Below are 72,089 nucleotides of genomic sequence, written 5' to 3'. Positions count from 1 at the left end.
AGTCTACCGTGCCCCCTTCTACCTATTCTGAACATTATTTGCCCTCCATCTTGTATCATAATTCGACCGAAACACAAAATGGTGGACTCCCGTTACGCTTAAGGTTCGCGTACCAGGGCGCTCACCGGTTCGCGTACCGGGTCGCTTCCTGGGAAGCGCACCATCAAAAAAGGTGGGAAAGTAGTTCACACAAAAGCCACTTGAGACAATTTCACCAAATATAGATTAGCTCATACTACATACCAATCCCTACCATTTTCACAAATTTGATTGGAATTCCATTTAGCCATTTAGCCTGTAGACCTCTCTAAATACCGTGAGGTAAATTACTTCACAAAACACATCTGAAGTGTTGGAATTGACAACCAATTAAAATGTTACTTTCATTTTCTACTTTTTTTACCTGACATTTGATTGGTTATGTACCCGAATATATATAAAGGAAGACAAGGAAACACAGCCATTTTGACTACTACTTCCTGGTGTACATTTCAATAGGATTTTCATTAATAACTTCAACTTCTTTTTAAAGGTAAGTTGTTATTTTTAAAACTGAAGTATATTGTGCACTTTAAGTTAATATGGCAAACTTTTTCTGTTAGTTATATACTATCCCTCTGTAGTACTTATAAATTTAGATACACTTTTTTATATTCCTACTTCCACTCTGATACTATACACTGCCCAAAGATAAATTCACTGTTAAAAACTGCCTATCTAAAATTAATCCCAACAGTGCCCTACCTCTACTAATATATATTTTTTTTATGCAAATTTCAGGGAAAATGGAAAGTGAACAAAAAATTTCATTTGAAATTGTCCTTCCAGAGTCCAACACAGAAATCATTGATACAAATGAGATTGAATTTATGGATGAAACTTGGGACCAAGAACTACTGCAATGTGTACAAGCAGTAGATAACCTCATTGCAAATGAGGACATTTTACAACCTCAGAGACTACAATGTATATTCCATGATAATAATGAAATTTCTGACAATGAAATGTTAGAAAGTTTAATAAATTATGAAACACAATAAAAAATGCTTAAAAAATAAAAAAAAATAAAAAATAATCAACAAAACCAACAATCAATTAACATACAGCATTTGAAAAGTCTATCATTCATTTTTCATTGTAGTACGCTCCCCAGAACGCTTCCCGGTTCGCGTACCGGGCGCTAACCACAAAAAAAAACAAAAAAAACATTTTTTTTTTTTTGCCCCGCGGGACCTCTTTAAAACCTCCACATTAAACCTAGGGGGTCAGCGAGGATCTACTATGCCCCCTTATAGTTATTTCCCCCTTTGTTTTGGCCTCCTCTTGTCTCTCGATCCTACCGAGAGACAAGATGGCGGCCGCTCCGGACTGTTTAGAATGTTGACAGACACCGGAGAGCCAATCAGCTTCGCTACGCGAAGTTCCGTTACGCGTACCGGGGCGCTGCCTGGTCCGCGCTTACAGATATATATCTTTTTTTGACCGTTAATTTCTCAAAATCCACTGCAGCACATATATTAAGACCTACAAAAGGCACATCGGGCTACCAGTCCCTACAATTTTGCCAAGTTTCGTGCAAATCCATTCAGCCGTTCGGGCTAAAAGTGAGGCTAACCGCCCTATGGAAAACTCAATGTTAAAAACACGTTTTGGGACCCCCCTTTTTTCTCGGCCCCCCCTGGACCAACTCCCCCCAAATTTCCAGGGGCTGCTCAGAAACAAAATGTGCCATTTTCCTGAAAATTTCAGCCAATTCCGTCCACAAACGCCAAAGTTATTAGACATAGAATTTTCAAAAAACCCATAGAGAAAAAATCCTAACTATATATACCTACTGGCGACCGCCAGTAGGTAATATATATGCATATTTTATATAGATATAAATGTATATATATACACACACACACACACATTCTTATAAATTTGTGTGTAAAAATCTACTTTAAAAAAATTGCATATATGTAAACATAGAATCTTGGTTACCTACACATATGTGCAAAAAAAATTTGTAAAATCAAAATATGCGAAATAATAACTGTTGAACATTCCACCTGATAGAGTCTTTCTTCAGAGAATGGTGTAGGCTTTCCTCAACTATATAATAATAAGCCACATAAAAGACCTGTACAACGGTGTATAATAAGTATTAACTTTGGTTGGGTGAGGACATCTGCTATGTTACATAGAACTGAGTGTTGTGTATATCCTGAAAGCATTCTCCTATTTAGAAGTGCTATTGTGAGCCACAAAAACACCTGGGCAAGAGAAACCAATGACATATTTCTCAAATCTGTCAAGTTCCGATTTCTTGAACGTTCCAGAAACCCTATGCTGATAGCAAAACCGAATTTGCTGTGTGCAATAGGAATACGGCCATAACAGGGAAGGGGAGTGAGAAGGGAGGAGAGCGAGAGAGAGAGAGAGAGAGAGAGATTATTTTGCCCAATTGGATTCATGTGATGGGCAAGCAACAAACAAAGTAGAAGGAGGAACAAATGCTTCTGATCCTGGAGAGAATAAATCTGACTGCTAGTTAATTTAAGTGAGTTTTGGTAATGAAAAGTGGAGTGAGATGGTTCAGTGGTGGATTGACTTGAATGTAGCTATATGCTACTATGATGAAGAATGAGGGTTGGAGTGGGGACAGCAGGCTAAAGAGTCTGAAGTGAGGTAGTAATATCAGGGATTAAGATGGAGAACGGCATTGATTAAGAAAGGTGGAAGCAGGTAGCAAAGCAATAGCCTGGAAGCACAAAGTGGCAGATAAGGGGGCGAGGGGAGCAGTTGTAGTACTGGAAAAATATATCGAGAAGGGCCACACTTACCAATAGCCCAATAACTATTACCAAATAACCATTCAGTTGGCAGTGAAGAAAAGGCAATCGTTTATTAATAATAGACTCTGCGCAGAGGAGCCCCCCGTCCACGCCAAATCAGTGTGCCGAGAAGACTGACGATTTACACATGAGACAAGTCATTTATACCATAGTTACATTACATGAAATAACCATATTTGGCAACCTACCAATAGCTACAGGATCTTAAGGAAGAACCATATATGGCACGAAAAAGCCTGCTCAGAAGTCTGTTTCTGCTATCATGGGAAGGTCAGAAAGGGTACATGGGAGTAACAGCCCGGCGCCGGAAAGAATGTGCTTATCACCTCTAAAGCCAGATGCGACCTTGGGCCTTGGAGTAGAGAAAACATCATGGATTCAGCTGTCTTGTAACTCAACTAATTGGGACTCGCTCGGTAACAGGGAAAACAACACGTGATCACTACCCAGGCCCGAGTCGACAAATACAAAATGGCGTTAGTGTGGTTTCTCTAACTACTGTGCAACTTAACCTATATGTAAGAAACAAAAGCTACTTTCCGTTAATACCATTAAATGATACATAAACTATGAATATACGTGTATGCAGCTACATCATGCTAACAATTATCATGTCAGCAATTTCGGTAAAAGGAATTCTTTTCGCGTGATCTAGCTAAATCAATCCTCAAAGATACACTCATCTATCTGCATCAAATCTCGAATTTCCTGTTGTACCATCTGAGATTTTTCCTTCATCGAGGGTGACGGTACCAGGACAGAGGATACTCTCCTGGCGTAGTAGGAACAACAGGCAGACCCACAATGTATACATAGGCAACAAATGAAAATGACACCCACTATACCTACTAATACCATTAAGATCCTCCATCCCCAGGCTGACAGTAGGACTCAAAACCAGCCGGAGAGGGACCAACCTCCTGTATCAGCATGTATTTCTGCTGCTAACCAGTGTAATTTCTGAATGGCTAAATGGACAGAGGGGGCGGAGTCAGGGATATATACACAACAGGAGCTGCCGATGACCCGGCAAGCTCCTCCTCGATCTGCTAAGATGACGTCTAACACCATACGATTTTGAAGAGAAACGAGTCTCGTAGCCTGAAGCTCTACAGTCAAATTTGTCAATATACCAGCAGTGGTATTAATGACTCTTTCAACTACTCTGGATAATCGTCTCACCTCCTTACTAGTTATTATGGGTCCCCAAATAGCAAACACTCCCTTTACTATATCAACAAAATGCTGCTCCGGGGTATCAGTTTGATCTACTTCAGACATGTCCAATTCTTTTTTATCACGTTTTATTAGTGACCCTTGTCCATCTAACCGATGATCCTTATGATAATTTGAGGGAGCTATATAAACAGGTGGATACAGGAAGGATAAATAACAACGGCCCGTCTGCCCCCGGGGAAGCCAAGTATATGCGTTCTCTCCACAGACAAAATAAACGTTCGGGGGTGTTATCAATGGCGGACTACTAAAAGTACGTAATCGATAGGTGTAATTGCACCGACTGTCTCCTTCTGGGATATGTCCTGTTCCTTGTACACAAAATGCAGAGGTGCTATTTAAAATGGGCACCAGGATTGGCTTGTCATCAGTAACATTTTGATCCTGGAAGTGTTGGAAATACTGGGTGAAATTAAATTCAGCAAAATCCAGTATCACCGTTTTCAACCATGTGACATTCTCATATTCGGTATACATATTCATGCAAGCCTTGGGGTCCAGGGACCCCTCCCCATTATTTCCCTGTGGGTCAAAACCTTGGTGTACTTCTATATAAATCAAAATCATCTCATAATCCCTCTCGGTATATCGAGAGGTATCTACAGTGTAATGCAAGTACATCATACTCAGTAATTTAAACCAGGCTTCACAACTTCCTAAATAGGATAATGGCAATGAGATAAAGAGATCATGTTGATGCATTACAGAGGATAGCAGACCGCAAACCCAACAATTTGTTGTATTGGTAGCACTGTGAGTCTGATGCAGCATTTCCACAAATAGATTCTTAACATATGTCTGACGATGTCTTTCTTTGTGAGGGGCTAACGTAAAGAAGTGGTGCTCTATTGGAGTATTGGTAGGAGTCCCTATCACAGTATGCATGGGGTGATGAAATTCTAGATATAAAAACACACTCATTATTATGATAAACAACATTGCAGCGGTTATCACGAAAGCAACCTTCACTCGGGTTGTCCATGATGAAAACATAGGTACATAAATGGGCATATATCGAGGAGCAAGGGGACGCTCCTCCTCAGGAATAAATCGACCGAAAGGGTACATTCTAACTAAAGTCCAAACTATTCTAAAAAGGTGCAGTCCGTCCTGCCAGAGGGTGCTTCTTTCCTGTGTCCGTCTAGAGCCTCACAGGCAGGCTCCTGTCGTTTATCAAAAGAACAAATCCTCTCGTCTGTTATTTTCTCCAACTACAACCTGGGCCCCTTTTTTTGCTTCTCAGTCTTTCTATCTGAACAGAGCAACACAAAGTTCCAACTCTCAACGCGTTCATTTCAGTGTCTCACTCAGTACCCCCAAAATTCTCTAGCAAGCCCTTGTTACTAAAGTCTTTCTCTATCTCCTGCAATTATTGGGGGTACCGTGTCGGTTTCTGGGCCGCAGGTTGTATTGAGCCTGACCTGGCATTTCTTGATCATTAAATAAAACAGATGAGGAAGCATCCAAGGTGCCAAATTTTCCATGAACTTTTCGTTCAACCAATAGGGCAACAGATTCAGAGGCCAATTCCGCACTTGGTGACGCGGCCTCTCTCGCGCCCTCGGCTCCCCTTTCTTGCTCTTCAATTTCCTGGGCGTCAGAAAAAGGAATCACGCAAGGAGCTCTTTCACTTTCCTGGGTCAATATTCCTTCTGGATTCAGGCGATCAAAAGGAAGGGGAAGAGGCACCTTTTTAACATGGGCAACATGGATCCAGTGTTTCCGTCCAGTCACCTTCACCGCTGTTCGGGTGGCCAATAAGACTTGCACTGGTTCCGTCCACCTAGGCTCAAGGCTCGATTTTCGCTGATAGTTCTTCACCATTACCCATTGGCCGGGCTCCAAACGATGTCCCGAACCCTCCGGCAGGGGCTGCAATACATCAGATACCTGTTGATGGATAGAACAAAGGTCTTTAGTCAATGCATACAAATAATCTGTCATCATTGGATAATCTATTTCTCTAAAACTACTCGGATGAGGAACGCCCCATACATTAGGTGGTCGTCCAAAAATAACCTCATACGGGGACTGACCTCAACGGGAATGGGGGGTCATGCGTAAAGACATCAAAGCCAAAGACGACGTGTCCGGCCACCGCAACCCGGTACTCTCCTGAATTTTAGCCATCTTTAACTTCAAAATCCCATTATATTTTTCGACCAATCCAGCGAACTGAGGATGTTGAGCAGCATGAAATTTCTGTTTTATGTGTAATCCATTACAGATATGCCTGACAAGGTCAGCATTAAAATGGGTCCCGGTGTCCGACCATATGACCCGAGGCACCCCGTATCTAGGGAAATATTCCTTGATTGGAGCTTTAGCAGTTGCTAGTGCAGTATTTTCCTTGGTAGGGTAAGCTTCAACCCACTTACTGAACGCACAAACCACTACCAAGACGTACTTCAGATTATTCACTCTCTCCAGTTGGATATAATCCATTTGGAGCACCTCAAAACGTAAAGAGGGTGGTGCAAAATTCCCACTAAGAACAGGTTCTCTTCCTCCAGGATTATGTCGTAAACAAACCATACAGCGTTGAACCGGATGGGTGGCAATTTTAGAAATATTGGGATTATTCCAAACTGGGTCCAATAAATGACGAATTCCCTTTGCTCCTATATGTGCAGTCCCATGGGCCATAGTCACTACAACATTAACAAAAGCATTGGGAAGCATCCATCGCTGCTTCTCACTTAAATCAACCCAGCAACCATTATCATCCAACCTCCCTACTTCATTCTCCCATCGGGCCAATTCAGCAGGGGTAGCTTCCTTCTGCATCTCTCGGACACTCTCCATGGTGTTATCATACATATCTGACTCCCACACCCCCCTGGCTGAATTTATATACATCGGGGACGTTTTAGATTTAGCAGTGTCTTTTTCAATTTGGTCAGCGAAAGCATTTCCTTCTCCCACAGTATCCACTATGGCTTTATGGGCACTACATTTAACAATTGCTACCTTCCGGGGCAAGGTCAACGCAGTTAACAACCTTAATATCAAAGGGCCATGTTGTATTCGTTGGCCATGAGAAGTGAAGAATCCCCTGTCCGCCCACAGCTTCCCAAAACTATGAGCCACGCCGAAGGCATACTGGCTATCAGTATAAATGTTTACCTCCAGTCCCTCACTTAGCTCACATCCTCATAACAGGGCTATTAGCTCAGCTGCCTGTGCAGAATGATAGGGAACTCGAGACGTTTCAACTACAGTACGCAGAGAGGTGATTGAGTATGCAGCTGTTGTCGTGCCATCTGGTAATTTAAAACAAGAGCCATCCACATACAACTCCCCTTGGGGTTCAGATAAGGGCGTGTCTGTGAGGTCCACCCGTCCCTTCGTTTCTTCTTCTGTCCGAAATATGCAATCATGTATGTCATTATTTGGTTCATCCGAAGGGAGGGGTAGTAACATCGCTGGATTCAGAGTGGCACACCTTTTTATGGTAATATGAGGGGCAGACAAAGTTAATTCATTTCCAGTAAGACGTGCACTAGTAAGGTGCTGTGTCTTCGTTTTATTCAAGAGTGTATCCACAGCGTGTGGTACCATCACTGTGAGGTCAGAATTTAGCACGAGTCCTTCCGACTGCCTAATGGGCACCGCTACTGTGGCAGTAGCCCTCAGACAGCTAAGAAGTGCTCTAACGATGTGGTACAATACTGCCGAAAAATAAGCACGAGGTATTTGCTTATCACCAAATCCTTGCTGAAAGCGAACAACCGTCCACCTCATGCACGTAAAGTACAAAAGGTTTTCGGTAGTCAGGAGTTCCTAAGACAGGTGCAGAACAAAGAGCAGTTTTCAAAGAGTCAAAAGCTTTTTGACACTTATCCGTCCAAGGTAAGGGTTCATGCACCTCTTTCGTAATCAAATATAACAGTGGTTTAGTAAGAAGAGAAAAATTAGGAATCCACTGGCGACAGTGAGAGGTTATGCCAAGAAATGCACAAACATCTCGTTGAGTATGAGGAACAGGCATGTTAAAAATAGCAGACACACGTTCAGGAGTCCACTTCCTCCGCTCTTTCGACAGTAGATGACCAAGATAGGTCACCTCCTGGCGACAATATTGAAATTTAGAAAGAGATACTTTATTTCCATGGGCTGCTAGATGGGACAATAGTTTAACAGTGGCCTCCTTGCAGCCCTCCTCCGTATCAGACACCACCAATAGATCATCAACATACTGGAGGAGAACATTTCCTGGAGGTAGGGTCAGTTCATCCAAAATTACCTTCAAAGCCTGACTATAAATGCTAGGGCTCTCTGTATAGCCCTGAGGAGCACGGCAAAATCTAAAGCTACGGCCTGATAATGAGAAGCCGAAAATATGTCTGCTCTCAGGGTGTAGAGGAATGCTAAAGAAAGCATTCTTTAAATCAATAACTGAGAAAAATTTAGCAGTCGGGGGAATCATAGTAAGTATCGTTGTAATATCCGAGACCACTGGTTATTGTGGTACAACCACCTTATTAACCTCTTGGAGGTCAATTACAAAGCGGTACGTATCAGCATAATCAGGACTGCTCCCTATAGGAGCCTTCTTCAAAATCGGTAATATGGGGCTGTTACATGTGTTAGAAGCTATCTCTTCCACTAAGCCCTTGTCTATCAAATCCTGTATTATCGACATTAATGCCTTTTCACCTACCGGGGCAGATTTTATACTGTGGAAAACGAGGCAACCAGGCATTTGATTTTAACGAAATGGAAACTGGTGGAATATTCAATAAGCCTACATCAGTATCACCAGTTGCCCACAACGTACAAGGAATGGCTGCCAGCTCCGGAGGGAGCTGGTCGTTTTTCATGAAATTCTGTTTAATACATTGTTCTGGTGATTTAACCGTCAAATATACTCCATCCAGAGAACAATACATTTTAGCATTTTTTTTAACAGATCCAATCCCATTAAGTTTTCCCCACTTTGCGACGTCAACAAAAATGGAGAATCTACTGTAACTGGACCTATCGTGAATGAGAGTGGCTTCGAAATGGGGCTTACCACTGGAATACCATAAAATCCAACTGAAACATTATTATGCCCAGACAGAGCAACCCCTGGGAACAATGAACGAGCAATCAAACTATTCATTGCACCCGTGTCCACTAAAAAGTTTTCAGAAATTCCCATTATTTGTCCTTTAACATAAGGCCCCTTTTGGTCAAAGGGTACTGACACTTGGCCCCTTCTCTGTCCATGGCTGTCCTATGCATAAAAATATCCATCTCATTCGTCCATTCCATAATCTTCATTCAATCAATCAATCAGGGGTTTGTTAAAGCGCGACTACTCACCCGTAAGGGTCTCAAGACACTAGGGGTGGGGGGGTGCAGGTTCCTTTCCATCAAGGAGGGGGTCTGTCGAAGAGCCAGGTTTTGAGGTTTCTTGCGAAGATGGCGAGCGATGTTGTCTGTCTGAGGTGGAGCGGAAGGGCGTTCCATGCTTTGGCCGTGAGGAAGGAGAAGGAGCGGCCTCCCGATCTGGTCTTTCTGGTGCGGGGGACCACGGCGTAGGAGAGCTGGGCTGATCGTAGGGTCCTTTGGGGTGCGTGGAATTTGAGTCGGCTGTTCAGGTATGCTGGTCCGGTGCCGTGGAGGGCCTTGTGTGCATGGGTGAGCATCTTAAAGGTGATTCTCGCCTCGACGGGGAGCCAGTGGAGTGTGCGCAGGTGCTGGGAGATGTGGCAGTGTTTTGGCAGGTTGAAGACCAGTCTTGCGGTGGCGTTCTGGATTTTCTGTAGCTTGCGGATAAGGTTTTTGTTTATTCCGGCGTAGAGTGCGTTGCCGTAGTCGAGTCTGCTGGTGACCAGGGCGTGAGTGACTGTCTTTTGGTGTTCGAGGGGGATCCATTTGAAGGTCTTATGAAGGAGGCGGAGGGTGTGGAAGCAGGAAGATGAGACAGAGTTGATCTGGCGGTCCATGTTGAGCTCGGAGTCCAGCATGATTCCCAGGTTGCGTGCGTGGTCTGTGGGGGTTGGCGGGTTTCTGAGGGCAGTGGGCCACCAGGTGTCGCTCCAGGCGTCGGGGTTTTGGCCCATGATGAGTACTTCTGTTTTGTTGGTGTTTAGTTGTAGGCAGCTGTTTTTCATCCATTTGGCGATGGCTTCCATGCCTTCTCGAAAGTTGCGTCTGGCGGTGTTGGGCTTGTTGGATAGGGAGAGGATGAGATGGGTGTCATCTGCGTATGACACGATGTTGAGTCCGTAGGTTCTGACGATGGGGGCAAGTGGAGCCATGTATACGTTGAAGAGCGTCGGGCTGAGGGAGGAGCCCTGGGGGACTCCGCAGGTGGTGTGTGTGGGGTCCGAGAGGAAAGGGGGGAGTCTGACCCGCTGCGTCCTGCCGGAGAGGAAGGAGCAGATCCAGTCGAGGGCCTTGTCGTGGATTCCTGCGTCGTAGAGTCTGCGTATTAGTGTGCGGTGGGAGACTGTGTCGAATGCCGCTGATAGGTCGAGGAGGATGAGGGCTACTGTTTCTCCTTTGTCCAGTAGGGTGCGGATGTCGTCTGTTGCGGCGAGGAGAGCGGTTTCCATACTGAGGTTTTTTCTGAAGCCGGATTGGGAGGAGTCGAGGATGTTGTGTTCTTCAATGAATGTGGCGAGTTGGCTGTTGATGGCTTTCTCGATGACTTTCACTGGGAACGGGAGCAGGGAGATGGGTCTGTAGTTTTTGAGGTCGGTGGGGTCCCCTGAGGGTTTCTTTAGGAGGGGGTTCACCTCGGCGTGTTTCCAGTCGTCGGGGAACGAGGCGGTCGCCAGGGAGCGGTTGATGGTGTGGCGGAGCATGGGTGCGATGGTGTCGGCGGCTCTGTTGAAGATGTGGTGGGGGCAGGGGTCCGTGGGGGCCCCTGAGTGGATTGACTTCATTGTCTTGAGTGTGTCTTCGGTGGTGAGGGCTGTCCAGTCATCAATCGCTGGTTTCCGGGTGTCGGGGGTGGTTGGTGAGGGTTCAGTGTGTTGGTTGTCTTCGTCGAAGTAGTCGTAGATGCTCTTGATTTTGTGGTGGAAAAAGGTGCTGAGTTTGTCGCAGAGGTCTTGTGAGGGAGGGATGTCGGTAGACTCGCTGGTGGGTTGGGCAAACTCCTTGATGATGCTGAAGAGTTCCTTGCTGTTGTGTGCATGGGTGGAGATTCTGTCTTCAATCGCTTTTTTCCTCGTTTCTCTGATGAGTTGATGGTGGGCGTTGGTGGCGGCTCTGAAGTTGTTGTGGGCTTCTGTGGGTTTGTTGTTTCTCCAAGGCCTTTTCGAGGTGGCGACATGTGCGCCTGGATTCTTGAAGTTCGGTGGTAAACCATCTGGCTTTCTTGGCACGGGTATTGTTGTTTTTCTTGAGGGGGGCTATGGTGTTGGTGCTGTCCGAGATCCATCTATGCAGGGTTCGGGCTGCGGTGTTGGGGTCGTCGTTTTCCGCGATGGTTGGGGTGGAGTTGTAGAGTGAGGAGGTGAGCTGTAAGCATGGGCGTAAAATCCGTTCCGCTCGCGGATTTTGCGGATTTTCGGCAAATTCGCAATCCGCGAACTCTCGCGAACTTGCCGAAAATTCGTAAATCCGTGCGAAGCGGATTTTTTGCTTGGTCGCACTTGCCAACTAGAATACTATACAATTTTGCGGGAGTAAACACTTGCGAACACGTAGATGCGGCGGGCAGCGACAATCTCGCAATTGCGAGATTGCAAAATTTACAATTTCGCACAAGAAATCCACCAGCAGGCAGCATAAACCTTGAAAATTATGATTTTTATCAGAATAACTCCTCAGGTTGACATTTGCCTGCACTTTTTTTTGCAAGGAGTCCATTTTGGGGGGGTGGGGGGGTGGGAGGAAGGAAGTGCCCCACAGTCTCCAACTTCCTGTTCCTGTCCAGCAGGCTCCTCCCAGTGCTTTCTTCATGTGCTGGTCACTTTGATTTGGATCTTGACCTGGAAAGATTACTTTTTGTGGATGCTGCTGGATATTTGGATTTTTGCAAAACTGAAAGCACTCCGCAGGTGCAAAAGTTCAATCTTATCATTAGTAACCATTCCCTGTAGTGCCTGGAAGGATTACTTTTTGTGGATGCTGCTGGATATTTGGATTTTTGCAAAACTGAAAGCACTCAGCAGGTGCAAAAGTTCAATCTTATCATTAGTAACCTTTCCCTGTAGTGCTTCCTGAGGGGCCCCTTCAAAGTTCAGTTGCCTACTTGCAACTATTCTATGACCCTGCTCTGACCCTCACAGCAGGCTCAGAGAATAGCTACAAGTATACAACAAAGGTCCTGTTAAAAAAATTACACTGCAACAGAAAGCAATTACAGATAAGGAAGCAGGTGCCAGCCTGGAAGTTCAAATTCAGTGACACATTAATCAGCCCCTAATTCATTCATGTCAGTTGAGGCAGGGCAGGTGTGCTTTCCCCCCCATAATCTACAGTGATGAGTTAGAGGGTGGCATGGGTGAGCCAGAGGGTGGCATGGGTGAGCCAGAGGGTGGCAGTGGTGAAACAGAGGGTGGCCGTGGTGAAACAGAGGGTGCTGTGATGAAAAAGACGTAGAAACAACATGGTCGTGACCGTTGCTACCCGACAAGTAAGTTCGCGTTTGCGAACTGGTAAAAAACCCTTGCGAAATGGCAGAAACACTTGCGAACACAAAAAAAAAGGAATCCGCAAAATTCGCGAGAGTTCGCGGATTTTGCGGATTGCGAATCCGTAAATACGCAATTTCGCGGATTGCCAATTCGCAAAATCCGCCCATGTCTAGTGAGCTGGTCGTTGGTGATTTTGGTCCAGTTTCTTTGTGGAAGCAGGTGCTGGTGTCTGTGGATGGTGGGTGTTCTTAAGGTGAAGTGGACGCAACGATGCTCGGTCCATGGGAGTTCGGTGGTGTGGTGGAAGGTGATGGAGTTTCCTGTAGTGAAGAGGGGGTCGAGGGTGTGTCCTGCTAAGTGCGTGGGCCTGGTCACGATCTGGCAGAGTCCAATGTTGTGGAGGTTGTCCAGGAGGCATGTGGTGTTGGGGTCCAGTTGATTGTCGAGGTGGAAGTTGAGGTCTCCCAGCAGGGTGTAGTTGGTGGATGGGATGGCCTGAGGGGAGATAATGTCCCTGATGGAGTTGGCGAAGGGTCCGCGGGGTCCAGGGGGTCGGTAGATGAGGGTTCCTTGGAGGGCGGCGTTGGGGCTGGCCAGTATCTTGAAGTGAAGGTGTTCCATCAGTTCTGTGGACTCGTCAGGGAGTGTGCTCAGGCGGAGGCTGGATTTGTGGACGATGGCGATTCCTCCTCCTGGGTGGGTGGGGCGGTCCTTCCTGGAGATCTTGTATCCATGGGGGATGGCGATGGCGATGGCGATGTCCGGTACCGAGGTGGTGGTGGTCTAGGTATCGGTGAAGAATGCTACGTCCGGGGTGGTGCTGTCGAGGAGGTCCCAGATTTCTGTGGCGTGTTTGTGGAGGGATCGGACGTTGAGGAGGATGCATTGCAGGGTCTTCGGTTCGGTTGTGTTCTTGTGGGCGGGTTGTGCTGGATCCGTGTTCTTGGCGGTGCTGTAGGTGTGCCGGCAGCGGTGAAAGCTGAAGGGTCCATGGGTGTCGGCTGGTGATGCTAGCTTGCAGTTGTTGTTGCAGCCTGGGTTGAGTGCGTGGAGTGCTGCTGGGTCATAGCGTTGGCGGGGCGGAGGTCCAGGGTTCCTGGTGCTGGTCGCGGACGGGTCGCAGACGGGCGCAGACGTGCTTGCCTTTGATGCGCCTTCGGTGCACCAGCGCGTGCCTGCAGCCCGCGGCCGCTGCGCGGCCTTGCAGTGGCCGTCATTAAGTAGGGGTTGGGGAGGGCTGGACAGCTGGGAGGCGGGAGCGGGGAGGGGAGCTGGATTGGGCCGGTCGGGCTGTGGGGGAGGGGCCACGGGGGCAGCAGCGGCGGGGAAAGGTAAAGGGAGGAAAGAAGGGATAAAGAAAAAAGGGAAAATAAGCAGAAATAAGGCACAGAAGAGCAGAGATGCAGACAAGAGCAGAAAGGTGAAAGATAGAAAGGGTAGAAAAACGAGTGAAAACGAGTGAAGGAGCAGAGGGAGAGAAAGGGAAAATGGGCAGAAATAAGGCACAAAAGAGCAGAGGTGCAGAAAGGTGAAAGATAGAAAGGGTAGAAAAACGAGTGAAAACGAGTGAAGGAGCAGAGGGAGAGGAAGGGAAAATGGGCAGAAATAAGGCACAAAAGAGCAGAGATGCAGAAAGCTGCAGAAAGGTGAAAGATAGAAAGGGTAGAAAAACGAGTGAAGGAGCAGAGTGAGAGAAAGGAGACAGAGGTCCACTGGACCACCAGGGATGAGGCGCAGGGAAACCTGCGGGTGGAGGAGGGCCTCGATCACCAACACTCAAGAGTGCAGGGGCAGGGGCACCTCACTTAATGGTGGAGCTGCGAGGGTGGGAGAGCAATTTCACTGACAATGAGTCAGTGGTCTTGCTCCCCTGTCCCCGCAGTGGCCGCCATTAAGTAGGGGTCGGGGAGGGCTGGACAGCTGGGAGGCGGGAGCGGGGAGGGGAGCTGGATTGGGCCGGTCGCGCTGGGGGGAGGGGCCGCGGGGGCAGCAGCGGCAGGGAAAGGTAAAGGGAGGAGAGAAGGGATAAAGAAAAAAGGGAAAATAAGCAGAAATAAGGCACGAAAGAGCAGAGATGCAGAATAGAGCAGAAAGGTGAAAGATAGAAAGGGTAGAAAAACTAGGGAAAACGAGTGAAGGAGCAGAGGGAGAGAAAGGGAAAATGTGCAGAAATAAGGCACAAAAGAGCAGAGGTGCAGAAAGGTGAAAGATAGAAAGGGTAGAAAAACGAGTGAAAACGAGTGAAGGAGCAGAGGGAGAGAAAGGGAAAATGGGCAGAAATAAGGCACAAAAGAGCAGAGATGCAGAAAGGTGCAGAAAGGTGAAAGATAGAAAGGGTAGAAAAACGAGTGTAATACTGCCTCCCATTGGTATTATCAAAATAATTCCCTCTAGACTCATCTCGTATCACTTCGTCTCTTTTCTTGTGGCCATGATCAACACCACCCCGCCCTCTTGCTCTACCTCTGCCTCTCACAGCTCCGTTCTGTGCTAAAAGGAAAGGACACTGAGCTCGCCAGTGCCCTTCCTGCTTACAATAAGCACACTGATTTTGGCCCAAAGCAACAGCCGGACCTCCTCCTCCCCGTCCTGTCCCTGCCCCTCTTGGAACAAACCCCCTTCCTCCCCATCCGTTCCTGCCATGTCCGAGGGCCACTTGTTGTAATAATACACGGGTTTTAAGATCCTTAGTCTTTTTATCGGACTTGTCTTCACTCTCATTCTCCCTATGCTCATAATTTTGAGCCATACTCAATATAACTGAGGGAGTAGAGGTGGTCCAAGTACTTTCTGCAGCCTGGAGCTGTGCTGATATTTCCGGCAACAGATAAGTCACAAAACAATTAACAAACAATCTTATTCCCCCTTCTACCGATAAATCCTGTCCACTGAAATCAATAAACACACCTTCAAATCGAGTAAAGAAATCTGATACACTTTCATCCTTTTTTTGTTTACAAGCAGTCAGTTTATCCCAATTCACCTTCCGGGGTGCGATTAAAGTGTGCATATATGTAATTATTCGACCTGGCAGGGCCAAAATTTCAGCTCTAGGTTTATCTCCAGGTTTCCGTTCCCCATCCCAAACCTTAAATTGCTCCCACATTATCCCTAACTCATTTGCATGAGGTTGGTCATGTAGCTGGGGCCACACATAAACTGGAACCAACAGTCCGAAAAATAATTCTATGTCAGCCAAAGTCATCACAGCTGAGGAAGCCGCTACAGTAAGCTTTTTATAATAGGCGATGGGATTTTTGCGCGGGTCAGGTACATGAGATTTTAGGGAGAGGACTTTGCTTCTCTTCCAAGGAGTATATACCCACTGTTCTTGAAACCGTGCCTCCACACGGGCCTGAATGACCTGATTGGCATTATCCTTAAATTCCGGAATTTCGGGATGGTAAATGGGATGGACTTCTTGCATGGGATGCTGAGAATCCCACGTTGGACATTTTGTAAATAATCTTTGCCGATATCGCATAATGGTGACCAAATTTCCATATACATGTTCCTGTCCTAGTTCAAACTTATAGGCCCGGTCCACAATATTGTATAGGACCTGCGGGGCTCTCCCGTCCTCAAAACATTGTTCCCATAGAGAAATCAACCAATTAGCCATAGTTTCTAATGCATATTGCTGCATAACCGGTTCGTAATCCTTCATAGTTCCCCAAATATCCTTAATAGTGTAAATAGCATTCTGCACCCACTGGGACACCTGATCTAGCACCATCTGCTTCTCCTTACATCCTACAACAGCACGTGTATATAATCGTTGAACGTCCCCATTCCAGGAGCATGGGAGAGGGTCGAATCTATCCTGGCAGGAGTTGAAGTGGCTGACTGGGAAGGCCAAGCCGCAGAAGACGAAGGTGAAATCAATGTCATTGGGGACATGACAGGGGTCAATGAATTGTCTGTCAATAAAGTAGCCATAGCAGGTGTTGTAGAAGAGGGAGTAAAAATAGTTCCTGTTGACATAGTAGTGGCAGGAGTCACAGGGTCTGCAGCTAACACGCCAGGTGCACCGGGGGCACTAGCCAGAGGTATCGCAGGATACACTCGTTGCGGAGCATAAGGGGGTGGAGGACGCGTATCTAATAAGTCCTCTATTTCATCCTCCACCTCAGGTCGAGCTGTGTAACTTTTATCTGCCTGCAACCGGAGCAGTCTGTCTAAACATTCTATCTTTTTCTCAGTCTGTTCTTTATCATACGCTATAGCCTTTTGAGTTATGGTCTGACAATTCTGTATTTTTAACAACTTTTCTTCTCTATTCCAGCGACGTTTTGCCTCCTTTTGCCATAATCGTAAAGAATCAAACATTCCCAGCCGACTTCTTTTAGAGAACAAATGATCTTGTAGATACTGTATTTTCTTCTCATCAAAAGCCCCAGTTACGGGCCATTGTAATACTTCGTTATCCTTGGTATTTTTATGCAATAAATTGCTAAATAAAATGGACTGCCTTCTGGTGGGGCAGGCTGACTTTCATCTAATCGTGAATTTTTCTGCCGACAAGAACATCCAAAACATATTTTACTAAAACAGGACATTTTTAAGTGATCACTCTGCACACTTCGTCACAAACAGTCAGAACATGGCCATGTTTCTTTCACTCTCAATCTTCGTTGACTCCACACCAACTATATACACAAATTTAAGCAAACAACCTTTTACACAAAAAAGGAAAACAATTTTCTTTTTCAATTCTTGATCAATATGAAATTACCAAAGAACGGAGCCCGTCAACTCCCGTTCATAGAGAAGTTGTGAACGTCCAGCCACCGGACCAAACAGAAACAAAGAAAACAGGCAGTCCGGAGACTACCAAGAGGTCATCAGACAGGAATTAACCACACACCGGCATACAGACCATCCCGCAATCTTCCTGGTTCACCTTCAGGACTATTCTGACTGAGCCCACTACCTTAGCGCCGCTTCAGATGTGTCCAGAAGTCACCCAGGTACAACCACGGGCTTTTCCCAGGGCAGTCCGGCCAGGTGCGCACTAAAAAATGCCACACCAAGGCTTCGGATTACAACCTTCATTATTCACCAAACAAGTCCGCAGAGCATCTACCCGTGCAGCCTCAATGCTGCCACGTCAGATCTCCAAAACTTCTCGTGGTACGCCGACCACCAAACCACAAAAATCAGTTAACTGTTTCCAAAACATCGCTCAACAACATAATCCATAAACAACAAACTAATACACTCACCTGGTGCACTCAAGTAGGATTGCGAGTTCTCCACTGCTTACTCCTGAAGATCAACTCGGATCAGTTCCTGGGTTACACCGGCGAGGGGTCACTAGCAGCTGGGGCTCTCTGATCGCGAGAGCGGAGTTCAGCCAAATTTGTTAGCCCGTCCACCCCCTCGACCAGAGCAATCCCCCTAATGTCCTTATTTCACCCCGTATTATGGGAGGACGACCCCAAACACAGAGTCCCAGCGGAGTCGCCAACTGTAGTACTGGAAAAATATATCGAGAAGGGCCACACTTACCAATAGCCCAATAACTATTACCAAATAACCAGTCAGTTGGCAGTGAAGAAAAGGCAATCGTTTATTTACAAAAGACTCTCCGCAGAGGAGCCCCCCGTCCACACCAAATCAGTGTGCCGAGAAGACTGACGATTTACACGAGACAAGTCATTTATACTATAGTTACATTACATGAAATAACCATATTTGGCAACCTACCAATAGCTACAGGATCTTAAGGAAGAACCATATATGGCACACAAAGCCTGCTCAGAAGTCTGTTTCTGCTATCATGGGAAGGTCAGAAAGGGTAACTTCCTTTCGTCTCGGTACATGGGAGTAACAGCCCGGCGCCGGCAAGAATGTACTTATCAGCTCTAAAGCCAGATGCAACCTTGGGCCTTGGAGTAGAGAAAACATCATGGATTCGGCTGCCTTGTAACTCAACTAATTGGGACTCGCTCGGTAACAGGGAAAACAACACGTGATCACAACCCAGGCCCGAGTCGACAAATACAAAATGGCGTTAGTGTGGTTTCTCTAACTACAGTGCAACTTAACCTGTATGTAAGAAACAAAAGCTACTTTCGGTTACTAACATTAAATGATACATAAACTATGAATATACGTGTATGCAGCTACATCATGCTAACAATTATCATGTTAGCAATTCCGATAAAAGGAATTCTGTTCTCCACAATGTAGGCTGCTGTGGAGGAGTGGATCACTGTCCACTCTGTGGAATGCAGCGAAGGAGATGGCTGTTCAGATGGAGGAAATGAGAGGGGACTCTGCTATGATTCTGGTATACTTTGACCATGGGTTCTACTCTCTGGTGAACCACAGGAGTGATGGCTGTGATCAGAGAAGAGGACCTTGCGCCTGTTTCTTCTGTGATACTGCTTCAGGGTTTCACCTATGGTCTTTGGGAAATAGTTGGGTTCTGCAGCGGCTCCTCCTTTTGAGTGGAGGAGCATCACCCCAATAAAAAAAGCCCCAGGCCAGAGCTGTAAAATAAAATGGTACTAAATTTAATTTATTACAGTTTAATTTTGAAGCAACCAACCCACCCTGAACTGAGTGACAGGACCGGGCGGGGCCAGTGCTTCCCTGTCCAGTGGCAGCAGCAGGGAGATATGCGCTTTTATATGCGCATGTCTCTTTGATGGCTGTCAGACATGCGCATTTTAAACTTCTCTAACCCAACTGTCATAGACAGCTGGGTTACAGAAAGCGCAGGCCTCCAGTGCTCTTAGGATCGCTGAGTGAGGCCGCTCCAACCAATTCTGGCAACGCTCTTATGCTGGTGAGAGCAGAGCCAGGATTGGGTAGCGTACTTTGCTGCTGGGTCCTGTGTTGTTGGAGCCTACCAGAAGACCGAAGGAGGACGTCGCGTCGGAAGGTAAGTTTTTTATTTTTATTTTTTTTGTCACCCCACCCCATACATGGTAGCCGCCACTGGTTGAGTTACCATTTCTCTGTGAGCAAGTGATCAGTTTTCTACAGCTTCCCTTTTATAGTGCTTCTCTGCACGTGGCCATTCTGTCAAATTTCAGGGATAACTGGAAAAACCTATACCTTTAGAAGGCAGAGCAGGGTCAAATAACACCTTCTGCAACTAACCCATCAAAAGAATTATTGAAATATTCGGTGAAAATAGAAAAATAGATTAATCATAAATGTACCTTTTCATATAGTTAAGATTACTGTTATGTTATTATTGGCTGTGCAATCCCTACAGCACTCTTGAAAGGTCAACAAAATGACACAAGGCAGACGCTGATAAGGATTTGGTACAGCTACCCTTGTTCTCTTTAAAAACAGTAATTAGATGATGTACAAAATGAACAGCACTTAAACCACAAATTGGTCCAGATCATGACACAGGTGGAGTGGAATACCCTCGACCAGATTCGGATTCCTTGGATTCACCTTACCTGGATAAACCAGAGCCAACTTCCACCTGCCAACAGTGGTACGATAGTTGGAGAAGTAATGCATTATATAGTGCAGTACATCTGTGCCTGCATCTTAATACCATAACAGGGTCGTTATCTCCTAACACTAAATTGAGGGAGATACCGCATGGTACCACAACTTCTGGGTGCAAAATTATATTCTACAATTACTGTGTCTCTTGTGTGGGCCACTCATGGCAATTTGTTTGCTTTCATTGCTAAAATAAGCGATAAAATTCTCTTTGAATCACAGTCTCTCGAAAAAGCAAGTCCCATGAGCTTCACTAATGTGACTCTTTATGCAAGGAGTGAGTGTACTGCTTGCAGGTGTGTGGAAAACGGCCAAATCACTTCAAACAGGGAAAAGCTTTTAAAATAAAGTCAAATTAGAACAATTTAAAACGTGTACGATTGTTCTCATGTTTAGTTTGACTGGAGGCATTACATCCATATTTCCAGTTTCCAAGCTAATATTATAGTGGTGTAATTGTCTCATTATAGTTTAACGAAGGGGGCTTCAGATGGAAGCCTTCGCAGCTGCAGGCATTGATTACAACCTGCTAAAAGCTTCTTTATTGCACAGGCTAAAGGAGAGAATAGGCTTTTTAACTGTTTATTTGTTGAATCAGATCGAGAACAAAACATATATTATGTTAGGAAGAATTTTTGAGTCAGGAAAAGGGTATATGTTTTAGAACCTGGCGTGGATCAATTTGAGTAGACGATGTGAATATGAATTTATTGGCAAAAGATAAATGTTTTCTCACAGAAGGCTTAGGGAGTTTATCAGCTAAAAGATTTTCAACTAAGTGGGCGCCACTGTAATGTATTTTCTCCATTATAACTCACTGTGTTTAATATTAATGTTTAGAGGAGGGATCTACAAGGTTAGATAGTAAGAAGAAGGATAAGGGGAGATAGGAATAAAATATGCACTTTTGGACTCAAATGCTCACCCGTTTGAACTTTTGGCAGGTAAGGAAAAGTGTTTTTTGAAATATCACAGGAAAGGAGGTTTTCCTGGAGCGGAACAATCCCTGGCTATGCAACTTACATACATTCTTAACTTGTAGAGAAATATTTTTTTTCAGTTGCACACAATAGTTTGCCTTCATGCAATGGAAGCCACGTGCAATGTGGGTCTCGTGCTGCCAACACCTCCATCCAAGATTCTGATCCCTGCGGCTCCGGCAGACCTCCGCTGACGGAAGGAGGAAGCAGCCAAAGGGGATCCTCACTGGCCTCCCGCGCAGAGGAGACTAGGGGTAATAGAAACCTGACAACAATCCAGCAGTGCAAGGTAGCATCAGACACCACATGATAAAGACCCCAAGACCACAGGGATGGCTTTCATTTAGAGGCATTGTAGGCATATGTTATGTTAGTGGGTGATCCCACAATCTGCCTAGGCAGGAGGGGTGTTCCTGACATGACCACTGCACCCTGGGACAGAATGGTCCATTGCGATGGTGGGAGACACAGAGAAAATAAATGTGCCCCAAGACTGCGCCTGGGGCTCATTAAGTAATAGACGATGTAAGTGGTCTTTAATGTGATAGCACTATACCAGGTATCCATGAGGTATAACCTCACACAACGCAACAGCATACAGCATGTTGTATTGCCCTGGAAACAAGAGGAGACTTTCACAGGTGTAGACACACTAGAATTTTCATGGTTGTAAAGAGCATCAGAAATCAGGAAAGTACGCAAAACATACATTCAAGCCAACTATCCCTCTGGGTGGGCACATGGAGCTCTGCACAAGGAAAGAAAGCTGCGGATAGGTTGGTTTTAGGTAGAGAGGGGTATACTATGGCATAGTTTACAGTACAACACTCGGGAAGTACTGCAAAAGTTGGTAGAGGCACTCCTCGCAAAGTTTACCCCATTGGCTAGGGAGTGGTTAGGGGCTTTCCTTACCTACAGACTGGCAGTGGACATAAATGGTCACTCCCTATTCCCTTCAGAACACACCGTGACCTGTGGAAGACAGAAGAAGAACTACACCTGCCGATCAAACCATGGAGAGAAACCCCAAGGGCTGGGCCTGCTCCCACCTGTACCCAGGACTGAAAAAGGGGCTCTAAGAGCTAGTTGGCTAGGTTCTAATTAGGCTTTAGAAACACAAAAGCTAGAAGACACCCACATCTCTGCTGAGTCCAGCTGACAAGTTTCAACTGGATTTGCCTTGGACCCTGCTGGTTGCTTCTAGGAGACTGAGTCCTAACCCCCAAGAGGAAGCCAAAAGTTCCTGGAAGAGTTTATCGATGAGGACTTTCTCCAGAAAAAGGGCAAAGTTAGAAGTTAACCTTTGCACCAGTACAACCCTGGTCCCAGTATCCGAGCCGTGCTGCTTCATTGTCGGGTTTAACTTTTGATTTTGACCTAGTCTAGAGCGACCAAATACCTGCAGTTAGCACTTTGTGCTTTTTGGTGCTACAATTGCTTAAAACTTTGAAAAATCATATCTCTGGTTCCCTACATCAGATTTCTGTTTTTTTCTATTTGCTATTAAACTTTACTCTATTTTCATTGATTGGAGTGGGATTTTTATTGTGTGGTGTTTTCTACTTTGTAACTGTTTTGCTACAGATAAATGCTTTGCACTTTTCTTTCTAGTTAAGCCTGCCTGGTCTGTGCTACAGCTACCAATGGTAGAGTTCATGTTTAAATCAATCAAACCAAACTGGACCTAGTAAGGAATAGTGTCATTATTACTTGAAGCAGACTCCCATCCTCTTCCACTAATCATCTACATTCTCACACCAAGTATTTTAATTTTGCTGTCTTCCAGTGGAAGGGGTGTGGAGGAAGAGTAACTACCATATAGATCTACTTAATGACAAGGTTTTTCATTTCTCCTCATTGGCACGGTACTCGAAAAAAAATCAGAATCTGGTAATCAACACTGTAGGTTGTGTAATGGACTTTGCGGGTTCTGATAGGATTTCGAGACTATTGTATGCATAAAACAGTACCTTGTGTTCACCCACTAAAGTTGAGATGCCTTTGATATCCATGGCTTGCCAGATACCAATCGTCAGTGGCTCTAGGGCAAGGATGAAAAGTGGTGGTGACAGTGGACATTCTTGCTTTGTACCTCTATATAGCTCAAAAGATTTCAATGTATAGTGCTACACGATACTACTACAGTAGGATTCAAATACAGCCACTTGATATTCAACAAGTCTTCTGGTTCTAAACCCATGCATGCCAGCACCCTGAGCAGATGTGCCCATTCCCCCCAATTAACTGCTTTTCTATCATCTAAAGAGATCACCATCTTTTTGTCCTCATTATCGCGTACTTGGAAAAAGGTATGCAATAGCGATCTCAGTGGAGCGCAGCGGAGCAGTGTGGTAAAAAAGGCAAGCTAGTCAGGGTGTATCAACATCTATCGTCTATTCACCAACACTTTAGCCAATGTCTTCATGTCAAGATTTAGTTAAGATATTGGCCTGTAACTAGTGCAACTAAAAGGATCTTTGATGTGAGAATTAACATGATTTCAGCTTTAGTCACTTTTTAAGATGGGAGTTGGCCTTCCTTCATCTCTGTGTAAGTTTACATTTGTGAATCAGGTCCTTTGTCACTTAGAGCCATCTTGCTTTGGTGAATTTTCAAAAGAAGAAGGCATCACAGCCGTATCGTCCAATCCACAATGACCACCGCCTGTATATCTCACCAGGTCCTCTTTCAGTGACAATCAACACTGGGCCCAAGTTTGTTGCTCCACTCCTTTACTGCATGCTGCCTGATGTTGTAAAGGCAAGAGAGCACTACTTTTGATGTGCATTAGCTAGTGAGGTGGTACGCCACAGTATAATTTCTGCTGCTCCTACTGTGTAAAGGCAGCACTCTATCCGGGAAGCTCATACAGACAATGTGTCTACTTCACCCATTCGGAGTGGTCTTGTAAGTTCTCAGTGCTCTCTTCTTCCCTTGGGGGTTAACAGGTACATCCATAGGGCAATGGTGTCTCCAGTATCTCTGCTATGAGGGAAAGCGGCTTGGCGCTGTATATGCACACAGCCATTTCCCTTGGTGTGAAGCTCTGCCGCGAATACTGTTTTTATAAATTGCCCATTGTGACAAAAAATTAAAGATAAAAAGTTGTCACAGATGGCGCTTTTACTACTTATTTTCATTATTTTTTTAATTGCACAATTAGTTTGTTTGGGAAAACCTTGGTGGAACGAAGCAAATGACCGCTTGCTGAATTGTGACTTCTTTTGAGCTTTTTGTGATCTCCCCAGTGGTGGCTGATTGGGAACTGTGGTGGGGGAGCTAGGGAGCAGGGAGGGGGGTTTAGAAGAAAAAAGACTTACGTTATCATCGCCGCCTTTACTCCTCCAGCATATGAACAGGAAGCACCCAGCCTACCAGAATCCCCTGATGAATCACAGCACTGTTAATGCAGCGTTGTGATTGGCCTGAGTGCCGTGGTTCAGCTCTCAGATGGGGACTGGATGGCTGGGCATGCTCTTCACCCAGGCTGTAATGCAACCTGGGTAGAGAACATGCAAAGTGCGCATGTCGGTGTGCAGGAAGAGACGGCCGGCCAAATGATCATGCAAACTTAAGTGCAGCAGCAACCACTTCTCCTCCCTCTCCCGGGCAAGCCCAGCCCGCTCTGACCTCGCTGGTTCCAAAAAGAAAATGTTAATAACATAACATTTTTAACATTACGTTATTATCATTTTCTTTTTGTACTTAGTGGGGTGACACTCCTCTACCTTAGTGAAGGAGCCTACCCTGGATCACCCGCGAGTTTCACATCTGTTTCAATCTCAAACTGGAAGGAGGTTGAAAACACAAACATTTGTTAAAAATGCAAAAACTGTAGTGAAACATGTTTTCTTGATACAACTCTGCTTGTTCCTAAAAGTAAGAAAGATGGTGAACCTACCAAAGCAAACTTTTCATTGCGGGCGTTAAAAAAAAATGCTTTCTTGCACAGCACTTTATTCTATTTTCTCTCAAAAAACCAAAGTTGTGCTATATTTCTGCTATTTTCTTGGTTACCTCAGGGGAAATTTACAGACCATGACTACCTTGAGAAACCGCATGATGTCGGGAATAAAGAATGCAAATTTGGCATGTATGCTCTGAATAAAAACATAAAAAAATGAAGACATAAGTGTGAAGTACCCTAAATAACAAAAATGATGCTCTGCACTGAGGGTGAAAAAGACTCAGCAGTTATGGGGTTAAAAATATTGCCCTTGGTGCTTCGAAGATTCTGGAACTCAAGTGCAATATACAGTTCATAGATACAGTACTTTTTTGTAGACTAGGAATTTTAACCCTCCTGCTCTGGGTTTGAAATTATTGCTCGCTAGATGCACTATCCTATTTTACAAGTATGCAAGAACTGCAAAAACCTCTGGGTCCCCTTTTCTGAATAATTTGTAAATCTTCACATGCTGGTCTCTAGCCCTACATGGGTTCAGATTTCCGCATTTTTGGAAATCCCAAAGGTTTTCTAGAATACAGCTGGGGGCCTATGACAGTCAAAGGTTTCCAGATCTACTCGTGGAAAACTTTGAATTTGACAACCAACAATACGAGGTCTTTCCTTATATGTGAGTGTACATAGGGGCACATGCATCATTGGTTTTTGCATTCGCAAACGGTGCGAATCGGTAAAATCGGCCGTTTGCGAATGCAAAAACCATTTTTGGGATGCATCAAACTTTGTTGCACAATTCGCTTTTTTTTGCACTTCCAAAAAAAGCGAATGCATTTAAGGAATCGCATTTGTGCGATTCCTTAAATGCAATGCATCATTTTTTCTAAAATTGCGAATTTGGAATTTGGAAGTGCAAATTAACACGAGGTTGAACCTCGTGTTAATTTGCGAAAATGTTTACAAAAACTAAAAAATGCATTTTTTAAAGTGTCATGTTACAGACACACATGTCCTTAGGACATGTGTGTGTGAAACATGCACTTTCAAATACATTTCAGGGGTGCAGGGGGGGGGCCTCTGGACCCCCCCCTGCACCCGTGGAATGCATCAACAAATTGCGAATTCTTAACTGCCTTCCCATTGACTCCTATGGGCCTTTCGGCCCATAGGAATCAATGGGAATTGCGAAAATGCACTTTGGAATTCGCTATTTATTTGAGAATCGGTAAAAATTGCGATTTTTACCGATTCGCAAATAAATAGTGAAAAAAATGATGCATAGCATTTTGCAATTCTTAATTTGCGATTCGGTAATTTTCGCAAATTAAGAATTGCAAAAGCTATCAATGATGCATGTGCCCCATAGTGCACTTTCATGCAGACAGAAGTTGCCTTCCCCAGGTATGCAAGTGTACTTTTTTTCTACCTTTTTGTCTCCCTACCTTAGTAAGGGACGTTCTTCTTGCTCTTCATAAAAATATCTCCGACCATGGAAACTAGTTTGTGAATATACACAAAAACCCCTATTTGGGGTTATTTCCAAACTTTCTATTGACTTTGTACCTTGGAAAGCTCGTATTCTGACCCCGGAGTGGAAATTAGGGTACAATTACACCCTTTTGGGTGTAATATGGACATGAATAAATGGATTTGTGAGTACAAGCTCACCTTTTGTGAATATTTACCACTCAATGTAAATGGCTTTGAGAACAGGTCCTCTGAGTGACTGATAAACTTTTTTATTAAACTGTGCTTAATTTATGAGGGCTACCTTACTCTTACTATATGAAGACACTTCTACTTGTGGGTGGAGCACATTGTTCACATGCCAGTCCCGATCCTCTCTAGTGTATTATGGTAAATGCAGTTCAAGGATTTCCATAACCCCCGGTTTTATTTGTGGTTTCTTGAGTGTTGTAGCATAGATGGTGCTATGTAGCCCTTGACATCAGTGTTTCGTTCTTTTGACCTCGTCAGCCGGGCAGAGAATCTGTTGAGGTGGCTGGAGGAAGGAATGTAGCAACACAAAAAGATGATGGACGGAATGCTGAACATTGTCAGTCACTCCCAGTCACGGACCTGGGTTAAATCTATTGTTTTTTTCTCACCATGCCACCTCAGTTTGGACACATCCATATACAAATCAGTCTTGGCCCTGCTCCCCATGTGAACAGTCCAGCCCGAACTGCCAGGCTAGGGTCTCCTTGGACCGAAAAACAAGCACCCTGGGAGGGGTTTTGGAGTATCACCCATTATCAGTCAGTCTAGCTTGAATCCATTCACATAGTGAGCACAGGACCCACATCTGGGCATACCCTTTCCATTTAGGGTGACAATAGCAAAACAAAATTATGATGGGCGCAATGCTGAGCATTGTCAAACATTCACCCCTAACCACGGATCCTGGTTAAATCCATTGTTCTTTTTGCTCACCATGCCACCCCAGTTTGGACCCAGACATAGGCGCATCAGTCTTGATCTTGCTCCCCATGGGACCAGTCCAGCCCGAACTGCCAGGCCATGTCCTCCTTGGACCGGGAAATAAGCATCCTGGGACCGGTTTCACCCCTCATCAGCCAAGCTAGCTAGAATTCAGTGTCCTAGTGAGCACGGGACCCACATCTGGGTATATCCTTCCCACTTAGGGTGACTATAGCAACACAAAGAGATGATGGAGGCAATGCTGAACATTGTCAAACAATTTCCCCAGCCATAGATCTGGGTTAAATCCATTGTTTGTTTGCTCACCATGCCACCCCAGATTGCACCCAGACATAGGCATATCAGTCTTGACCTTGCTCCCCATGGGAACAGTCAAGCCCGGACTGCCAGGCCATGTCCTCCCTGGACTGGAAAATAAGCATCCTGGGACCGTGTCCACTATGCCACTGGATTCAAGCTAGCCTGGCTGAAGAGGGGTGATACCCCAACTGGCCACATGATACTATTTTTAAATTTTGATGTGGGTTGTGAGTTGTGTGGTGTTATAGGTAAGTATTTTCATTTTGAACATATTTATATATACATGTATATATTTTTAATATTTGTATTTTGTTGATGATATTTTGTTTGTTTTGAATTTTGAACTGACTGGAGTGAGAATAGTAACTGTTATCCCTCCACAATCCAACACTCTCACTACTATTGCACTCACTGGAGAGGGAAAAATTAGTTTTTACCCCTCCGCTATCCAACACTTTCTTTACTGTTGCACTGACTGGAGTGGGAAAGAGTATAAAGATTTTTTTAAACAGTTTAATGGTTTAATTTACGATAGAATTTAAAAATATATATATTTTATGTTATTGGTGTGTGTGTATATATATATATATATATATATATATATATATATATATATATATATATATATATATATATATATATATATATATATTTATTTATTTATTTGTTTGTTAAATTTTTATCTAATTTATACACGTTAAAATACATTACAATTATTGATCTAACAATTGTTTTGAAGTAAATATATATATATATATATCTATACTACTATTATAAAGAGAGAAGAGTGTCCTTTGAGCCAGGTAAACTCAAAAAGTACACCACCAATCACAACACCCAATACAGCGTTGGAAAGGGGAGGTCCAGAAGATGGACATAGGCTACATAAATGGACACCATATACACTAAAAAGGGGGGGCGCCATCAGTGGTAAAGTAGTCCCTTCTGGGCGTTAGATGTGGGAGTTAACATTCAGAGAGGCAAGTTGTGGGCGTTAGATGGCGAGGAGAACATTGAGATGCGAGGAGATGCCACGGTGCAAAACCAAACACACCATTCGCGCTCACAGTGCAGAGTATTTCAACCATTCGTGTTCACAATGCAGCGTATTTCAAACGCGCAATCATCACAGTGCAGCATTTTGCAAACACGAAATATTCACTCACACACACATCTTCGGATAGGCAGATTCATTGACCTGGGCATTACCGTTGTACGCTGACATCAGGGACGGTGCGCGGCTTGCATTCACAGCCGCCCAATCACGCCACATAACTCGCATAACACATGCAAGCCTTGCGAGGAATATTTTATAAACGATTTCACCATTGGTCATGCTCCTGTTTGTCACAGGGGGAAGACCTCAAGCAAAAGAGGTGCGGCTTACACGGCGTTTCAGGGCTTTGACGAGTAAGTGTTCAGCTGTTCTGAAGCAGCAAATATTTATCGCACGGAGATATCATACATAAAGAAAACAGGCTTTTGCATGGCCCTTAAGCGAGTCAGCGTTCACCACAGTACTTGCGTTCTAAACCTAAGAACAAAGCTACGGATTCACTCGCCGCTATCTGTTTTACCACTGTAACACTCCCACTTATTGCGGCGCTAAGGAGAAAACTTGACTACAGGGCGTAAACAAATATTTCACTCGCCAACATCACCAAGTGCTACATGAAATATCGTCTTGGCAGAAGCAACAACATTCTCACGGGGGGGCAAGGACAAAGAAGGAAACACGAGTAACATTAACTAGAGGGACCTTTTGCCAGCAAGATGACACAATTTACTTTTCAAACCCGGACAACGTCGGGACGGGCTGCTAGTATATATATATATAAATTATTATATATGTGAGTTTAACATTTCGCAGCATTCCATATGGGGAATTCCTGCTAATCCGCCATATCTGCAGCAGTGGCAGAGAGTTAGAAATCAGTCAAAATGAGGCAGTCCAATGTTTCATAGCTCGTGGTTACTTGAGCAAGGTTTTGACCAAAGCCTTTAACAAAGATAACATTTATACCAGAGACACTTGCCTTGGAGCCATCACTGGGGTAATTGTTGGTGACTCCACGACCCGGAGAGAGAGAAATGATCCTCCCCAAGAAGTCAGACTTATTACTGCTTATTGTAGGCAGGCGAAGCAGATAAAAAAAATCATTTATAACCATTGGTCCATTATTTTTACAGATCTAACTCTATCTCAGATCTTACCGCAGTTGCCCTCATTGACCTTTAGACGCGCACCCTCTATGAGGGATGCACTAGTCAGGAACAGTCCCGAAGTCAGTTCGACCAACACATGGTTGTCATCTAAGTGTGGTTTCTTCAAGTGCAGCTCTTGTCGAGCTAGCACATTTGGCATTACCACCATGGAGTATACCACTGCCCTTAACAGTAAACCCAAGAAGATTCAAGGGTTCTTCACTTGCCACACTGATTTTGCTGTTTATGTGCTTCGATGCACATGTGGATTGAAGTACGTAGGGAGCACTAAGCGCCAGGTTTACAAAGGTTACGCCAATATCTTAGAGCAGTGGTCAACTCTGATCCAAACAACCCAGTAGCAAGACACCTCAAAGTAGTACATCATAACAACCTTAATGACTTATAATTCTTCGTAATAGGGGCTGTCCCCAAATCAATACGTGGGGGTAACAGAGAACGACAATTGAGGCAGCTAGAATCTTTCTTTATTCTACAGGGCTTGCTGACCAATGGCCCATCCCTCGGTCTTCTCAGCTCAGTTGAGGTGTTTTATCTGCTTTCTTAGGACATAAGCCAGTTACATAGCCTTTCTAGTCTCTGAGCTTGCTATGTATATCCCTAGAGGCTGCGTGTCACACATCACGAATTTCTCTGTCAAACATTTTAATGCACCTTATGCCTAGTATATCGTGTTCCATTGAAAAAAAGCTTTCTATTTTATCAATGTAATGTTATTGTTCTCTGCTGCTAGTTGAATATTCACTTTGTCCGCTCTTGACCTCTCACTTTAATCTCTTTTAAAGTTGTGGGCTTTCCCGGGGCTCTGGGAATTTTAGTTTCACATTGAATTAGTGAAGTTTTTCACGATTTTGCACTAGCACTTTTTTTATTTAGGACCTGAGCATTTAGCACTTTGTAAACTAGCACTGTGAGTAATAGTTTACATTTGTATTTGTACAGTTTTTATGATAGAATTGGATCTAGGACCATATGCACATTTTGTCATTATTCTAATGCACTACATATTCATTTTTACCGGTTCTCTATTGCTGATAAATGAGATCTTGTCTTCCAAAAAAAAACATTTCTAAAAAAAAACCTTTGAAGTGTTTTTTAAGCTATTTATTTACTCATTACAATGTAACAATACGTGCAATTAAATTAACAGTCTGTTGTCTATATTTATGGTCATGGAGCAAGAGTCTAATTGCTTACAGGTGTGATTATTTGTCTCTATTTAAATGTTTCTCACTCGTTAGCGCGTCATGTGATCAAGACCGTGAGGTAACCGTCGAAATGCGTCATGCTGGGCACTGGCCAATGCCTGATACTTTACTTTACTTTACTTTGTGGATTTCTTGAGCGCAAGGGAATCATCCCCAAGGGGATCTCTCGGCGCTACAGGAGAAGACAGGGCGGGCAGGAACGTCTAAAACAACCATGTTTTCAAAAGTTTCTTAAAGCTAGATAAATCACTACAGGACCTGATATTTGCTGGCAGTTTGTTCCAGTATCTAGGTACCAGGTGGGAAAAGGTTCTGCCACCCCTTCTTACTCTGTGTATTTTCTGAGTACACAGAAGGTTGGTGCTACTAGATCTTAGCTGTCGCGCCGACTGATACCACCTGAGTTTATTTCTAAGATATAGAGGTCCCTCCCCCTGTAGTGATTTGAAGGCCACACATAGCATCTTAAAGATGGCTCTTTTCCTCACCGGGAGCCAGTGCAGTTGGTTCAGCAGGGGGGCCGATGGAGTTCATGGCGGCTTGTTTACGGCAAGGCGGGCTGCGGTATTCTGCACTACCTGTAGACGCGTTAGTAAGTGCTCATGGGCACCCACCAGCAGCGCATTGCCATATTCCAGTCGACTCACCAGGAGTGACTGGATTAAGGTCTTCCTTGCTGACAGAGGAATCCAGGGAAAATTTTTCCTAAGCATCCTCATTGTACGGAAGCACTTGCCAGACACTGTCTTGACCTGTTCCTCCATGGATAATTCATCATCAATTCTTAGCCCACCTCCTGTGTGGTGGCGGCTCACCCAACTCGGGTAGCCACCACTCAGGGGACCAGATTGTCTCAGCCTTTCCGATAAGCAGAATTTCGTTTTTTGAGGAGTTCAGTTGTAAGAAGTTCCTCCTCCTCCAGACGGCAATACTGGACATGCAGTTCCTGAATTTCCGTTGAGTATATATAATATCATCCTCAATGGGGACAATTAGCTGCGTGTCGTCCGCATGCTTTGTGTATTCTAATGACAAATAAAGCACTGGATTATCCACTATATCCATTGAGCGGTCTGTACCTGTTTGCGCCTTCGGAATGTGGTGGCGAGTCAGGATTGCTCTGCATTGAATCCTGCTGGAGTATGGCTGTCTCTGGCTTTACAGACTCTCTATCCGGTTTGCAACGGACTCCATTTTTTAACTCTTCACCAACCCACTGGGGTGATTTGATTTTAGAATATTAAGGACCACAGCACCACCCACTTGGGCACTGTATGTTTACCTAGAGACTGCTATTACCATAATGCATCACTGGCTTACGCCATAAGAGGCGGAAGCACATGCCTACTGGGCAGGACTCTGATATTAAAAGCCGGTGTTCTACATAATGGAGGCTATGTTATCCAGTTTGCTGGGCTTGTGAACAAGGGCGAATGCCCGAAACGCGTAGAGCCATTTGTTATGCAGATGAATTGCTGAAAGCAGATTCTGTTGGAGCCCTCATTTTAGAAGCCAGCCCTCTGGGAGGACATCCTCACTGGGGGTAACCTGTTTGTTTGTATTTGAGCTGCCATACCTGGTCGCAAAGATGAACCGCAGCGGAATAGCGGATCCTGGGCGCCTTGAGGACTCGGCGCCAATTCAGGAGCGTAGGTTTCTTTATGAGTGGCATATTGGATGCAACAGACTCAGTTTTTTTGACTCTTCACCAACCCACTGGGGTGATTTGATTTTAGAATATTAAGGCCCACGGCACCACCCACTCAGGCATTGTATGTTTACCTAGAGCCTGCTAATACCCTAACGCATCACTGGCTTATGCCGTCGGAGGTGGAAGCACACGCCCACTGGGGCGGGAATCTGATATTAAAAGCCGGTATTCTGCGTAATGGAGGCTTTGTTATCCAGTTTGTTGGGCTTGTGAACAAGGGCGAATGCCCGAAACGCATAGAGCCATTCGTTATGCAGATGGATTGCTGAAAGCTGACTCTGTTGGAGGCCTCATTTTAGAAGTCAGCCCTCTGGGAGGTCATCCTCACTGGGGGTTACCTGTTTGTTTGTGTATATATATTTATTTGTTACTTTTTTTTATATAATTTCTAAATTATAAAATACATTAAAATTATTAGTTTAATAATTGTTTTGAAGTAAATATATATATAAATTATTATATATGTGAGGTTAACTTTTTTAAATTACGTTTATTTGTTATAGTTGTTAAAATGTATATTGAATCCAGTTAATTTTTTTAATACATTTTCTTCTTTAATATATTAAATATGTATTACTTTATTTTATATATAAAAAACTATATTTTGTTCAACTATATTTATGACATCGATATTTATTTTCAATATTTTTGTACCTAAAATTATAATTATAGGGTGTTGACATTTTTTACATCTATATTTATAACTCAATATTGTGGTATGGGGACATTTTTGTTGTTGATATTCTGTCAGTGAACCATTGCGGCCCTCTGAACCTAAACAATGTCTCAATATAGCAAATTTTTCTTATGCATAAAAGTCTCCCCCTCAAGAGCATCAAGGTTTGCTTCCAAACCTTCCTTCCACCTCTCCCTATTCAATTTAGGAGAGGCAGGATTAGGCAGAACGCTGCTGGAGGAATTACTTGTTTCATGAAGGTGCAACAAAGTCGAAAAAACATTACTCTAAATTAAATATGTGGTGTGCGTTTCACCGCAATGGAATTCACTACATGTAGGTTATTGTAGCAAATGAATAAATAAAATGACATCCAATGTACCCTAAGGTGAGAATGTGTGTCACCACTTATGCACCTGCAGAACGAATTATACTGACAACAAAATGGTGAGGGTGTTCCAGTGCTTCATAGTGCATGTACACACCTAAAATATGAGTTGTTCTGGTGTCTGTGTCACTGATGCCTGTTTATTGCTACAGTTTCAAGGAGATTTAAAAATAACCAGACAGCAAGTAAACCAAAATGTCACACATGATATCAGCCCTATCCTCTTTAACCTATATCTGCGGCCGCTAGTTGCGCTAATTAGATCTTTTGGCATAGCGGTGATGAATTACGCGGATGACACTCAACTTGTCTTCTCGCTTGAGGGCAAGGAAGCAGTGACGCTAGACACCTTCCACCGATGTATGCTCGCAACTGCTGATTGGCTAAATCAGAATTCGCTGCAGTTTAACAGCTCTAAGACAGAAGTCTTACACTGCACTACTGATCGCGTCCCTAGACCTCTTCCGCCGGACTTTTGGCCGCCTTCCTTTCAGAGCACGTCTGTGTCAGCTATTTCGGTCCGTAATCTGGGAGTGATGTTTGGGTCTAATCTCCAACTGGACGCAGCTGTTAGTAAAACTGTGAGTATCTGCATGGGACTACTTCGAATGTTGAGGAAGGTCCTTCCGATGCTCCCCGTAGACAGCAGGCCAGAGGTGGTGAGAAGCATTATTGTAAGTCATTTGGACTACTGTAATGCCCTTTTTCTCGGAGCACCAGCTACCCTGATAGGAAAATTGCAACGGGTGCAAAATCTTGCAGCCAAATTAGCGCTAGACCGTCGTCGTTTTGACTCCTCATCCCAGGCACTAAGGGACCTCCACTGGTTACCGGTCCTTCAGCGGATTGATTTTAAATCGTTATGTATTGTATTCAGGGCTCTTCATGGACAAGGCCCAATGCCATTACAGAATATGTTTCATTGGTATACTCCGTCCAGATCCCTTCGCTCGGCTTCTGCCTACCTTGCTGTGGTGCCTAAAGTTCTGAGATCACGATTGGGTGGCCGATCTTTTAGCTTTACGGCAGCTAGACTATGGAATGCTCTTCCACTGGGATTGAGAAGCACGAATGATCTCAATTCTTTTCAGAAAAACTTAAAAACCCATCTGTTCCCTAAGGCTGGGATACATTAGTTTCTTTTAATCAGCACGATGCGAAGCAGGTTCCTTTTAGTCAAAGCGCCAGGATACCCGTTGGGTGACAGACACGCGCTATAAAAGTATACTAATACATACTAATACATACATGATATGGATGCAATGTGCGTGTCACCGATGAGGTTGCAACAACACAACTGTAAACATTGCTGTGCAAGTGAAATACTCAAAGTACGTGCAGGAAAGTGTGGGCCTTGTTAATAGCCCAATCCAAGATGGCCGCTGGGATTACAAGGATGATTTTGAAACGTCAAAGAAAGACAGGCATGAAAGAAAGTGACCAGTAGTAGAAGCTCACGCTGCAGAGCCGGAGTCAGGGCAAGTTCAATAATTAAAATAATAATACCGTAGAGGTGAGCTTGGAGGGCAGTACCTCTTACATCGGCAGCAGAAACAAGAAACTGTTTCTCCACGGCAGATTCCATGTGACATGGCCATCTAGCGAGAGATGTCCTCCGGCACACCACAGCAACGAAGACGCGTAGAAAGTCCTGCTGACCGGCAACTCGTTACCAGTATGAGAAAGCAGACGCTCACACATAGGAAAGGTCATATCAGGTTTATTCCATAAACAGCAGGACGAGAAACCAGCCTCCTCATAACTCCAACGGTCAACTCCCTGCTATTTAGAAGGGGGGCTTGGGGGGGGCAGCCGACCCCTGGGAGGTCGTCCCCCCCGGGCTGTTTGGGAGGGGTGGGTGGGGGCCATCTTAGAGCAGCCTGAGTTTGGGCGTTTTTTTGGGCTTCTTTTTGGTTGCCTTTGGAGCCCAACCTATAAGTGGGTTGGGCTCCTCCCCCCGGCCACCATTTTAGGCTTAGGTGACCTGGTGGCCGGGTAGTTTTGCTAGTTAGCTTTTTTGGTCGTTTTTGTAGGTATTTGTAGGTTATTGGAGCATTTGCGTTTCGCTATGTCTGGGGAAGATTATCGCGTTCTAGAAGCGATTCGCCTGCTTAGTGAGGCGGGCCGCTTGGATTTGGTGATTGGTAACCGGGAGCAGGTCGGGCCTCAGCGTCCCCAACGTTTGGCGTCGGCAGGAGTGTCAGCGGTGGTGGCGGCGTGTCTATCTCCGAAACGCCGTTGTCAGGAGGGGGTAAGTGTACGAGGCCGCTCTAGCACTAGGAGAGCAGCCCCGGGTGTGAAGGCTCGGCGGGGGAGTGGTTCAGGGCTCCCTGAGCCGGTGTGTGTAAAGGACTTGGCGGAGGGCGGGGCGGCGAGTGTTGGGGGGATGCAGGCTCCGCATGTTGACTTGCCGGTGGAATTTTGTCAGGCCAGAGCCGCTTCGGCTCCATTACATAGAGGTCGCCGTGGCTCAAAACAGCGTGGGGGACATCGGCGCTCTGCCTCAGACTCCGCGGTGACGGTTAGTGACGTCACTGGCGGGGGAGGGGCGGAAGCCTCGCTGGAGCGCGAGGCATTAATTTTCATGCCGGTACAAGGCGGGCAGGTTGTGCCTGTGACTGACGTGTTGGTCCCTCCTCAGGGCGTTCTTACACAGGCTGCTTTTTCAGTGCCTAGGGAGGTACAGGGAGGGTTATTATTTACTCCTTCTCGCCCTCATAGAGTTTCTTTTCCAGCAGGTCAGGAGGATGCTTTTTTGGCAGGGGGGGTTGTGGATACTGGTGCTTCTATGGTTCCTGTTAGCCCTTTATTGTTTTCTCCTCCGGTGTCTGTTAGGGGTGAGGTGGTTTCTGTGTGCAGTGGTTCTGTGGGGGAAGGTGAGTGGGCACAGGTGGGGGGTCATGAGGGATCTTCTCTTTTGCATTCAGGTTTCAGGGAGGAGTCTTTGGTTTTTTCTCAGGTTCCTTCTTTTTCAGGGGCAGTGGACAAGGGTATGGAGGGGCCTCCTCCTGTGGTGAGGAATTTGAGTGGCCCTCATTTGGGGGTTAGGGTTCGGTCTTGGGGGGGTCTAGATATCTTTCCCTCTTGGGCGGAAGGGCTGAGTGACGCCAGCAAGTTTCAAAAGTGTGAGGGTCCTGGAGGTAAAGTTTCAATGTCTGGTGTGGTGAATTTTCCAGGTTTACGGGTTGGTGGGCGAGACAGGGTGTCAGGTGCTTTGGAAGTGGTGCAGCAGGAAGGCGTGGGTCAGGGTTCTCAGGTGCAGGGTCCAGCGTCTGCAATAGTTCAAGCAATGCTGGACTGGAGTAGTGATGAGGAGGTGTGTGGGCCTTCTCCCCCACTCCCCCAGTTGAGTAACGTTTTTAAGGGGAGGGATACGGTTTCTTCGGGTGATTGTCAGGACGGTGGTCAGAGTGTTGGTAGGGCAACAGTAGGAGAGTTTTCAGGTGCTGGTTATGTATGTAGTAAGGGTCCCGGCACATCAGTCCGGCCTTTTTCTTTTCAGGATAGGGAGCGGTTTGGAGCAGCGGACTTGGTAGGGCGGAAGGCAGCCCATTTGCGCCAAGGTGAAGGGAGGGTGGAGCCTTGCGCGGCACGTCCCGTACCATCGAGGGATCCCATCGTGGCCAGCAAAAGCAGGTTCAGTGCGACCTCGGTGGCCCCAACGAGGGACGTCAACACAGGCAATGTAAGTAGGTTAAGTGCGACCTCGTTGGCCCCATCGAGGGATTACAGCGCAGTTATCAAGAGCAGGTCTGGCGCGACTTCTCTTGTTCCGCAGGCTCTTCAATTTCACCACGTGTCTTTGCCAGTTGAAAAAGGTTTTGTGAGTGGTAATAGTGGAGTGTGTACCGGCGAGTTCAGTCGGCTTCCCCGCCACGTTCACAGTTAAGGGTTGGTAAGGCCCGTGCTCGTGCGCCTACCTTGGAAAAGGTCCAGAAGGATGTGGTGTTGCCGGCCCCTCCCCAGTTAAATGAGTCGGTAATGCTTGACTATGATGAGGATAGCCCAGAGGAGGGTGAAGTGCGTGACATGGTGTCTGGGGGGGGCAGTTTCATGTCTCTCATAGTTCTTTACAGGCACCGGTGGTGTACACTCGACCGGCGTTGTCAAGACCACGAGAGCTCGGCCCCTCAGTGAGGGCTCCTCGGCGGGCAGATGACATTTAAACTGCGGTATGGAGAGCGGAGCCCAGTCAGCCTACTTTGTTACGTCCAGGTGAGAATGCTAATCCTCGGGCGAAGCCTCAAATGGTATCTGTTGGGATTGGGGAGGATTTAGTATCTGGGAGTACTGAGGGTAAGTTATACAAGGGTCGCTATGTGAAGGACCAGAGTGTAGGTACTAATGAGGTTGATGAAGTTTTAGGTGCCAAGGTGGCCAGTGGGACTTCTACTGTTGGGGTGGAAACGGCGAAGAACTTACATAGTAAAGAGCTCAAAATTAAAAAGTTGCCCTATATGGGCGTCACTAAGCCTTTGGGGGCTCATTTAATGTTGAGCACTAAGGAGAAGATATGGAATGGTGAGTATGTTGAGCTTTTAAAGTTATTACATAGGGAGGTCCGTGCTAAAGAGGGTTCCAAAGAAGAGGAATACGAATTAGCTAAGCGCCCCAAAGTTCCCTTGACCATTGAAAATTGGACGGCGGCCTTTTTGATATATGCCAGCGTCTACTGTGAGAAGTTCCCTGAGCGCTGTGTTTCACTGTTTAAGTACATGGATGTGATTAGAAAAGCGCAAATCACGAGGAATGACTTTTCATGGGCGCAATATGATGAAGTGTTCAGGGCGCGCATGGCTTGGGATCCTGAGGCGAAATGGGGGGAATTGGACACAGACCTTTGGCAACACACTATGGGTGCTTCAGCTAGTGGAAAAACTATCTTTACAGCTAGTGGTTTACCTTTAGTTTATCGCCCCTTTCAGGCGCGACCCACCCAGGGAGGGGTGGGAGCCGTTCCATCAGCACAGTCTAGTTTTGGGACCTGCTGGGATTTCAATAAAGGGACATGCAATAGAGAGTTTTGTAAGTTCCGACATGAATGTTCCCAATGTGGGAAGAAAAGCCACCCTTTGGCAAGATGCTGGGGGCCTAAGCCTTCAGGTGGGCAACAGTGGTCACAGCAGGGTTCGGGACATCACGCCACGCCACAGCCACCTCAAGCTCCAAGGAGAGGGAAATCTTCGACGGGGTTTGGGCCCAAAGGCTCATACACCGGTTAATGTACTTCGTTTGGCGGAAGCTTTGCATGGTTATGGGTCTGCTGCGTTGCGTGAGTTTTTGTTGTCAGGTTTTCAAGATGGTTTTCATCTAGGTTATGTGGGGCCTCGTTTGAGGCGTTGGTCTAAGAATCTCAAATCGGCAGGTGAGCATAGGGCTGTGGTCCAGGAGAAATTAAATAAGGAAGTGTGTGAGGGCAGAATGGCAGGTCCTTTTGATGATTGGCCTCTGGAGAATTGAATAATTTCACCCATTGGGGTGGTCCCCAAAAAAGAACCAGGGCAGTTCAGGTTCATCCAACATTTGTCATGGCCAGAGGGTGGGTCGGTGAATGACTTTATTGACGATGAAGCTGCTTCTGTTTCCTATTCTTCTGTTGATGTGGCCATGTCATTGGTAGTGGCAGCGGGCCCCTCTGCTTTAATGGCAAAATGCGATATTAAATCTGCATTTAGACTGCTTCCAGTCCATCCTGAAGATTGGAATCTTCTGGGTATCCATTTCCTTGGGAGGTGGTACGTGGACAAAGCATTGCCAATGGGCTGCTCCATTTCGTGTGCATTGTTTGAAACCTTCAATACGTTTTTGCAATGGTTCTTTACACAAAAATCTGGTCACACTTTGGTCACGCACTATTTGGACGATTTCTTCTTTGTGGGTGCTGCTGATTCTTCAGACTGCCAGAATGCTCTGGTTAGGTTTCAAAAACTTATGGTTCATTTGGGTGTGCCATTGGCTCCGGAGAAGACCATGGGTCCTTGCGCGACCATGTCTTTTTTGGGAATAGAAATTGACTCTCAGTCCATGCAAGCTCGTTTACCCCTTGACAAGAAAATGAAAATGTTGGAATTGGTGGAGAAGATGTTACCTAAAGAAAAAGTCATGGTACGGGAGGTTCAAGTCTTGCTGGGTCACCTTAATTTTGCATGTAGGGTGGTCAGGGCGGGCAGAACTTTCTGTAGGCGTCTGGGCAGGGCTCTGTCTGGTCATTACTTGCCACATCACCGGGTTCGACTGTCAGCAGGAGTCAAGGAGGATTTGCGTATGTGGGTCACCTTTTTGCATTCCTTCAATGGTGTTCCGCTATGCAGGGAGGTTGATTGGATCTGGGATGTTCAGATTTTTTCTGATGCGGCTGGCAGCGATGGTTTTGGCTTGTACTGGCAAGGGAAATGGTGTGCGCAACAGTGGCCTGAGAGTTGGAAGAATGGTGGCAGGAGCATTGCCTTTTTGGAATTGTTTCCAGTTGTTGTGGCAGTTACTTTGTGGGGCCGGGATTTGGCTCACAAGAAGGTTCTTTTCAGGATTGATAATCTGGCTGTGGTGCAGGTAATCAATAGACAATCTGCAAGGGACGTGCAAGTTCTGAAATTGCTCAGGGTCTTTGTGTTGGGTTGCCTTAAGTTTGACATTTGCTTTAGGGCCTTGCACATTCCTGGTGTGGACAATGACATTGCGGATGCTTTGTCTTGTTCACAGTGGGAGAGATTCCGTGGGCTAGCTTTGGAGGCAGACGAGACGCCGACTCCCATGCCGACTCCCATGCCGGAGCATCTGTGGACGGTAGGCAACACAGGGTCTTTCAGCTGGTGGTAGGTTCATTGGCTCCTTCTACTAGAACAGCTTATGAGTTGGCGTGGAAAGAGTTTTTGTCGTCTGGAGCTAGTGAGGAAAATTGAATTTTGCCTTGTCATGTGTCCCTACGTGTTCCCCATCGTATGTTATATGTGCATGATCAATATGCATATGTTCCCCCTTGCCCGAATAAAGACGCAATTATAGTTGTGTCCAACGTTAGTATGCCAGTTATCCAGTCCTCGTGAAAGCAACAAGTATTAGGCCTATGTTGCCAACGTTTTACATTGTGCACGTTAATTCATCGAGTTGTCTCCGTTTCTAGGCCTCATAGGGCCCGGACACCAGATTCGAGCTTCAAGTCTCCTGGAACCACTCCGAGGAGAGATGCAGCCCCGCCCGCATCCCTGACCCTTCACTTACTCCCTGCCAAGCAGCGCGGTGTCCGGCCTGGCCTGCCTGCCTGTCTGCCAAGAATATGTTATGCCTCTAGTTATCAGTTCAGCTCCCCGGCTTCACATTCCTAGCTAACGAACCGCATAAACATCTTCATCTATAGTCTAGTCTTTCTGTCTCCATGCAAGAGAATTACTGAATTAATATCCATAGAAGATTCATAGCACACACAATACACTAGGAAATATATGCATGCACTAGCCTTAGTGACAAGTAGCCTTTGCCCTGATGACATTTAGATTCAAGCAACATGTTCTCCAAACACCAGATATCAGATATGCTATAGGTACATGTCGTCCTGACATCCCAGACTTTAGTCTCCTCTTCTAGTGCCAGAAGTCAGAGCCCCAGCTCTCCCCAGTTACACGTCATGGCCCGTTTTGCGCGCACCAGTAGGTTAAAGGTTCCAGCTGCCCAGGTAGCCCCCTCCATGTATCCACCCATTTATGACACTTCTGTGACGTTTACATCACATGTCTCCGTGCACACCCTGTGCACGCCTTCTGTTTACGCCCATGTGTTCTTATCTTTCATTTGTCACTTGTTACGCCTACTGTATTCAATGCAATTGTACTGTTTTACTATATATACTGTATGATGTTAATATGACATTAGGCTTTTTACTTCCCTTTGTCCTGTGTCTGTCCCTTCCTGAACCTTTGCAGGTGATGGAACCCGATGGTCCATTGGCTCGAGCCATCTGATTAAAGCCTATTCGACTCAGATACCACGGATCCTGCCTCTTATTTATTGAGCTATCTGTTTCAGTTAATGCCTAGAAAAATAGTACCGGTAATTAATTATTTATTTACCACAGAAATGGCGCCCGAACAGGGACGAGCCCCTTCCCCACGCGCCGGCGATGTAACGCAGGCCCCCTGACCCTTCTACAGCCGTGACGGACCCCTACTGTGCACATGCAGATATTTCTGCTTCAAGTCTCCCTCAGGCCCACGGAGGAGACGGAGACTGCGGTCCGGCATCCAGACGAGGCGGTGAGGAAGGCGGGTCGTCCCGACCAGAGCCCAAGCCGAGAGAGCAAGGTCCGAGGTATCCGGAGGCCCACCTGTTTCCGAAGCCCGAGGCGCATGCGTAGTGCGTAGCAGTAACCAGACGTCGTAGCAGTCCAGTCCAGTCCGAGGCCTTCAGTTTGCTTCCCGGTGAGTACCGTTGCTGGGGGTATCTAGACGGGTTCATTAATTTGTGCCCGGTCCGACGGGTTTGGGTACACAGATCCGGTCCGACGTGTTCACCTAGGTGGATACGGTATGACGTGTCTCTTTAGGAGACCGGTATGTTCTGTACTGTTTTAGCAGTGCATCCAGTAATTCTAGTAAGTCTGTTCTCGAGAAATTCAAGCATTATGTTTTCAATGTATTAGGTAGTATTCTGTTCGAACTGTTATTAATGTGTTCTTGATGTCGTGGTATGAGTGATTGTTTTGCTATTTCATTATTGTGTTCATTGTGTATTGTGGTCAAGTTCAAGTACGGTTCAAATATGCCGCTGTTTTCGAAGTTACGTCAGATAAAAACCAGAAAAGGGTTACTCGAAGAATCAGTTCCTGTCCCTCCCAGGGACAGTCCTGGACATTTCATGTATCATAAGCATGGCTTAGATGCCATACTGTATCTAGATTTATGGGTGGACTACACCAAACATCTCGAAGAGAAATATAGATGGCCTGTGTCAGGAACATGGGATGCCGAGTGCATCATAAGAGTAGAAGAAGCATTATGGAAAAAGAAAGCCAGACAATCCCAGAAAGATGCCATAGAATTATGGCGTAAAGAATCGCATAAAAGAACAGAAAAGGAATTCAGAAAAGCCGAATTAAGTAGAGAATCCTTAGAAAAAGCCCAAGAAAGGGAATTACTAGAAGAAGGTGAACGAGTTAGAGCAGAACAGTCAGACCGACAGAGAAATGCCCTTATTAAGGGTATGTATCCTCTTCTCGCCGAGGGCTTGCCTAAGGCGACCCCGGAAATGTCCTGTAATTTACCGCCACCCTTGGTCCCGACTAAGCTACGTCATAAACCGACTGCAGCTGAAATTTTTCTTTCTTCCTATTTAGATGACACTGTCCCAGAATATGCAAATACGAATCCTATTCCGCCAGTCCAAGTTCAAGTCCAGCACCCTGTTAATAATGTAATTACTGTGCCTCCAGCCGTTGGTCCCGGGAATCCTGTCCATGTGCCAGTACCCCAGGACCAACCCATTTTACGTACGCCTGCTTTACCAGTCACGTTACCAGTAGCCTCACATTCAGTATTAATTGACGATTCCAGTTCAGGAGGGGCAGGGGGAGGTATTCCTATCACCCCGCCTCAAACAAAACGCCTGACGCTGAGAGATGCAGCGTTACAACGTACCCCGAAAGTGACTACGTACGAAGCCCTCAGAAAGTATTTCAATGAGTGCGGATCTGATTGTAGATATGATCCAGTACCAGGTGAAGATAGTATGATAATATATTCCATACGCTTACGACGAGTTGCAAGCTTCTTGGTTACCATATCAAATATGAAAGAACATCTAGACAGAATATATCATTTCATCCGAACAGGGGAGAAACCAGAAAGTATTCACGAAGCTATGGTACACAGAAAAGTCGAGATTCAAGGCATGATTTTGCAATTTTTAATAAATTGTTTAATAAGAGAACAGGATCATCCTGATAAAAATCCAGAAGAGATGAGAGTCCTGACCAGATGGAGTGACAATATAGCAGAAGGAAAACACAAGACACAGAATAGTATAGAAACCATGTACAGAAAGATTCGTAAAGAAATTATAGGCATACACGAGAGGGAGAAAGCAAGAATAATAGCCGAGAAAGAGAATGACTCTTCAGACGAAGAGGTAGACAACGAGAATCCCACCAGAATAGCGTATGTAGGTAGGACGAGACCTTCTGATAGACACACACGCCTAGACTACAAGAAAGCTTTTCCTCCTCCCGTGCCGGAACAGTGTTCTCTTGAACAATTATTCCAGGCTACCGACAAAGTTCTGAAATTACGAATAGGTTACAGTAAACTTAGTACCATGCATGAACAAGAACTCGCCCGAACAGCAGTTCGATGGACTAATGATTCTACCACGTTTTCAGACGAAGTAGTGGCTCAAATGTTTCTGAAACTGCCCCCAGCTGAGCAGCGACTGGTGGGTATGTACATGATCCAGCACCTCATTACACTGTACGAGAGTCAGCATTCTGATCCAGGTCCATTATATAATGTACTGAACGAGTTACTCCTAAACCGATGGAAAGGTCTAGGTACCGATTTAATTCGTGTCATTTTAGAACAGCGCCACAAATACAGAACGTTCCTGACTCCGCATTTTGTTCCTGTTTCACCCCCTTTCTATATAGATAGACAGAATCCGTTGCGAGAAGTACATCCTGTTAAGGGAACGGGGGGTGAGCTCGAACGAGTATTTGTTTACACCCCTATAACGAAAATAGAACTACTCGAAATGAAAAAGTTAGTGTCCTGTCACGATAAAGATCCAGCAGGGTTTCACCGTGAATTAAAAGACATGCTCCGTATGGGAGAATACACGTATCCTGATATCATCAAAATGTTAAAGGTCCTGTTGCCTGCGGGCATATATGAAAAACTTAAAGAAAAAGAATGGGAGGTGGGAGAGAAAAAGATAGATTGGACCGCGTTAGAGAACGAAGATAATACACGAGTCCCAGGTACTGGTCTTGGGGATAAAGCCAAAGAATTGCCCGAACTGTTAATACAAGTCTTGCCAAGATTACTAGCCACGAAAAAGGAAGACTGGGACGCCATCTCAGCCTGTAAACAGAAACAGGACGAAGACACTAGTGATTTTTATTCCAGATTCGAGAAATGTTTCATTATTAATAGCGGTCTGAAAACAAGTAGTGAGTCGTATCCACATCTTTTTGTTACCAAACTAGTTGAGAATTCTTTACCACAAGTTAAGAATCGAGTATTGAAAGTCGAGAGTACATGGCAAGCTAATACCCCGTCCCAAATTCTCCAGATGTTACAGTATCACCAGAACAGAATCAGGGAAGAGCAAGAACACGAAAGAAGACGTATGAAAGACACGAAAATTAAAGTACTAGTTGCACAGTCTGTTCAACCAGATAGTCAGAAGAGGGGTACGAACCAAACTAGTCATTCTGCAGCTCCTGTTAAAGGGACATGCAATTACTGTAAACAGCCAGGTCATTACATAAACGAATGTACAGTTCTGAAACATAACATAGCTACAGGTAAGACGAAAGAGAGAACGCGTCCTCCTAGACAAGAACATGTTCCGCAAAATTCGCAGCAACCACCGCAGAACGCACAACAGTCAGTTACAGTACCGCAGCCTATAGCTGCCGCACAACACGTTACACAGCAGATGTACCAGTACGCACAGTCAGATTATCCAGAATATCAGCAGTATTCATGAAACAGCCTAGAGAGGGAGGTTTGCTTGCATCTCATTGAGGTTCCTGTAGATCAAGAGGGTCCCTATGTACACAGTCAAGTATTAGGGAAAGACAGAAAGTTTCTGATTGATACAGGGGCAAGTAGGACTACCATCAGTCATGACGAGGTTCCAGGGGCTCCACTCTCAGGCTCAAAAAATGTTTCCCTGGGATTTTCAGGAAAGCCGATTGTTAATGAAATATCGAAACCAGTTTCCCTAGAAGTTGGTCCATTGTCCCGAACTACAGACTTGTTACTCACGAAATCCTGTCCTGAAAATTTACTTGGTATTAAAACATTGAAAGAATTAGGAGCCGTAATATGCTGCTCTCCGGAAGGAGTGGGATTGTTTTTACGTGATTTTAAAGGTCATTATGTGTTACGTGATTTTGATCCAAGATTACTGAATGTACCACAGCATTTATGGGCGCAAGGTCCAACTGATGTAGGTTGTATGCACATTACACCATATCGTGTTACTCTGAAACAAGGTGTTGTATTACCACGAATCCGACAGTACAAGTTGCCACCTGAGGCTGTAGCAGCCTTATCGAAAATTATTGACGAGCTCATTGCTCAAGGAGTAGTTGTAGAAACTGACTCCAATGTATGTAATTCTCCTATCATTCCGATTCTTAAACGTACTGACCCAAATGCACCTCCAGTTTATCGATTAGTGATTGACCTTCGGGAACTTAATAAATGTATCATACCCCAGTACCCTGTGGTTCCAGATATCTCTTCCCTATTGACTGCCATTGATTCCGAAGCTACGTTCTTTACTGTTATTGATCTCAAGAACGCATTCTTTAGTGTCCCCATTCATCCAGACAGCCAGTTTCTTTTCGGATTCTGTTTAAATGGAAGAAGCTATAAATTCACACGTGCTCCTCAAGGTTTCACAGAAAGTCCCAGTATTTACAGTCAAGCACTTAAAAGACAACTAGACAGTATTCACATGCCAACTGACACTGCCCTGCTCCAGTATGTCGATGATCTATTGATCACAGCCCGTACAGAACGTGACTGCGAACGTGCGTCACTGACAGTCTTGTATTTCCTGGCAGAGATGGGACACAAGGTGTCCCCTTCCAAACTGCAATTCTGTGTCCAGCAAGTGGTATACCTTGGACACTTACTGTCCAAGAGGGGTAGACAGTTGACACCTGACCGTATCCAGTTAATAGCACATCTTCCACAGCCCAAGACACAGAAGGAGGTACGAGCTTTCATCGGCCTCACTTCTTACTTCAGACAATGGATTCCTCAATACGCATATCTAGCCAAACCACTGATACAGTTAACGACACAGGAGGCAGCCACATCGACTGTCCTCCCTTGGACCCAGGAACATACACTTGTTTTCAATGAGTTAAAGAAAGCTTTATGTAATGCGCCTGTTTTAGCGACACCAAACTACAGTAAGCCTTTTACACTTTTTGTTACTGAACGTGATGGTACAGCATTGTCTGTTCTCACACAAGATCAAGCAGGACAACACAAACCTTGTGCTTATTTCTCTAGCACATTAGATCCAGTAGCCCAGGCTCTGCCTGCATGCCTCAAGTCAGTTGCAGCCACAGCTCTAGCTATCAGACAAAGTGATTCCATAGTGTTAGGACACTCCCTGACAGTACAAGTTCCACACTCCGTGGAAGTTCTTTTAAACCGAACACAGACTCAGCACCTGACAATAGCACGTTTAACAGGATATGAACTGACACTGTTTCAGCCACACATAGAAATCAGACACTGCAACATTTTAAATCCTGCTACACTGTTACCCTCGATTACATCAAACCCTGCCACACATGACTGTGTGGAAGTTATCAACACCATGACAAAGCCAAGACAAGACTTGACGGACATTGAATTACCTGACCCAGACCTGACACTTTATGTGGATGGTTCATGTATGAGAACAAGTACAGGAGAGTTAGTAGCCGCGTATGCAGTGACTACTGAAACTGAAGTTATAGAAACAAATCGTATTGACACCCTGTCTGCTCAAGCAGCAGAGCTTATCGCTCTGACCCAAGCCTGCATACGAGCCAAGAACCTGAAAGTAAACATATATACAGATTCACGTTATGCATTCGGAGTCGTTCACGACTTTGGAGTCCTCTGGCAAGAAAGAGGTTTCATGACCTCTCATGGAGCCAAGATTCAGCATGGCCCCCTCATTCAAGCTCTGTTAGAAGCAATACATTTACCGAAAGCCATTGCCATTATGAAGTGCAAAGCACATACGAAAGCCACTGACGCCATTTCCCAGGGTAACGATCTAGCGGATCGAACAGCCAAGCTTACAGCTCAGACTCCAGTCATTCCAGTTAACATGACAAAGACAGATGTTCCAGATCAGACGACTTGTATGACAGTTAAGGACCCTACACAAGATGTACTAGACATACAGACACATGCTACCCCAGACGAAATCAAGAAATGGTCTGAACAAGGAGGGGTCCAGACAGATCAGGGATGGTTGACGAAGGGAAAAGCCACATGGTTTCTCCCCGACTCTATGGTTCAAGTCATTATTAACACCGCACATAGTCCAGCACACTTAGGAGAAAAAGCCATGTTAGACAGCATCCAGAACCTTTGGTTTAACAAGCATTTACGAGCAGCAGCCAAGCAGAAAGTGCGTACCTGCATGATCTGTTGTCAGTTCAATCCAGGTAAAGGTGTTCCGGTGGAACAAGGTGGATTCCATCCTCCTGACCACCCTTTTGAAGTCCTCCAGATGGATTATATTCAGATGGATCGATGTCGAGGTTTCAAGTATGTCCTCGTAGTTGTATGCGCTTTGTCCAGATGGACAGAAGCATATCCAGTCCCAGATTACACTGCCGCGACCACTGCCAGGCAGTTGGTTCGTGGGTTTTTCCCACGCTATGGTTTGCCCAGGGTCGTGTATTCAGACAACGGCCAGCCATTCTCATCCGAACTCATGAAACAAGTATCTCTTCTGTTAGGGTACCAGTGGAAGTTCCACTGCGTACGACATCCCGAGGCAGCTGGCCTCGTCGAGAGACATAATCAAACTCTGAAAATACGCATTGCGAAGGTCTGTGCCGAGAAAGGCGTAGATTGGTTGGTAGCCCTGCCAGTCGCCCTTTTCTATATGAGAATGGTCGTTCACTCCCGTTCAGGTCTCTCACCTTATGAAGTTGTTTTCGGTCGTCCCCCAAACATGTGGGGTACCCCTATGCCACGTAAAATTACTGATGTTGACAGTAATATGCTGACAGATTACCTAGCTTCCTTGATGTCTGCACTACTCTCTTGTCGTTCACAGGTCGCGGCTGCTTTTCCAGACAACACCCAAGTGAAACCGCACGAGGTCATTCCAGGCGACCTCGTTCTAGTGAGGAACTTTGATCGTTCAAGTCCGCTGGAGCCCCGCTGGAAAGAGCCGAAGCTTGTTCTGATGACCACAAGGACCGCCGTCAAAGTGGAGGGCCGCAAGGGATGGCTCCACTTCAGTCACGTTAAGCGTTTTCATGGACTCCGTCCAAAGACTTTTTTCAAGGACTGCCCCGATACTGACTCTAAACTTCCCCTGTTAGAGAAAACTCCGCAGCAGGAGTATAAAATGAAATTGAGGTCTAGCAAGTCAGACAGTTTAATTGTTTAAGTCCCTCTCGGGTGAAGCGGTTAGACAGGTTCCTGACATGTATGAGATAGACCCCCATAGTGAGAGAGTTAGACGAAACTCCAAGAAAATACGTTATTGTAAGAATCTGCGAAGCAGATGTATTATTACGTTATTGTTTATGTTATTTCTGAGTCTTACGATCACATGCATAAGTTATGTTTTACATGTATATTTTCCTCCTATTGATTCACATGTACATTTTTCTTCTAATGATACAGTAGAGCACACTTTTAGTGAACTACCTCCTCACGAGTTATCCTATCGACTTGCCATGCGCAACAATACTTTTATCCGAATGTTACACTATTCACACCAGACTAGCAATGCCACTAATTGTTGGGTGTGTGGTCGACTCCCCCCTTTCCAGACACCGAAGGGAGTTCTGCCACTCTTTCCCTATCCGTTTTCACACAATGGTTCGTGTGGAGCATGGTTTACGTTAACATCATCCTTAGACGATAAGTCCCTTTTGAATAGAACATGTTTCCCAGACAAGGAAGGTCTTTCCCATAGGACAGGGTTAGATCTAGAAAATGAAGTATATGATCTAGGTAATTACTCCTCGAATTTCATGGTTTTGAATGTTCAGTCCGAGACTACTCCAGACTTGCCTGCTATTACAGTTCTACCAGTGAAAGGCGAATTATGTGTTAGAAAGAATGGTTCGGTACATCTAGGACACAGTGATTGTAATACTGTGGTCGAGTATAGTGACAGTGGGAAATCTACTTTCAAAGCCTCACGTCATTCATATTTTGTATGTGGTCAAACCGCATATGTACGTCTGCCCCTAGATTGGGATGGAACATGTTACATTGCCTTCCTACTGCCACCAGTTTTCCTAGCCCCATCCGATTATCACAGGAATACACATCTAGTACACATCAGACATAGAAGGGAGATCGAGTCCCCAATTGTCGATCAAACCGAAACTGCCTTAGAACAGTATACAGACTTCAATAAAGGTTTCTTTTTCTTTATAGGACCTATCCAGAATAGTAAGCTAATACGTAGGTTAACCAGAACCCTTGAAGCAGTAGTGAATGAGACTACTTCCGCTCTAGGTAACTTAACAGAAGAACAGTCTGCTATGAGATTTGTTGTTCTTCAGAACCGCCTCGTTCTTGACGTCATACTGGCCGATAGGGGCGGAGCTTGTAGAGTCATCGGATCTAGTTGTTGCATTTTCATTCCTAATAACGCACCGTCTGTTTATTCAGCTATAACCAGACTTCACAAGATAGCCCATCAGTTGCACCAGAATCCAGGCACCTGGACATGGTCCGGTTGGCTCTGGAGTATAATATCTGCTTGGGGATGGAAAGTACTGTCATTCCTGGGAATAGTAGTAATGATCATATTCAGTTGTTGCCTATGTTTACAATGTGGCCCTGCGATTTGCGGCTTGTGCGCTACCTCTTGTATTCCAAGTCCTAAGTCCCGTTCCAAGAAAATTCGAGACGAGCAAATGATGCTCTATGAACAGATAGATGGTCTCATGAATATTGATGTTTCCTGAAGGAAACGTAGGGAACAAGGAGGGAATGAGGAAAATTGAATTTTGCCTTGTCATGTGTCCCTACGTGTTCCCCATCGTATGTTATATGTGCATGATCAATATGCATATGTTCCCCCTTGCCCGAATAAAGACGCAATTATAGTTTTGTCCAACGTTAGTATGCCAGTTATCCAGTCCTCGTGAAAGCAACAAGTATTAGGCCTATGTTGCCAACGTTTTACATTGTGCACGTTAATTCATCGAGTTGTCTCCGTTTCTAGGCCTCATAGGGCCCGGACACCAGATTCGAGCTTCAAGTCTCCTGGAACCACTCCGAGGAGAGATGCAGCCCCGCCCGCATCCCTGACCCTTCACTTACTCCCTGCCAAGCAGCGCGGTGTCCGGCCTGGCCTGCCTGCCTGTCTGCCAAGAATATGTTATGCCTCTAGTTATCAGTTCAGCTCCCCGGCTTCACATTCCTAGCTAACGAACCGCATAAACATCTTCATCTATAGTCTAGTCTTTCTGTCTCCATGCAAGAGAATTACTGAATTAATATCCATAGAAGATTCATAGCACACACAATACACTAGGAAATATATGCATGCACTAGCCTTAGTGACAAGTAGCCTTTGCCCTGATGACATTTAGATTCAAGCAACATGTTCTCCAAACACCAGATATCAGATATGCTATAGGTACATGTCGTCCTGACATCCCAGACTTTAGTCTCCTTTAGTGGACAATGACATTGCGGATGCTTTGTCTTGTTCACAGTGGGAGAGATTCCGTGGGCTAGCTTTGGAGGCAGACGAGACGCCGACTCCCATGCCGACTCCCATGCCGGAGCATCTGTGGACGGTAGGCAACACAGGGTCTTTCAGCTGGTGGTAGGTTCATTGGCTCCTTCTACTAGAACAGCTTATGAGTTGGCGTGGAAAGAGTTTTTGTCGTCTGGAGCTAGTAAGAGAGAACTGCATTGGCAGAGGTCAGAGGATGTGGTTCAGCGATGGTTTTGGCTTGTACTGGCAAGGGAAATGGTGTGCGCAACAGTGGCCTGAGAGTTGGAAGAATGGTGGCAGGAGCATTGCCTTTTTGGAATTGTTTCCAGTTGTTGTGGCAGTTACTTTGTGGGGCCGGGATTTGGCTCACAAGAAGGTTCTTTTCAGGATTGATAATCTGGCTGTGGTGCAGGTAATCAATAGACAATCTGCAAGGGACGTGCAAGTTCTGAAATTGCTCAGGGTCTTTGTGTTGGGTTGCCTTAAGTTTGACATTTGCTTTAGGGCCTTGCACATTCCTGGTGTGGACAATGACATTGCGGATGCTTTGTCTTGTTCACAGTGGGAGAGATTCCGTGGGCTAGCTTTGGAGGCAGACGAGACGCCGACTCCCATGCCGACTCCCATGCCGGAGCATCTGTGGACGGTAGGCAACACAGGGTCTTTCAGCTGGTGGTAGGTTCATTGGCTCCTTCTACTAGAACAGCTTATGAGTTGGCGTGGAAAGAGTTTTTGTCGTCTGGAGCTAGTAAGAGAGAACTGCATTGGCAGAGGTCAGAGGATGTGGTTCAGTTTATTTTGTGGATGATGGATAAGGGTTTATCTAGGGTTACTATTGCTGGGAAGTTAGAGGGCTTTTCCTTTATAGGTAAGTTCTTCTGTGGTTACTCGCCGTCTGCGGGGGAGTTGGGTAGGAGAATGTTGGAAGGGTGGGCTCGGGAGCAGGGAGGTGTTCAGGCGGTGAGGTCTCCTTTGTCGTGGCAGAAGTTGGCAAGTATAGTGTCAGTTTTGCCGGTGGTTTGCAGGGATAGGTCGGAAGCTTGCCTTTTTGCCACTTTGATGGTTTGGATGTTTTTTGGAGCTTTTAGGGTTTCCAAGTTGTTGGGTAACAAGTTTAACAAAGGTGTTTTGTGGGGTGATGTTCATTTGTCAGTTAGAGGAGTTCATATTTGGCTTTCTCATTCAAAGACGGATCAGAGGAACAAAGGCAAAGGTATTTGGTTGGAAGCTGTTTCCTCCCTGGAGACTTGCCCTTTGCGTTGGGCGCGACGCTGGTGGGAGTATTCGGGTGGGGTTTTGGAGCATAATGTTTTTCAACACTTGGATGGTTCTGTGGTTACTAATTATCAATTGCGCATGGTGTTGCGGAAAGCGCTGCGTCAGCTTGGCTTTGATGAGTCACTATATGGCACGCATTCCTTTAGAATTGGAGCTGCAACAGAGGCTTTTAACAGGGGTTGGTCGAGGGAGGACATAATGCGTCTGGGGCGCTGGACTTCAAACTGCTTTCAGCGCTATGTCAGACGAGAGGTTAAGGAAGCGCCTGCGTCTTCTTCTGTTTTGCCTATCTGATACTTCTTTTTCTTTCAGGTTCCGTGGCTGGTCCTCGTTCCGAATGCTTGACTATTTGGATTGTGGGACACTCCTTCATTAAAAGAGCTCAACTTCAAGCTCGTTTGAGTTATTTTGGCACTATGCTTGGTTTCAATGACCGTCTATTCAATGTTGTTTGGAAGGGTAGGGGGGGATGGTTATGGAAGGATCTTATACCAGCTCCTAATTCTTGGTTAGTAGGTGGGGTTTGTCCGGATGTTTTGGTTATACATCTTGGGGAGAATGATTTGTGTGCGGTTAAAGGTGTTGTGCTTCTTAGAGCCATGAAGAAAGACCTGTCTTTGTTGCATCAGCAATGGGCTGGGTGTCACGTCCTTTGGACAGAATTGATTCCTAGGAGGCTTTGGAGGAATGCGGTTAAACCTAAGGCTATTGACAAGTCTCGCAGGAAGGTTAATCTTGAAGTATCTAGGTTTTGTAGAGATTTGGGTTTTGGTCGGGTTGTTTATAGTGACATCCGTTATGATGCTGTAGACTTTTTTAAAAGTGATGGGGTTCATCTGTCCCGTATGGGGATGGATTTATATCTCTTGGAACTGCGGGAGGTGCTGTCACGCTGTTTGAAGGTTCAAAGTTTCTTAGGTTAGTGAGTTTTTTCTTCCTTCAGCCTTGTTTTTTCTGCTTTGTCTGCAACCCCCCCTCCACTTACCATTCTTTGTTGGGGGGCAGAAAGGTGGGGTCTGGTGTTCCTTCCCCCACTGCTTTCTGGGTGGCGGATTATTTTGATTTGCCAGTTTTGGGCATGATGGGAGTTGATAGTTTTGAATTGGGATTTTGTCAGGGGAAGTTGTGCAGGTTGAATTCGGGTTTGGAGGCATAGGCTGGGGGATCTGGACTGGCTTGGGCTGTAATTGGGGTTTTGAGATATGGTTTTGGGGCCGGTTGAAGTTATAATGTTTTAATGGGGATGTTGTATGGTTTTAATATGTGATGGGGTATGTACGGGTGGGGGCGGGTTTGATGAGGGGTGAGGGGCGGGGGCGGGTGTTTTGGGGGTTGAAAAACAAGACAATCATTTGGTAAAGGTTTAGATTGTTAGGCATTTGCCGAGGTTATTGTTGTGTAAATGTGCACCTGTTTCATTAAAGCGGCCTTTTTCACACTCTATCTGGTCTCTTGGTCTGCTCACCTTCCCCCACCCCTCCCTCCCAAGGGGGGCTTGGGGGGGGGGGCAGCCGACCCCTGGGAGGTCCCCCCCCGGGCTGTTTGGGAGGGGTGGGTGGGGGCCATCTTAGAGCAGCCTGAGTTTGGGCGTTTTTTTGGGCTTCTTTTTGGTTGCCTTTGGAGCCCAACCTATAAGTGGGTTGGGCTCCTCCCCCCGGCCACCATTTTAGGCTTAGGTGACCTGGTGGCTGGGTGGTTTTGCTAGTTAGCTTTTTTCCCTCCCGCCCTCCCTTTATGAATTTTTTCCCCCTTGTTTTTATTCTTCCCTTCTTTTGATAATTTAATCTTTTTCTTTATTGGTGCGGCTGGTTGTAACAGGTGGACATGGGGTTTCTTTATATTGTTATTCTTCGTCGCTTGGAACAGGTGCGGTGCGGATTATTTTGATTTGCCAGTTTTGGGCATGATGGGAGTTGATAGTTTTGAATTGGGATTTTGTCAGGGGAAGTTGTGCAGGTTGAATTCGGGTTTGGAGGCATAGGCTGGGGGATCTGGACTGGCTTGGGCTGTAATTGGGGTTTTGAGATATGGTTTTGGGGCCGGTTGAAGTTATAATGTTTTAATGGGGATGTTGTATGGTTTTAATATGTGATGGGGTATGTACGGGTGGGGGCGGGTTTGATGAGGGGTGAGGGGCGGGGGCGGGTGTTTTGGGGGTTGAAAAACAACATTTGGTAAAGGTTTAGATTGTTAGGCATTTGCCGAGGTTATTGTTGTGTAAATGTGCACCTGTTTCATTAAAGCGGCCTTTTTCACACTCTATCTGGTCTCTTGGTCTGCTCACCTTCCCCCACCCCTCCCTCCCAAATCCTTCCCCACTGCATTCTTGCATTCTTCTCAGCCGTGGTTCCGCATGCTAGAAGAATGCAACCCAACAGTTAAGTAATGTAGTTTTCCCCCTTTCTAATCTCTATCGACATTTCTTCAATGTTACTCACCTCACCTCCATGTATATTCAAAAGCATATTATCGACAGTGCCTGATTCTACCACACCAAGAACTCAAAATATTCAGAATTTTCTTGAATGGCAGTAAAAAAGCCCTTTGAGGACTGATTAGCAACAGTCTCAGCTCATGTACTTTAACTGCTTGTGGTAATTATAACTAATCCAACCGTGGGCAAATTTGGAGAACTTTGTACTCCTTAGTCAAGTAAGGTATTTCTCCAATTTGAGCAACTGCACTAGCATAATTAAAAAATCACTTACTACTAGTTATGGCTAGTGAAATAGCAAGGGCAACATGTACAACCATTTGTGCATCTTAGCGACTCGCAATGACCGAGTCAAAAAAGGAAAGGTACTAATGTGTCTCAGACACATTTTGCGATTCCCAATGGGGTCGCAAATTACCTGTCTCATCAATATTCAGAAGGCAGGTTGCAATTTTTTACCCATTAGGGATGGGCAATAAAACAGAGATGGTGGCCCGCTGGGGACAGAAGTCCCCCATGTCTGTGTTTGCTCTTTAAATGGAGCAATATTTTTTTTTAAAGGAAAACGGGTTCCGTTTCAAAAAGAAAAATTAAATGATTCTGTTTCATTTTTTTAAAGTAGGCAGTGGTCCGTGGACCACTGACTGCTCTTAAAAAATGTTTTTGCTGCCAATCACAAAGGGTAGGGGTCCCTTGGAAACCCTTTTCCGTTTGCGACTGGCTTAACACCTACTTGAAGTAGGTTGTAAACCACTTTTTTTTTGCGACCGCATAACGGTCGCAGAACAATCATACATCCTCCTGCGACTCGCCTTTAGGAATGGACGTCCTTGGCTCGCCATTTCCTAATACGGACTTGCAAATCCTATTTTCCGAAAATAGGGTTTCTACATATTTTACCAGTCACAAACGGTCCAATTGGCCATTTAAGACTGGTAAAATGTGTTGTACATCTGGCCCCAATTAATTTACATTTTGTAGTTAAGACCCCTCTTGCCTACGCTCATTCTCTTCTTATTGCATAATACTGGTACAACCACTGTAGGTACAAGAACAGAACCCTCTCATGTCAGAGTGTGACAGAGAAAATACATCCATAAATGAAATACTGGGCACTGAGTAGCATCAGTAACATTTCTTCTTTTTAATTGGCACAAGTTCATAAGCGCTCTAGAAAGTCAAAGTTGATGTGGTTTAAATTACTTTATTCTTCAAATATCCAACACATTGGTCTGTCTTTTTAATAAATTCTTTGCCAGTTGATGCGTTACGTTCAATCTATTTTCTGTTTTATTCTAAAAAAATAAGAATTATAGGCTACTAATTGGACCACATATTGTAATTGATTTAAGCATGTGACATCCTCGCATAAACATGACTTCATATACACTTATCACTGCTGAGGTATGAAACTGGAAATTATTTTCCAATTGATGGTGCACCACCTACATGTTTGCATAGAGGATCTCCTAATCTATTAGAAAGATGCTTCTCCTTTAGAGCCCTGTGTCTCTTTCTTTTTTTCTTTCTGTTTTTTATTAAAAAATCCACATTATCAAAATACATATAAACATATGTCTACAATCATAACACAGTAATAATTCAATTCACTTTTCTGTGTGAACATTAATATCCGTCCATCATAGAAACAATTGGTTCAGCCAGAAGTGTCAGGCATTGAAAACAAACAAACAAAAAAAACAAGCATTTAAATAAAGCTTCTTCCCTTGAATACACGCTAATGTCAATCCGCCATATAGTCAATCATTGCCCCCCACACATGGAAGCCAACTTTTTGTTTTCTGGGCCCTTTAACAGAATAGAGACTAAATTCCATATTAAAGATGTTATAAAACTTGGTCCGACACATTTCAAAGGATGGGACCACCCGCTGTAGCTAAAAGGATGCTATAGATATCCGTGCGACTGCCATGGCAATGAAGATCAAATAGCGGAATTTATACATTGGTATCCCTTGACATAAGTTCTCCCCAATACCTAACAACATCATGGAGGCTGACATTTTTATAGGTACTCTAGTAACCTCCGATGAGAACTTTTCCATATATCCTAACAAAGGAGTCAGAGTGGAACACAAATAAAATATATGAAGGATATCGGAATAGTCTGCACCACACCGAAAACACATCCCGTCGTTTTTACCCCCGCATTTGAACATCTTCGCAGGGGTGTGATACAGGTTGAACAAAGTTTTATAGTGCTGGGTTTTTAAGTTCGCTGCCAAGAGAATTTTCCCTGCAATATAAATCAATTTCTCTAAAGAGATCGGTTGGTCTCCCAGCCAACATCCCCATTTAGAGTTGTACTTCTCTAAGTCATCTGATCTTGCTGCTAACAATATTTTATAAAGAGAACCAATGTTTTCCTGACATTTAATAGCTTCTACAATCTTATACAATGTCATACTGATTCGGTGTTTACCTAAAAAGTCCCTTATTTGTAAGAATTTAAAAAATTGGGTTTTAGGTAGATAGTATTTATCCACCAAACATGAAAAGGACGAGCAGACTCCGCCAGCTTGATAGAAATCACCAATTTGGGTAATTCCTTTCGATCTCCAGTTAGCTGCCACATAATCCCAGAAGATCGAAGGTAGTAATCCTACTGCGACGGTAGGTGTGGAATCTGTAAATTCTTTTGAACAGTATTCCAAACTTCAAAAACTGCTCTCAGAACCTTGAACCGAGTTCTTTTATAATAACTACTGTTGATTCTCTTAAGCAGACAGTTATTAACCTCTGAGCCCAAAACCATCTGATAAATTGAGGTGGCCTCAGCTGGATTATTCACTTACTCTCCAGTCAATAAAATGCATATGTTTGATTGAATGCACGCATAATAATAAAAGGCAAAATCAGGAACCGACCATCCACCTCTCTCTTTCTCTCTCTCTCTCTCTCTCTCTCTCTCGAAGAAGAAGAAGAAGAAGAAGAAGAAGAGTCATGAAGCGAGTGGCTCTACGAGGTTTCCTAGGGGCCCACACATATCTAGCACACAGTGATTGCAGATATTGAAGTTGTCCACAAGGTATTTCCAAGGGGACTGCTCTAAAGAAATACATAACCCTGGGCAATGTGTTCATTTTAAAGACATTAGATCTGCCAACCAAGGAAAGGTGCAAGCTCTCCCATTTCTCAAGTGATAGTTTCACTTTACCTATAATATAACCCCAATTAACCTCAACTAACTCTTTTAAGCAGGCCTAAATCTTAATGCCCAAATATGTGGCTTCCTTGACTACCCTGGGATCATTAACCAAAATTTGGCTTGTGCATAGAATTTGGGTTTTAGATGTATTAAGCTTGTAGCCTGAAACGGAGCCAAACTCCTGTGCCAGCTGTTCAATTTCAGGTAGAGCTGTGACCAGACTAGATGTTACAATCGCAATATCCTGTAAATAACATAAACATACTTCGATATATTACATACAACAATTAAAAACAGTTAAAACACCTTCAGACATCCTTATTACTCAGCAGGAATAAGTCTAGAAGGTCATAGCAAATGAGAAACGTTGTCCTATATCCACATTTGAATAATAACACATTTATCAATTTAGATTACATAAATATGTATATTGAACCTATGGAGCACCATAATCAAGCCTTTAAAGTTTTTAAAAGAACATAATAGTCGGTTATTCCAAAGACAAGAAAATCCGGAGACTATTATAACAAATGCATGAAAAAGGTATGTTTATTCCTACCTATTTCTTTATTTTTCTGATACCTATATCATATACTCCAAATAACAAAGTGATGTTCTTACCAATTTCATTAATCAAGTCCTACTTGAACTCGTAAGTCTGACCATTCGTTAGTCACATCACAACAGTCAATTCTCGTCAGCGACACACATATAAGGTCAGCAATACTTATATTTAGAACCATTTGTGTTCCTATCATAATATGTGATCTTTTATGTTGTTTGTGAAGATACTGAAGCTGTTTTATAAATAATTTAAAAAATGTACTAATGTAGTTCGGTAGCAAAGTTCCTAATTGGTATGGTAACTACATACACAGTCCATAATACTAGTTTCTCGACAGCTAATGTAAAAAAGGAAAGATACAAATTTGAACGAAGCAGACAAAGGGGTCAGGAAAAAACTGTATATATAGTTGTGCCTTATTTTCCATAGCATTACAAAGTATAATGCTATAAGGTAGGGGACATTTTTTAATGAGCAAACAGACTACTATGTTGTTGAACAAAAAAGGCATGTGTAATAAGATACACGTCTCATTATAAAAAAAAGCATGAACTCTTACTACAAAAATAAAGATACTAAATGTACTTAGATGTTCATTAGCCCATCTGAACCATAATCAAGCAATGTAATCTTATTGTACATATAGGATACTGGATGTGTATAGCCCATCTGAGCCTTAATCCAGACAAGCATTCTTATAGGGACGCGCGCAGACACATTACAGCTCTTCTCTTGTAGTTTGGGGCGGGGCATAGCGACTAGCGTCACGCCTGCAGCCTACATCAACGATATGTCATTCGCGTCTGCACAGCGGACGCGCGCAGACTCATTACAGCTGCCAAATTATCTAAGCCTCTGTGAGATCTGTACGCCTAGCGGTAATTTGAGCACACGTTTTTATCGTTTTAAATATTACTTAAATTCTGTTTTTACGTGTATTGGCATCCTTACCTAATTGCTATCGCCGCCACCTCGGTCCACAATGGGGTTTCCCCGATTGTTGTGGAGGGTGTCGGTGAGGAAGTATCTCATCTCTTGTTGTTGGGGGCAGGGCCTAGTGACTAGCGTCACGCCTGCAGCCTACATCAACGCTATGCCATTCATGTTGCACAGCGGACGCGCGCAGTGGGCGCGCTGCTGGCGTGCTGAAGGCACACCTGAGGCAAACCTGTCTGCTCCCATACGCGCCCGGCCGGAGCCAGGGGCCATGCATTATGCCCAGGCCCGGTTTCTGGCTATCAGCCATCTTCAGCCAGGATAGCTTGACTCCAGTGGTGTGGAGAGCACAGGACTCATGTCTGAGCATACCCATCCCACTCGAGGTGACAAATGAAAAAACAACAGTTGATGGACAGAATGCAGAACAATGTCATACATTCACCTCAGTACAGAGATCTGGGCCTAAATCCATCGTTTTTTTGCTCACCACACCACCCCAGTTCAGACATGGCCATATGCAAATCACCCTTGACCCTGTGCCTCATGGGAACAGTCCAGCCTGAAATGCCAAGCCATGTCTTCCCTGGACCGGAATCAAGCATCCTAGGACCAGTTTCTGGCTATCAGCTGTCTTCAGCCAGGATAGCTTGACTCCAGTGGTGTGGAGAGCACAGGACTCATGTCTGAGCATACCCATCCCACTCGGGTGACAAATGCAAAAACAACAGTGATGGACAGAATGCAGAACAATGTCATACATTCATCCCAGTACATAGATCTGGGCCTAAATCCATCGTTTTTTTGCTCAACACACCAACCCAGTTCAGACATGGCCATGGGAACTGAGAAAAATAGGGACGGCCCTTGAAGACATGGGAGGGCCAGTGAATTCAGCCAGGGGAAGAACACCCCACCATGCAATATTTAATTCAATTTTCCTATTAAGTTTTTGTTTCTGAAAATACTGTCTTCATTGTCAACAAAATTCATATTTTTTAAATCTTAGTATAGTCACTGACTTTCCACTGAAAGAAACAGGAGTACAAAATCGTTTTTAGAAAACACCTATTTTATTGATGGTTCTGACTCCTCTTTATGTTTAAAAGGTAATGGCGTTCACTTACAATGCCTGACTTATTATTAAAGTACATGGTAAATGTTGGGAGCGTTCTGATGCCGGAGGGAGGCTAGCTACACGAGTAGTGCAATAGAAAAGAATGAGAAAGTGTTTCAGCAGAGAGAGGCCTTAGGCCTGAAAGTAAGAGGAAGGGAGTTTATGTCAGACAAACAATAGCTTTTAATAAGTGGTTCTCTGTTCAGAGCTGCTTGAAAAGCTTCGCACGAAAGATCACTCAGCAAAAGGTTACAAAAATAGCACATAGCCGAGTGCCAGAAAGGTGTCCGGAAAATATCTCAGGGGCGACAGTCAGCGCCTGGACAGACATCCGGACAAGCTCGGCGCCTAACAGACCAGAAGTGAAAGAATATTAAGTCAATGCATGCCTCTGCGTTTGTGTATTTCTAGTGCGTTAACAAAACCTTCATAATAATAATAATAATAATAATAGCAACAATACTCGCAAAAATCATAATAAAAATAATAATGCTTAATATTTATTATTATTTAATGTATTTAATTTTTTGGGGTCAAAGTCGTATATTCTCTTTGTGCGACAGCAGGCAAATAAGGACAGTAAAAACACACATTCAAAATGGCCGGGTTCATAGGTTAGCCCATATTTTCAAGGAAATTTGTGAATTGGTGCTTTAGCGTGCCCTTGTAATAAATATATCATTTTCTTTGGCGTCAAATTAGTTTTTCGTACAAATAATGCACACATTGCAAAACTGAACGATTCTACTCACAGTACAAGAAACGTGAATTGATACTGTGGGTTCTTTGTGATTTTGTTATAAAATTATGGCCTATCTCAATTCTTGCACAAACTCCATCAAGAGATTATTAGTATTGTGCTGCCATAAAGTTCCACCCTTCCTCTCTTGAGATAAATGTGTTTGTCCTCTAACCTGGACCAGGTGTTGCCACCCCTAATAAACTGCTCTGCAGTGTCAGAAAATGACAGCTGACGAGCTACTGCAGGTGAACATCCTCATTCCTCAGATAGGCTTGCTTCCCCGCCTTTCACTCGGCGGTTGCGCACATTGTGCAGTGAAAAGAATACCTGCAGCGGGAGATGAGGTAACTGCCAGGCTCGCAAATAATAAGCTGTCACAGGAGCGGTCTTTGAGGCATGGGTTGTGTTTCACTAGCACATCCTACAGCTGCTGTTTGTCCATGATCTGACTCAAGAAAGTCAAAGAATTGACTGGGGCGCGATTACACGGTATATATTGCTCAAACGTATGTAGTCTGTTTTCAGAAAATGTCGGGGTCAGGATCATTTGGGTAGAGTGAGAGGCGTTAGGTGACCAGATCTTGTGACCCAAAAACCGGGACATTTCGCAAAAATAGAGGAAGGACTACAATGTTACATCAACGAAGTGGCAAAGAATAACAGCCCTCATCAACATAAAAAGGGGCAATAAGCAAATAAATAAAATGTAGTTTTTAAAACCAGCATCATACCTGTTAATAAAAGTGCTTACTTATAATATCTGCTAACCAGCCCTGCTTTGGAACACCCAAAAAAGTGCCTCTCACGGTTTTCAGTTGACCCGCTGTAAAAATCGGGACATGAGCAAAACATGTTGAAATCTGCTGTGACAGCTGTTGAAAACCAGGACTGTCCCTGCAAGTCCGAGATGCCTGGTCACCCTAGTTACAGGTGATTGCTATAAACAAGGAACACATAAAGCCCAATTTACTAAGGGTTTTAGCCAGGGCACAATTGTGCAAAGGGTCACAAATCAACGCAAACTCGCGCAAGAGTATTTACTTTCTAGTGCTAAAGGCATTTTGGAAATGTGCTCATTTGATGTGCTCCACTTTGCCTCACTTTACAACAAGGGAGCATCACTTGAGTGTTACTTGGATGGATCAGTGCAAGCACCCGTAGATTTTAACATAATATCTCATCTACTAAGATAGCCAGACCAGGTTTTGCGTAATAATAATCCTTCTTTGAAGTAATCGCTAACACAGAAAGATGTTTTAATTGCTCTAAACATTTCACACATTGCATGTGTGCTTCAATAAACAGCACTCATTCCACATGTGTGGAATATTCTAGAATTTGTCTAGGTGTAGGATTTTGTATTGGAAGTGTATGCCATGGTGCAAAGATTGTGTGTGGACTAAGGCAGCCTGTTTGTGTGCCATAGCAGGGGTAGTGAGCCGCAACAAGCCATATGTAATGAATATGGCTCTGTACTTCTTTCTTCCTGTTGTGCAACACAACTACTTTGGTTTCTGCTGTTCAAAAATAATACATTTGCCACACAGTTTCCACAGTTCAGAGGAGGAGAGCACACTCTTCAATGCACAGCAACTGTTAATATTCTTAACTCTAGTGAGAGAACATAAAACAAGTTATGTTACAATAATGTGTGACAGTTTTATTTTCTTGATTGTTTTTACTTCAAGCAATGCATCAGTTTTAGTGACATGGCCATGCAAGGCATCTATCCTGTATTGTTTCAGTGTCTAATCACTCAGGCAAACATGCACCAATATTATGTTATTCTTAGACTACAACCGTGACTAGGAACAAATAAAAAAACAGGAATGTAACCAGAGAGCAGTGACCATTACGACACGCAGCCGGCGTTCTTCTTTATCCAACCACCATCCCATGGAGTGAATCAGGGCCCACCGTAACCACCAGCAGCTTCATTTTCCTGAATCTTTAAGACCTGATCACTGGAAGTGCAACTTTTAAATACCTCAGGAGATGTACATAGAGTAGGTGGGTGAAAGCGACACGTCCTCTGACTGGTAATATGGTGGTCAGCCGTAAGGGCATGAGCATAACCTTTTATCATTGCTTCAGATGACTCGACTTTTTGAACCCCTAAAGTCAAGAGAACTAATACTTTAGGGTGATAATAACATCCGTTGTTGAGGCTCAAGAGACCACTTAGATGGGTGCTATCTAAATGGTCATTTTTGTTGGTTCACCCATAACAAACGGAATATACGCAGTGGAGAAATTAACAATTTAACTTCACATGAACAGAGACCAAGTGCAGCACTATCTAAACTAAAGAACTGGACACCAGATTCGCAATACTAACCATAAAACAAAAACACCAGTCCGTGCACATCAATGCTGCAGTTCATACAGCAAGAGATTCGCTAAGAGAGATCATCAACTAAAACTCACAAAATCACAACCATAAACATCAAGAATCAAACAATTTAAAATACATAATATGTTTCCACACACCACAGAATCAAACCCACCTAAAGAAGATAAGCCAAGGGAGATAAAATGGGCGAAGATTAATTGGTTTATGAGTGCAAGTGGAGCGAGGTCAAATGAACTAGACTTCAGATTGTTGACACATCAATCAGTCAAAGATTACGGATCACACTTTTTGAAACAGTTTCCTCATTTTATCTCAACTCTTGTTTATCACTCCTTGATTGACTTGATATGGGCTGAAGTTTATATCTCTCAAATAACTTGCAGGTAACTATCAACTTTGTAAATTGTTCTTCCCCTTGTGAGGCCATCTTGCACAACGCGATAACAGGCAACCGGGTGAGATGGCCCAAAAAGCCTCATTTGCAGAACCCACCCAGATCTCTTCTTCATTGGGATACAGTACTCCATGAAGGAGTGGTGATACACCCCACACTGCTAGGACCCCTGTTGAAAGTCTAAGTTATTAATGAAAAGCCTCCCTCATTCAAAATTATTGTAGCCAGACAAAGAAGAGTCCTTCCCGGTGACACAAAATGCATTCCCTATTGTATGTATATATTTGTGTCATTTCTTAGACACAGGACATATTTCCTTTCACCAGCATTCAAGAATGTTGATTGAAATGGGCAGATTGTGATTAGAGAATAATTGTTTTAAGTTTGGCAACGAGACCTACAAACAAGTTCGCGGACGGCCATGGGCACCTGCCTCGCCCCCAGCTTTGCGAATTTGCATATGGGCTGGTGGGAGGAGCAGGTGCTCAAGGTTGATAAAGTCAAAGAGTGGAATGAGAATGTGATTTTGTGGAAAAGGTTTATTGATGACCTTTTTGAGGTCTGGGAAGGATCAGTGGAATCTGAAAAATGCTTTGTTAGTCAACTTAACAACAATACATTGAATTTGCAATTTACAGATACCATCAGTAAGGCCCAAGTAACATTCCTAGATCTAGAAGTATATGTAAAAGATAACATACTGCATACAGGCACATTCAGAAAGACCACGGCCGGCAATTTACAATTTTACATGCAAGCAGTTTTCATCCGACTAGATTAAAAATGAGCATCCCTTATGCTGAGCACCTTAGGATGAAATGGAATTGTAGTGAGGGGCAGGCACTGGAGGATGCTCTGAATAGCTTGACTATGAGATTCTCAGCAAGGGTTTATAAAGGTCATGTCCTAAATCAAGCACTACAGAAGGTCAGTGGTATCAAAAGAGATGTCTTACTTAGACCAAAAGAGGGAAAGGAGGGAACGAAAAGGCAGGACATTGAAGATAAATGGTTGATCACTGGGTACAGTGCCTACCACACAAGGGTGAGAGACTATGTGAGTAGGTACTGGCACCTGATAAGGAGTGACCCAATGCTCAGTACAGTGGTAAAACGCAGGCCACAGGTGACATTCAAAAGGGCTAAGTCTATGAGGCAAGAGCTGGTGGACATCAGTCCGGAATTAACAAAACCGGAGAGTTGGTTAAGGGCGAACCCAGGTTTTTATAAATATCAAAAGTGTAAAGCCTGTACAATTGCCCAAAGTGCTAAATCAGTCATGTCTCCATTAATGGTGATCCCACAGAAAATTAGATGCTTCTTGAACTGCCGGAGTGACCATGTAGTTTACATCTCACAGTGCTCCTGCCCAAAATTATATGTAGGAAACACCATCCACATGGTTCATGTTCGTATACTCCAACGCATGCGGGCAGTCAAAAACAATGATTAAGCTTATCTATGAGATTCATAAGGGTAACTTAGAAGATCTAACTTACTTTGTAGTTGACCAGGTGGCTAAAATGAGAAGAGGAGGCCATAGAGAGAGAAAATTGCAACAATTGGAATCAAAGTACATAATGTTGTTTAATACTAGTATCCCGTCTGGATTGAATACAGACGAGGATTTACATGTACACTTAGGCCACTGGTAGTATCCAAGTCAGATGGCTCATTTTAAATAAAGAAGCTCCTTAATCTATAACAAGATTGACAAGTTTGTTAGACATGTTGAGAAAAAGTTGTAGAATATTTGGCGAATTGTATGATTTTAGCATTTGGAGTCAGGATTGAAATATGCTAGAATATTATTATAGTTAAATTTATTTATACAAATACATATATACTTTTTACTCCAAGGTAGGGTTCATTGGAGATTATGAAAGGAGGTCGTTGTGAATGTATATTTTAAAGTGCACTAGCACTTTACATATTGTTCCATGATGTAATATGGTCTAGTTGGTGGCAAATAATTGACTAATTGTTGGCAAAGCACTTGCACTTTATGAGTTTATGTACTGTATTGACTATATGTCTCCATTTTCACCTTATAGTAGGTATTAGAAGCACTTGCACTTTGCCATACACTATTTCTGTTATATTGGCCGCGAAGTTGACATTATTCATCAGGTATATGGACAATATGAGAATGATGTTTGTTTACAATGCACTTGCACTTTATCCGAAATGACCCGCCTGGAAGAATTTTTTGAATTTTTATGTCTTTTTTGTTTGAAAATAGTTGGAATAGTCAATAATATTTAACTTTTTTTATGCACATTTTAATTATTTATGCAATGTGTATGTAAAATGTAATCTTCTCTACCCACTATACATTAAATAGATGGATTCCCCTATTGGCTTGATTAGAAGCTGATGGATGAATTAGGCACTTGCCAAGATTTTAAGCCCGAGTAGGAATCGAGGAGTGAAATAACTTGGATAATTGACAGCGCATTGAATATATAGGAAAGACAAGCCTCCAAACTATTGATATTTATTGAAAGAATGCTATAACGAATTATTAATGCAAAAAATAGATTTAGGAGGAATGTACAACTATCAACACGGTATGTCTGTTATGGTGGTCTAATCACGGATTGTTTTAGAGTCTGTCTACCATTGTTATGAGAGTAGCGGACCATGTGATCGGGAGCTTGGGATTTTAAAAGGGTGTTATGGCAATGGGGTTTATTGTGTGAGCAATCCTGCTGAGACAGGTGAAATGTATTACCAAGAACAAATATACGAGAGTTCTAAAATCGTAGTCGAAATCCCTGTGTCACTATCCAGGTGCTGGAGGGAGACTTGAGTTGGCGTTCATATATGGTGTTTCTGTAGCTCAGACCTATCCAAAAGGCAGAGGAGCACTGTACAGGTTCAAAGACAAGCATAAAGTCAAGGAGTGATAGGAGAGGTATCTGGTTTATGGACAGGTAATGCATTTCGATGAAGTGATCTTTAAAGAGGTGAGTCTTCAACTCTTTTTTAAATTGGCGAAGTGTTGGGACGGTCCTATTGGATGCTGGCGTATTTCAAAAAGCTTCCGGCTGGGGACAGTGACCCCACATAAATGTAGACACAAAGTGAGCTGGCTGCCCTCGCAACTATTTTTGAAAGGAAAACAGTATGCAATGGGTGCAACTGTGCCAACACTCAAAGGCATGACCCAGAGCTATCACAGAGGAAGACGGGATAGTCACAACTGCAGCACTGTCAAGTCTGACAGGTTTATCTCACTTCAACAAAGGGTGGGTGGCACTACCCTATTGTGGGGGACTAGAACACACAGACCTGTGTGATATGGCTATATGCCATCACAGCAAAGGCTAAAATAATGCACCTGTCCTGCCAAACCTGCCCTCCAACAAGTACTGATCCACCAGCACTGACACCTTCCTCTTCCATTATAGGTCCTGACTTGAGTATCTCATTAACAGCAATTGGGCTTATGGGCAAAATGTCAGCAAGCATAATTGCTAGCATGCTGGGGACACAGCACATGTACAAAGCAAATTCCATAATAATGAGATAAAAATAGCTACAGATATAGTGAATGCCTTTTAATGACTTCTCCTTCCAAATGTCCACCATATTGTGGATGTTGCACTATCTTGTATCCAGTCTGAGAGCCACCAAATGAAACCAATGGGTTTTCTTGCTGACGACAGAATCCTCACTGTGTGGGTTACATTTCTTCTGGATTCCAATCACAGTGACCCAAAGGTAACTAAAGCCCGTGTGCTTGTGCTCATTGCTTCCCATCAGTCTACCTGATATGGTACCAGTCATCGTGCTCTGCAGATTGAGGTACCCGAGAATGTGGGTTGGTAGTCAGTTCACAAACCCCTCAGCATTTGATTCTCTTAACCCATGAGCTTTGTGCAAATGTTTCCTCTTATCCTATAGGGGAGTGTCAGCACCAGGGTAGAGCCAGTAAAATAACCAAAGAGTACTTAAAAAATGATATTCTTTAACAAGAAGAAATATCTTTGAATGCTGGAAGATGGATTACCCTCTATCACAGTCTATACAAACAAACTTACCCAAACCAATGAGTATCTCATTCTTCATATTGAATAGATCTTCTTGTTTTCTGTGAGTATTCTGTTGCAGGTGCACTGGTACAAAATCGGCATCACTCTGTCCCATTGTCTTTGTCTGATCTGGGGAGTTCTGTTTGAAACTAAAAAGATGTTGTTTCTAACCATCTTCCGATCTGTACCTTTATTTTCTCTTAAAACCTCTGGTAGGGTAACTTAAAATCTGTTCTCCCACAAGCTAGATTCCAACTCCCGGTTCTCTCCACCTCCATCTGGGTTACTGCCCCTCCACCCTTCAGAAGTTGCATTAGTCTTTATCACTTGACCACCTTGTCATACTAATCACTTCCTATTCTCCCTGATCTTTCTACAGCGTTAATTTCCGTTGATCACTTGGTCCTCTTTTCATCCTGCTCATACTTCATTCTTGTCACTTTCTATTTCTCTACACATATTCACTCTCCTACTTTGAATCCCCCCACACACCTTCTTTTCATTGGTTTTCTTTAAACACATCTTTTGCCCCCTCCAATTTTCTATCTAATATACTCATTTGGCTTGTCTCAACATAGTGATCCCAATTTTCTGGTAACTTTTCTACTAATTATTGCCAAATTCATGTCTCATTTACCCCTTTTCTGCTCAACTCCATGTTCCCTGTCTCACTGCAAGGTACAAATTACCCAACATTTTCTTCATCTCAATTCTAAAATGAGAACCTGCATTTAGCAGTTTTCGTCCTTGCTTAATTTCCTCCATCTCAAATTCTTTCAACTGTTTCTAGGATCCTATTTTCTTCCTCTGCTCATAAACATTTCATCTCTTTCAGATCTTTACTATTGTTATATGTGTGCATTTCCTCTCGTGACTGCATCTGTCACTTTCAACAATTTAACTTGCGGAAAGCCTACCCCTTTCTCATTTTCCATACCACTAACATTCTGTTGACTTCTCTAATCTTCTCTCCTTATGGACAGGGTCGAACTGGGACACAAAGTAGGCCTGGGGTAAAAAATAATAGTGTCCCCCATTAGCGAACCAGATAGCTAAATAAGTGGGCCGTATTTCACATCAGGATCATTTAACATTTTTAAAGACTCACTGTGTATATTGTCTGAATACAAGTGTGTTTTCTGCAGGGAATTATGTGATAATATCAGGGAAATCACCAGTAAAAACCGGCCAACCTTCCCATAAAACCGGCTCACAAACAGTCAAAAAACAGCCCATACAACAATCAGTCAGACTAGCTCATTTGGCACTGCCTGGTTGCCATATAGGCCAGTCTTACCCTGCCTATGGACTATTTCTCTTCTGTGCTTAACAGCAGTACTTTCTATGCTTTATAACTGCTATAATCTATTTCTAGCTCTGTATTTTGTCTGTTTTGTCCTTACTGTCTATACATTGGCTCCTTTTGCTTCTTTAAGATGTTTCACTTTTCCCCACCTTGTGAAATTTCGCCATCTCTGTAAAGATTTTAAGTATGACCACGACAATGCTCTTCCATAGCACTTCTTTTTTCAAATGTATTCACCTTGTAGGATTCCAAGACTCTGTTTATCAGTCTATCATAACCTCACCCATCTTGTGATTCATCTCATTTCTACTCAGTGGTCGAAACATAAAAACAGGACATTTCAAATGAATTCAGAAGATTGAAATGTTTCTAAGAAAGTAATGACTAGAGGAGAGGGTCCCTGCTTGTCACAAGTACCTACCTGTGCCAACCAGAGATGCTCAATTCTAACAATATTCCAGGAGAGGGACCACAACTCAGAAAAGGAGTGTTCTGTACGTTTAATTTCATGTGAATTTTTTTACCTGCCCAGGATGTTTACATGGTCTGTGGCACCAATCTTAAAAATGATAGATCAATGTCATACATAATTTTTGACAAAATAGATTGCTTAGCTGACAATAGCATGAGATTTAACAATGCATCAGTTCTGTTTTGTGATCCTGAGTTGACCGCAACCAACCACCTCAAAAGAATGCATAGTGAAAAAGAGCATATAGTCATATCATATAGAATAAACTTGTGAAGTACAAAAAATCTCAGAGATCCATCATGTCCAAATATTTTGTTTGAGGTTAGTATGCCTGCACTCAGAATAATAAAATACATCTTTTAGTGAAGTTTATTTTAATATTCTGTGTTTGCAAATACCACTTTTAGAAAGTAGGTATTTGCTTGCCTAACCATTTAAGCCTGCCTCTGCGAGGTTGTGTATTCCTTGTCTGGAGTTTGAGTGACAGGGCTAGGGGAATCCAGGAGACAGAATAAGTCAGCCCAGTGGTGAATATAGAGATCTGCATCTAGATGGGAAGTAGTTGCACCTGGGACCTGAATAGGACTGTGCCCGCCCCCCACAGTGCTAACTCCACCCCCTGTGGTGCGTCTGATGTCTCTGCCCTGTACACTGAAAGAAGAGAAGGAAGGCTGTCAACAAAGTGCTCCAGGGCTGTACTTGCCTTCCACAATGCGGGCTCCACCTCCTGTGGGCAGTCTGATGTGCCTGCCCTGCGCTGTGAAAGTAAAGGAAAGTCTGGCAAACAGAGTGCTTCAGAACTGGTTTTGACTGGGCACAGGCCCCTCTCCCCTCAGAGAACAAATGATATTGGGACCCTGACCCCATGAAATTAGATCACTCCTGGAACTGACAAGACAAAACCTCTGCTGAGGAGAAGGAACCTGGAGAAACTGAGGAGAGACTATTCCCAAGCTGAAGTGTTGCTTGGGGGATTGGCCTGCAGTGGTTGCCTGACTGCCAAAGAGAGGAGAAAGAACTTTGGACGTTTCTTTCAACTTGTGAAAAGATCTCCAATGGCTTGGAAGAGTGCTTGCCCCCTGACTGAAGTCCCAGGACCAGTGGACTTCACCAGCCTTTGTGAATTGCTGCTGGAAACAAGTGGCTACAGAGGCAGGGAGCTGTGACCGACTCTCACGACCGGCCCGGTGTCCTGTAGGCATCGCACCAAGCAACGTCCGCCTCTAACAACGCAAGCTCTGCGCTCACCGACTCCGTCCTGATGCCGTCAAGGAGCCGTAGCCTGCACCGCGACTGGAAGGACACCGCGACGTGCAACGCCTCGCTACACCGAATCAAACTGGTCTGACCGACGTGGTCACTGCTGCTGCCTTCGAGTCCTGTGATTGCACCGGAGTTGGGCACCACCTCGCACGCTTTGTGACGCACCGCCCGACTCACACCGCTGTCCGGACTGACCGACTCCAGCTCCCGAACTCCGGCTCTGTTGCCGCACCGTAAAGCCGGAAGAACCGCAACGAGCAACATCCGCCTCAAACAACGCAAGCTCTGAGCTCACCGACTCCGTCTCGACGCCGTCAACGAGCCGTAGCCTGCACCGTGACTGGAAGGACACAGTGACCTGCAACACTTTCTTTTTCTACACCCCGACGAACACCGGAACC

This window comes from Lissotriton helveticus, chromosome 9 (assembly GCF_964261635.1).
Source record: "Lissotriton helveticus chromosome 9, aLisHel1.1, whole genome shotgun sequence".
Taxonomy (NCBI): domain Eukaryota; kingdom Metazoa; phylum Chordata; class Amphibia; order Caudata; family Salamandridae; genus Lissotriton; species Lissotriton helveticus.
This window is presented reverse-complemented; position numbering follows the sequence as displayed.